This window comes from Tripterygium wilfordii, chromosome 19, assembly GCF_013401445.1.
Source record: "Tripterygium wilfordii isolate XIE 37 chromosome 19, ASM1340144v1, whole genome shotgun sequence".
In the NCBI taxonomy this organism is placed as follows: Eukaryota; Viridiplantae; Streptophyta; class Magnoliopsida; order Celastrales; family Celastraceae; genus Tripterygium; species Tripterygium wilfordii.
In genome coordinates, this window is record NC_052250.1 from 9,826,544 (window position 1) to 9,898,632 (window position 72,089).

General features: G+C 35.8%; 2 protein-coding genes and 2 long non-coding RNA genes across 7 annotated transcripts; 3 read left to right on the forward strand and 1 right to left on the reverse strand.

Moving 5' to 3' along the window:
- Positions 1 to 34,657: 34,657 nt before the first annotated feature.
- LOC119985281 lies at positions 34,658 to 36,857 on the reverse strand. Its single transcript, XR_005465079.1, has 2 exons — positions 36,570 to 36,857; positions 34,658 to 36,423 (listed from the first exon to the last, which is right to left on the reverse strand). It is a non-coding gene; the product is annotated as an uncharacterized LOC119985281 (long non-coding RNA).
- Positions 36,858 to 37,002: 145 nt separating this feature from the next.
- On the forward strand, positions 37,003 to 39,023 carry LOC119985280. Its single transcript, XR_005465078.1, has 4 exons — positions 37,003 to 37,153; positions 37,231 to 37,327; positions 37,779 to 37,837; positions 38,854 to 39,023. It is a non-coding gene; the product is annotated as an uncharacterized LOC119985280 (long non-coding RNA).
- Positions 39,024 to 47,808: 8,785 nt separating this feature from the next.
- Positions 47,809 to 53,871, forward strand: LOC119985271 ((S)-2-hydroxy-acid oxidase GLO1). Of its 3 annotated transcripts, none has more exons than XM_038829518.1 (12): positions 47,809 to 48,027; positions 48,574 to 48,733; positions 48,889 to 49,013; positions 49,894 to 49,940; positions 50,510 to 50,587; positions 50,706 to 50,830; positions 51,003 to 51,069; positions 51,201 to 51,263; positions 52,397 to 52,466; positions 52,557 to 52,657; positions 52,789 to 52,893; positions 53,407 to 53,871. In XM_038829518.1, exons 2-12 carry the CDS (start codon positions 48,597 to 48,599, stop codon positions 53,596 to 53,598), a joined length of 1,110 nt encoding a protein of 369 aa, XP_038685446.1. In that variant the 5' UTR covers positions 47,809 to 48,027; positions 48,574 to 48,596; the 3' UTR covers positions 53,599 to 53,871. The 3 variants fall into 3 exon arrangements, with proteins under 3 accessions (XP_038685446.1, XP_038685445.1, XP_038685447.1); XM_038829517.1 differs by lacking the exon at positions 47,809 to 48,027 and adding an exon at positions 48,061 to 48,195; XM_038829519.1 differs by lacking the exon at positions 47,809 to 48,027 and having other exon boundaries at positions 48,622 to 48,737.
- A 3,445-nt stretch (positions 53,872 to 57,316) lies between these two features.
- LOC119986196 lies at positions 57,317 to 58,459 on the forward strand. 2 transcript variants are annotated; one of them, XM_038830759.1, is made up of 3 exons: positions 57,317 to 58,020; positions 58,126 to 58,224; positions 58,400 to 58,459. In XM_038830759.1, the coding sequence occupies exons 1-2, from the start codon at positions 57,816 to 57,818 to the stop codon at positions 58,221 to 58,223; spliced, it is 303 nt and encodes a 100-aa protein (XP_038686687.1). In that variant the 5' UTR covers positions 57,317 to 57,815; the 3' UTR covers position 58,224; positions 58,400 to 58,459. The 2 variants fall into 2 exon arrangements, with proteins under 2 accessions (XP_038686687.1, XP_038686686.1); XM_038830758.1 differs by having other exon boundaries at positions 58,395 to 58,454.
- Positions 58,460 to 72,089: the final 13,630 nt, after the last annotated feature.

The window sequence follows — 72,089 nt, forward strand, 5'->3', positions numbered from 1 at the left end:
CCTTCATTGGGCAAAAACCTTGTTGAGGTTGAGTTTAAGGGAGTGCTTGAAACCCTTGGTTGTAAAGTTTGAAGATTATCTTGAAATCTTCAGTTTTAAGGGTGACCTAAAAACCCTTGTGAGTTTTGTGGAGCTCTTGAGAAAACCACATCCTTAGTGGAGGTTGAAAAATCCTAGGTTGGTGAACCTAGGTAGTAGATGTAGGAGAAGAGTCTCCGAACTACTATAAATTGCTGTGTGGATTTTCTTGATTGCATTGCTTGCTTGTTGATTGATTAAGTGTTTTGATTGCAGAATTTTCTGAACCACTAGTCTGTCCGTGCACTGTTCACATAGCTAAACTTTGAATTTTAATCTGAATTTTTGATATAGTATTCATTAGGATGTTGTGATACTGCATACCAAATTTCATTGAATTCTGACTTGATTTGCTAGGTGAAATTTGAGTTGTAAAATCTGTGTGCAGTGTGTTGTTTGAAAAAAAAAAAATCTGTTTTTGCAATTCCTTGATTATTTGATAATTTATCATTCACCATATTGTATCACATCTTGCATTGAAATGAATATTGATTAGGATAATCATTAGAGTTCAAATTTGTGTGATAATTGTTAATTGACATTGATTTCCTTTTAAATTATAAAAAGAGATTCCTATCGGAATTTGGGGACACAATTCACCCCCCCTCTTGTGTTAAGTACGATCCATCAATTGGTATCGGAGCAGGTTTGCTAAAACATAGGATTAACACCCTTATTAGCATTTTTATGACTTACACAAATTTGCATGTTGAGGCCGAAAGCCTTTCTATGGATATTCCACCTATCTTTGATGGTGACTATCCATTTTGGAAGAATAGAATGAGAATATTTATTAAATCTAGAGGCATAGACGTATGGAGGGTAGTAAAGGATGGTCCTCATTGTCCTAGTAGGAGTAGAGGAGATGAATGGACAAATAAGGACATTGAATTAATGTGCTTAAATGTTTATGCTATTAATCTCTTTCATATCTCTCTTAGTAGGTGTGGACTTGACCTCATTCCGGATGTACAAATGCAAAGCAAATTTGGGAAATGATGGAAAGAAAGTATGAAAGGTCAAATGGCGATGTGTGTCTAGTGACCAAAGTGGAGGAGACCTCTAGTGATAAAGAGGATGAAATCAAGGCCAACCTTTGCTCGGTGGCAAAGGAAGAAGAGTTATCATCCATTCCGGATGATATGGTAAATGATTCTACACTACCCACTTATGATGAATTGAGTGATGTGTATGATGAATTATGTGATGCTCATGGTGACTTAATTTCTAAATACAAGCATGCTACAAAAGAAATATCTAGGCTTGTGAAAATTGAGAAATCACATGTGGATGAGATTAATGACTTGAATGATAAGTATGTTGATCTAAATGCAAAGCATGATAATATATATTTATCTCTTGATGCTTTGATGAAAGAAAATGAAAATCTTAGAAAGCAATTATCTATGCACACTTCTAGTAGTAACATGACAAATTGTAATACTTCAAAGATTCATGATTTGGATGTCTTGCATGCTAGAGTGAATGAGTTAGAACAAGAGTTGAGAACATGGGATGAGCATGAATGTATAATTTTGAACAACTCTACTTCTTTGCAACTTGAGCTTGATGATGTGAAAGAAAAGTATAGGATGTTAGAAATTCAATTTTCTAAATTCTCTATGAGTTCATCAAAGCTTGATGAGTTGCTTGTCTCTCAAAGACACTACCTTGATAAGAGTGGACTTGGATTTGATCCTACGAAACTCAAAGAAACCTTGAGTAGTGTTGGTACCATTGCCAAGCCTTCAAAAGGCAAAGCCAAGCTAGCTTATCCCATGGGTGAGACTAGTACCTCTAGGGAAACTCATCCTAGACTAAGGAGAGTTCACCTAAGGAGGTTGTGGGTGCCAAAGGGTTTGTGTGATATTGATGTGAAAGCATATGTGAAGAATTCTTTTAATATTAATGCATATGCAATTGTGGCCACTAACCCTAAAGGATCCAAGGTTTGGATACCTAAAGCATCTTGATCACACTTTATTTAGATGTGTTATGCATTAGTTTGGGATACTAGGCTTTATTGATTTGTTTCTTTTAAAAAAAAAAAATAAAATAAAATAAAAATAATAAAAATAAAAATAAAATAAAATTGATTGAATGCTAGAACCTAAATGAAGGGGCTGCCCAAATATGATTTTTAATGATTGTCATTGAAAACGATTTTATTAGGTTATATGATGCTTGGTTGTTGTATGAGAGTTATGCATTTATACTATTTTTAATCTTTATTGAAAAAGATTGCAAATTAAGCATGAAATGCATGATATGTATGACAAAGGTTGAATATGAGAAAATCATTGAACAAATTATTTTTGTAATTTTTGTATGACAAGAAAACCTAAAGTTATCCACTTTAGGAGTTTTAATTTAAAGATGTTTTTTCTTGAATACAAAAGAAAATCTGGAGAAGTTTGATGATAAAAGTGATATTTGTATACTTCTTGATTACTTATCTCTTTCTAGTGCACACAATGCTTTTGATGCTAAGCCTAGAATGGTTAAGGAAAGTGTTTGTGTTAATTTTTATGATATAACCACACTTGAGGTCAATGTGCTTGTAGAGAAATAATTTTCAGATTTGAAGGACCTTGGACATCCCAAGGAGTTAATCTCAAATGGTACCCGTGGGGTACTTATCTTGGATGAGGATGCACCATTGGTGAAGAGCTCAAAAGAAGATAAAGATCTCAAATGATGAAGCAACACCAATTGGTGAAGAAAGTGTGCAACCCTTGGGGGAGCAACTTTAAATCAAGGAAAATATATTCAAAACATGGACAAGCACAAACACTCTAAGGAAGGAACAAATATTAAAGGAATATCATCAAGATGCTCAAACAAAAAGCTAGGAGGGTTTCGACGGTCATTTCTTAAACCTTTAAACTCCTTTGCATTATTTTTGTTAGATGCTTAACTTTAACTCAATTGCATTTGGAATGTTTGATTTTAGATGATATATGCTTTAGACATGATTAAATGATGATGATACGTGCATTAAGTTTGAATGAAGCATCATGGGTGCATATTTGCTTAATTGGTATCTCTTGTAATTTTTAATTGGATTGGAATACATTGATTATATGTGGTATGCATATGTTCTCAAATATTCATTGGTATGCATGATTGATGGGGGAGCATGCCCTAAGTCTAGGAATTCATGTTTTATCATTAATTGAAAAAGATAGAATGCATGCTAAGTTTCTTAAGTGAACTTGTTGCATCTCTATAATTTGGAAGCAATATGTGGAAGACATGACTTCTGGTGTGCTTTTATTACTATTCATGAATGCATGTATTTGGTTGGTGTCAACTCCTCTCCCTATTCCCTCTTGATTGACTACATTATAGGGAAGAGATAATGATTAGAAAAGATGCATTAAAATGACATATTCTAAATTGATATACTTTCATGCAGTATTAAGTATTTGAGCTTTTATTGACAAAACATACTTATCTTGTATCAAGCATGGTGCATCCTTAAACTAGTACTTGAACTGACATATGAAATGGTTTATAGACCAAAGTTTAAGGGGGAGTGCATTTGGCATGTTTTGGTGAGAAGTATGTATGCTACTATACTTGAAGTGAGGGGGAGCTAATATGAACATTACTTTGTACTCGATCTATAGCTCACTTCATTTGCATGATTGAAAACAATTAAGAATTTGAGTATAAAATGAGAATTTCAATTAAACCTTAAGATCTTTTTGATAATTACAAAAAGGGGGGAGAAAGAATATAGTTTTTGGATAAAGATTGTAGTTCTTAAAAAAAAAAAAAAAATGGTACATCTTTACAAAACTACATTACACATTTTGGAATCATCAAAAAGGGGGAGATTGTTGGACAAAGATTTTATTCTAGGGTATAAAGAACACTGTCTATTCCATCTGCAACAGATCCAAGTTGTACTGTGATCTCAGTGATTGCTTCGTGCAATTTATCTGGGTCATGAGTACTTGCTTGTCTACCCCATGACATATATCGAACACCTTGTATGGCATACCTTGAAACCATAAGTTGCCTTTTGTAGTCTTGAACTTTGTCGGTTGCTTTTTTAAGTCTCCTTTTGGTTTCCCTCAAAGCTTCTTGTAGAGATTCGATAGTTTTCTGGGGATCGTCCTCATATACGTCTTCCCTTATAGGGGAGAGGTTGAATCTGGGATCACCTCCACCTTCTTCTTCTTTAGAAGTAGAACCTTCATCAGTTCTAGACCTTTTTACAGGTGGAGAGTTAGGAGTATCCATCCTTGAAGATTTCTTGAGAAAGATATTGGTTTATGATGATTCTTACTTTTGAATATTTATACGAATGGAATATGAAGAGATTGTTGGACCAGGACTTAGTGTCTAGTCAACATTGTGTTTTTGATGATTGTGTATGATTGTATACTAAAATGTGTGTGAGCATGCTTTACTTGAATATATCCTAAAATGCTAGAAAACATGCTTAAATGGTTATTTGGTTAATTGTTTAATATCTTAATTGTGCATATACAAATGAAGGCTTATGCATATCTCTATGTGAATTTGGTATCTATATATTTTTGAGATAGTGCTGGAAATTAAGTTTTGAAAATAAATATACAAGGACTAAGTTAGGGTATTAATCTTCTAATGATCATAATTTATCTTACTTAGATCCAAATTACTTGAAACTTGAACCACATGCACATGAAGGTTTAATATATGTTCTAGGACTATAATCATGAGAAATTAAGTGCATCACATATATATTTGGTCATATGCTTAAATTCCGCCAAAACTAGGTTTTACCTAATTTTGTGCATATGTGTTCTTTGTGAACGTAGTGAAACAAATGAACTCCGATTTAAATGAAATTTCGTGTGCATCTTAGTTTCATCACTATGAACATATTTGATTTAGTAAAGTTCAAGAGAAAAGGTCATTTACACTGAGTTTGCAAAATGACTTTGAATTTACACTTAGAATTTATCGGTTTCACTATTAGTGATCAAATTGCTTGGTTGAGTGACCAAACGATTTCCGATTGTTATGAAATTTTATGTGGACATTCTAATATATATAAAATGATTTATCATGCAGTAATACGAATTTTCTGGGTTGTTTTTCTAATGTAATTAGCCTATGCGCTCTATATGAAGCTCTTTGAGCTTACATGCAATTGGGGAGTTCTACCTCCTATTTCTTTGTAGGTTAATCATCATGAGGATGTTATATCACTCAGAATTCAGTTTGCTCAAGTGAATTGAAGTCCGGTTTTCAAGTATGAGCTTGGATCTCTAGAAAACCAAGAAAAACCTATGTTCATCAACCTTCCACTAAGGCATTTTGATTGATGTTTGGAATTAGCCTTGGAGCTGTATAATATGGATATATTGGTGCTGCCAAATTCAGAGTTTGAAGTCAAGATTGGAGGGACATGTTTGGTCATGTGAAGGATCTCTTATCTTCATCAAACAAGATCTTGCACATGCTTCCTTTATTGAGGTCAATGATAAGATTTTTGTGAGAAGAAAATTGATGAAGCTAAAGGACAAATGCAATGGTTGAAATTTGTAAGAGATGAGAAAGTATATTTTAAAACTAGACAAGATTTAGATTATGAAGATATTCTTGAAGACTACAAGCTCCAACGGTACACTAATCTATGGCTGAGATTGAATTGTTTTGAATTATGAATGGATCAGATTACAACAAGACTTGAAGGGTTAAGATGACCATTTAAAAGGTGAATCCAATGGTTGTGCATAAGACCATATTCTTGCTTGAAACTTTTGACTTAAAAGAAGATCTTACTTGATTTTTGGAGTCAAAGATAGCTGCAAGTTGCTACACATTTTGTAGGAAATCGTTGGAGATACCAAGGCCAAGATTTGGTGTTTGATCAAATGATCAAAGATGACAAAATTGTTGGAGATACCAAGGTCAAGATTTGGTGCAAGTTTGATCAAATTGTCAAAGATGGCTGCAAGTGCACATGACAACTCAAATCTTGGAAAGCTAGACTTAGAAAATCATGCAAGTGCAACGGCTACATATTGCAAGGTTGAGATTTAATGATCTATTCATTCAATGGCCAAGATTTGCACATGTAATTGAAGGTCGAGATTTGAAGATAGAAAAAGATCCAATGGTGGAAATCACAAGAGCTTGGTAAATTATAAAGAGGGGTTCTTCCTCATTCCAACTTGGAGAAGCCAAAATTACATTGAAGAAATTCTTGCTCTCAAAGCTTTCAAGCTAGTTTGTGCCATTGAATCCAAGCTTCTACCCAAGCCACTCTAAAGGCTTCCTCACTATTTTGCTTTTGCAAAGAGGGAGTGCTTCTCATTTGGCTTCTTATTTTCAGATTCGAAAATCCTCATTATTCTTCATTTTCTATCCAACCCGTGAGGTGATATTGTGATTCTTGAGTGTTCCTCAACCCCATTTGCTTAGTGCAAACCTTGAGTGAACCATTTATACCGAACACTTGTAAAAGTCCCTTCATTGGGCAAAAACCTTGTTGAGGTTGAGTTTAAGGGAGTGCTTGAAACCCTTGGTTGTAAAGTTTGAAGATTATCTTGAAATCTTCAGTTTTAAGGGTGACCTAAAAACCCTTGTGAGTTTTGTGGAGCTCTTGAGAAAACCACATCCTTAGTGGAGGTTGAAAAATCCTAGGTTGGTGAACCTAGGTAGTAGATGTAGGAGAAGAGTCTCCGAACTACTATAAATTGCTGTGTGGATTTTCTTGATTGCATTGCTTGCTTGTTGATTGATTAAGTGTTTTGATTGCAGAATTTTCTGAACCACTAGTCTGTCCGTGCACTGTTCACATAGCTAAACTTTGAATTTTAATCTGAATTTTTGATATAGTATTCATTAGGATGTTGTGATACTGCATACCAAATTTCATTGAATTCTGACTTGATTTGCTAGGTGAAATTTGAGTTGTAAAATCTGTGTGCAGTGTGTTGTTTGAAAAAAAAAAAATCTGTTTTTGCAATTCCTTGATTATTTGATAATTGATCATTCACCATATTGTATCACATCTTGCATTGAAATGAATATTGATTAGGATAATCATTAGAGTTCAAATTTGTGTGATAATTGTTAATTGACATTGATTTCCTTTTAAATTATAAAAAGAGATTCCTATCGGAATTTGGGGACACAATTCACCCCCCCTCTTGTGTTAAGTACGATCCATCAATTGGTATCGGAGCAGGTTTGCTAAAACATAGGATTAACACCCTTATTAGCATTTTTATGACTTACACAAATTTGCATGTTGAGGCCGAAAGCCTTTCTATGGATATTCCACCTATCTTTGATGGTGACTATCCATTTTGGAAGAATAGAATGAGAATATTTATTAAATCTAGAGGCATAGACGTATGGAGGGTAGTAAAGGATGGTCCTCATTGTCCTAGTAGGAGTAGAGGAGATGAATGGACAAATAAGGACATTGAATTAATGTGCTTAAATGTTTATGCTATTAATCTCTTTCATATCTCTCTTAGTAGGTGTGGACTTGACCTCATTTCCGGATGTACAAATGCAAAGCAAATTTGGGAAATGATGGAAAGAAAGTATGAAAGGTCAAATGGCGATGTGTGTCTAGTGACCAAAGTGGAGGAGACCTCTAGTGATAAAGAGGATGAAATCAAGGCCAACCTTTGCTCGGTGGCAAAGGAAGAAGAGTTATCATCCATTCCGGATGATATGGTAAATGATTCTACACTACCCACTTATGATGAATTGAGTGATGTGTATGATGAATTATGTGATGCTCATGGTGACTTAATTTCTAAATACAAGCATGCTACAAAAGAAATATCTAGGCTTGTGAAAATTGAGAAATCACATGTGGATGAGATTAATGACTTGAATGATAAGTATGTTGATCTAAATGCAAAGCATGATAATATATATTTATCTCTTGATGCTTTGATGAAAGAAAATGAAAATCTTAGAAAGCAATTATCTATGCACACTTCTAGTAGTAACATGACAAATTGTAATACTTCAAAGATTCATGATTTGGATGTCTTGCATGCTAGAGTGAATGAGTTAGAACAAGAGTTGAGAACATGGGATGAGCATGAATGTATAATTTTGAACAACTCTACTTCTTTGCAACTTGAGCTTGATGATGTGAAAGAAAAGTATAGGATGTTAGAAATTCAATTTTCTAAATTCTCTATGAGTTCATCAAAGCTTGATGAGTTGCTTGTCTCTCAAAGACACTACCTTGATAAGAGTGGACTTGGATTTGATCCTACGAAACTCAAAGAAACCTTGAGTAGTGTTGGTACCATTGCCAAGCCTTCAAAAGGCAAAGCCAAGCTAGCTTATCCCATGGGTGAGACTAGTACCTCTAGGGAAACTCATCCTAGACTAAGGAGAGTTCACCTAAGGAGGTTGTGGGTGCCAAAGGGTTTGTGTGATATTGATGTGAAAGCATATGTGAAGAATTCTTTTAATATTAATGCATATGCAATTGTGGCCACTAACCCTAAAGGATCCAAGGTTTGGATACCTAAAGCATCTTGATCACACTTTATTTAGATGTGTTATGCATTAGTTTGGGATACTAGGCTTTATTGATTTGTTTCTTTTAAAAAAAAATAAAATAAAATAAAATAAAAATAATAAAAATAAAAATAAAATAAAATTGATTGAATGCTAGAACCTAAATGAAGGGGCTGCCCAAATATGATTTTTAATGATTGTCATTGAAAACGATTTTATTAGGTTATATGATGCTTGGTTGTTGTATGAGAGTTATGTATTTATACTATTTTTAATCTTTATTGAAAAAGATTGCAAATTAAGCATGAAATGCATGATATGTATGACAAAGGTTGAATATGAGAAAATCATTGAACAAATTATTTTTGTAATTTTTGTATGACAAGAAAACCTAAAGTTATCCACTTTAGGAGTTTTAATTTAAAGATGTTTTTTCTTGAATACAAAAGAAAATCTGGAGAAGTTTGATGATAAAAGTGATATTTGTATACTTCTTGATTACTTATCTCTTTCTAGTGCACACAATGCTTTTGATGCTAAGCCTAGAATGGTTAAGGAAAGTGTTTGTGTTAATTTTTATGATATAACCACACTTGAGGTCAATGTGCTTGTAGAGAAATAATTTTCAGATTTGAAGGACCTTGGACATCCCAAGGAGTTAATCTCAAATGGTACCCGTGGGGTACTTATCTTGGATGAGGATGCACCATTGGTGAAGAGCTCAAAAGAAGATAAAGATCTCAAATGATGAAGCAACACCAATTGGTGAAGAAAGTGTGCAACCCTTGGGGGAGCAACTTTAAATCAAGGAAAATATATTCAAAACATGGACAAGCACAAACACTCTAAGGAAGGAACAAATATTAAAGGAATATCATCAAGATGCTCAAACAAAAAGCTAGGAGGGTTTCGACGGTCATTTCTTAAACCTTTAAACTCCTTTGCATTATTTTTGTTAGATGCTTAACTTTAACTCAATTGCATTTGGAATGTTTGATTTTAGATGATATATGCTTTAGACATGATTAAATGATGATGATACGTGCATTAAGTTTGAATGAAGCATCATGGGTGCATATTTGCTTAATTGGTATCTCTTGTAATTTTTAATTGGATTGGAATACATTGATTATAGGCAAAAAGATACTTTTCGTCCCTCAACTATGGGGCGAGTTTCATTTTTGTCCCTAAGCTTTTTTTTCTCCCATTTGCGTCCCTCAACTATTGAAAAGTATCATTTTCGTCCTTTTAAGTGAGATTGAGGTTGGGAAAAACCTGATCTGACGAACAATATGATGCCACGTAGGATTTTTCAATGGCCGGATTTATTCGAGGGATAAACATGGTACTTTTCCATAGTTGGGGGACGAAAAAGGGAAAAAAAAAGCTAAGGGACAAAAATGAAACCCGACCAATAGGTGAGGGATGAAAAGTACTCTTTTGCCATTGATTATATGTGGTATGCATATGTTCTCAAATATTCATTGGTATGCATGATTGATGGGGGAGCATGCCCTAAGTCTAGGAATTCATGTTTTATCATTAATTGAAAAAGATAGAATGCATGCTAAGTTTCTTAAGTGAACTTGTTGCATCTCTATAATTTGGAAGCAATATGTGGAAGACATGACTTCTGGTGTGCTTTTATTACTATTCATGAATGCATGTATTTGGTTGGTGTCAACTCCTCTCCCTATTCCCTCTTGATTGACTACATTATAGGGAAGAGATAATGATTAGAAAAGATGCATTAAAATGACATATTCTAAATTGATATACTTTCATGCAGTATTAAGTATTTGAGCTTTTATTGACAAAACATACTTATCTTGTATCAAGCATGGTGCATCCTTAAACTAGTACTTGAACTGACATATGAAATGGTTTATAGACCAAAGTTTAAGGGGGAGTGCATTTGGCATGTTTTGGTGAGAAGTATGTATGCTACTATACTTGAAGTGAGGGGGAGCTAATATGAACATTACTTTGTACTCGATCTATAGCTCACTTCATTTGCATGATTGAAAACAATTAAGAATTTGAGTATAAAATGAGAATTTCAATTAAACCTTAAGATCTTTTTGATAATTACAAAAAGGGGGGAGAAAGAATATAGTTTTTGGATAAAGATTGTAGTTCTTAAAAAAAAAAAAAAAAATGGTACATCTTTACAAAACTACATTACACATTTTGGAATCATCAAAAAGGGGGAGATTGTTGGACAAAGATTTTATTCTAGGGTATAAAGAACACTGTCTATTCCATCTGCAACAGATCCAAGTTGTACTGTGATCTCAGTGATTGCTTCGTGCAATTTATCTGGGTCATGAGTACTTGCTTGTCTGCCCCATGACATATATCGAACACCTTGTATGGCATACCTTGAAACCATAAGTTGCCTTTTGTAGTCTTGAACTTTGTCGGTTGCTTTTTTAAGTCTCCTTTTGGTTTCCCTCAAAGCTTCTTGTAGAGATTCGATAGTTTTCTGGGGATCGTCCTCATATACGTCTTCCCTTATAGGGGAGAGGTTGAATCTGGGATCACCTCCACCTTCTTCTTCTTTAGAAGTAGAACCTTCATCAGTTCTAGACCTTTTTACAGGTGGAGAGTTAGGAGTATCCATCCTTGAAGATTTCTTGAGAAAGATATTGGTTTATGATGATTCTTACTTTTGAATATTTATACGAATGGAATATGAAGAGATTGTTGGACCAGGACTTAGTGTCTAGTCAACATTGTGTTTTTGATGATTGTGTATGATTGTATACTAAAATGTGTGTGAGCATGCTTTACTTGAACATATCCTAAAATGCTAGAAAACATGCTTAAATGGTTATTTGGTTAATTGTTTAATATCTTAATTGTGCATATACAAATGAAGGCTTATGCATATCTCTATGTGAATTTGGTATCTATATATTTTTGAGATAGTGCTGGAAATTAAGTTTTGAAAATAAATATACAAGGACTAAGTTAGGGTATTAATCTTCTAATGATCATAATTTATCTTACTTAGATCCAAATTACTTGAAACTTGAACCACAAGCACATGAAGGTTTAATATATGTTCTAGGACTATAATCATGAGAAATTAAGTGCATCACATATATATTTGGTCATATGCTTAAATTCCGCCAAAACTAGGTTTTACCTAATTTTGTGCATATGTGTTCTTTTTGAACGTAGTGAACCAAATGAACTCCGATTTAAATGAAATTTCGTGTGCATCTTAGTTTCATCACTATGAACATATTTGATTTAGTAAAGTTCAAGAGAAAAGGTCATTTACACTGAGTTTGCAAAATGACTTTGAATTTACACTTAGAATTTATCGGTTTCACTATTAGTGATCGAATTGCTTGGTTGAGTGACCAAACGATTTCCGATTGTTATGAAATTTTATGTGGACATTCTAATATATATAAAATGATTTATCATGCAGTAATACGAATTTTCTGGGTTGTTTTTCTAATGTAATTAGCCTATGCGCTCTATATGAAGCTCTTTGAGCTTACATGCAATTGGGGAGTTCTACCTCCTATTTCTTTGTAGGTTAATCATCATGAGGATGTTATATCACTCAGAATTCAGTTTGCTCAAGTGAATTGAAGTCCGGTTTTCAAGTATGAGCTTGGATCTCTAGAAAACCAAGAAAAACCTATGTTCATCAACCTTCCACTAAGGCATTTTGATTGATGTTTGGAATTAGCCTTGGAGCTGTATAATATGGATATATTGGTGCTGCCAAATTCAGAGTTTGAAGTCAAGATTGGAGGGGCATGTTTGGTCATGTGAAGGATCTCTTATCTTCATCAAACAAGATCTTGCACATGCTTCCTTTATTGAGGTCAATGATAAGATTTTTGTGAGAAGAAAATTGATGAAGCTAAAGGACAAATGCAATGGTTGAAATTTGTAAGAGATGAGAAAGTATATTTTACAACTAGACAAGATTTAGATTATGAAGATATTCTTGAAGACTACAAGCTCCAACGGTACACTAATCTATGGCTGAGATTGAATTGTTTTGAATTATGAATGGATCAGATTACAACAAGACTTGAAGGGTTAAGATGACCATTTAAAAGGTGAATCCAATGGTTGTGCATAAGACCATATTCTTGCTTGAAACTTTTGACTTAAAAGAAGATCTTACTTGATTTTTGGAGTCAAAGATAGCTGCAAGTTGCTACACATTTTGTAGGAAATCGTTGGAGATACCAAGGCCAAGATTTGGTGTTTGATCAAATGATCAAAGATGACAAAATTGTTGGAGATACCAAGGTCAAGATTTGGTGCAAGTTTGATCAAATTGTCAAAGATGGCTGCAAGTGCACATGACAACTCAAATCTTGGAAAGCTAGACTTAGAAAATCATGCAAGTGCAACGGCTACATATTGCAAGGTTGAGATTTAATGATCTATTCATTCAATGGCCAAGATTTGCACATGTAATTGAAGGTCGAGATTTGAAGATAGAAAAAGATCCAATGGTGGAAATCACAAGAGCTTGGTAAATTATAAAGAGGGGTTCTTCCTCATTCCAACTTGGAGAAGCCAAAATTACATTGAAGAAATTCTTGCTCTCAAAGCTTTCAAGCTAGTTTGTGCCATTGAATCCAAGCTTCTACCCAAGCCACTCTAAAGGCTTCCTCACTATTTTGCTTTTGCAAAGAGGGAGTGCTTCTCATTTGGCTTCTTATTTTCAGATTCGAAAATCCTCATTATTCTTCATTTTCTATCCAACCCGTGAGGTGATATTGTGATTCTTGAGTGTTCCTCAACCCCATTTGCTTAGTGCAAACCTTGAGTGAACCATTTATACCGAACACTTATAAAAGTCCCTTCATTGGGCAAAAACCTTGTTGAGGTTGAGTTTAAGGGAGTGCTTGAAACCCTTGGTTGTAAAGTTTGAAGATTATCTTGAAATCTTCAGTTTTAAGGGTGACCTAAAAACCCTTGTGAGTTTTGTGGAGCTCTTGAGAAAACCACATCCTTAGTGGAGGTTGAAAAATCCTAGGTTGGTGAACCTAGGTAGTAGATGTAGGAGAAGAGTCTCCGAACTACTATAAATTGCTGTGTGGATTTTCTTGATTGCATTGCTTGCTTGTTGATTGATTAAGTGTTTTGATTGCAGAATTTTCTGAACCACTAGTATGTCCGTGCACTGTTCACATAGCTAAACTTTGAATTTTAATCTGAATTTTTGATATAGTATTCATTAGGATGTTGTGATACTGCATACCAAATTTCATTGAATTCTGACTTGATTTGCTAGGTGAAATTTGAGTTGTAAAATCTGTGTGCAGTGTGTTGTTTGAAAAAAAAAAAATCTGTTTTTGCAATTCCTTGATTATTTGATAATTGATCATTCACCATATTGTATCACATCTTGCATTGAAATGAATATTGATTAGGATAATCATTAGAGTTCAAATTTGTGTGATAATTGTTAATTGACATTGATTTCCTTTTAAATTATAAAAAGAGATTCCTATCGGAATTTGGGGACACAATTCACCCCCCCTCTTGTGTTAAGTACGATCCATCAGGTATTACCTTCCATGAAGTAGAACAGAGCGACTTTCTACCTTTCTACTTACTCTGTACAATGCTTCTCTCCCTCAAGAAGCCCTTTTGTTTTTTCTTCTTCTGTTTGTTCGGCTGCTCTTCTTACACCAAAAGCAAAAACCTTTTTTCCTCTTCCTCTCTTTTTGTTGTGCGGCTCCCTCTCTTTTTCATGTTTCTCACGCCTCTTTCTTTTCCTTCCCCTCTCAATTGTGTGTCTATCCTCCTCCCTTAGCTCCCTTATATAATGCCGTACCACCTCACATAAAAACCCTATTTCTACTCTTTTATCAAAAAGTCCCCTTAAACCTTATTTTCTTTCCTCTTTAGAAACCCTAAAAAAATTACCCTTTTTGTATTTTTCATTCCTTTTGTAAAACCCTAAAAAGTTGTTACCTTTTCCTTTTTAAGGTTTTATTTCCCAAAATCTTTTAATTTCCTTTTTTTTTGGATAATTTATAGGGTTTAGTTGCATTGGGCTTAGGTTTGAATTTTTATGAGCTTATGGTCTAAAAAAGAGCTTTTGCATATTTGTAGGACTGTGAGCCCAGAAACGGGTTTTTGGGCATTTATTATTTTTATGTTCTTTTCCATTTTCTTTTTCACTATTTTTTACTATTATTATTCCACCGGACGGAAACCGTTTACTACATGCATTAACATAATGATTGCTATTAGCGATGTTCTCACAATTTCGAGCATGAATCCTATAAACATGCAAGGTGAAGCGCATCACAACCTCCAAGAGCACCCTATCCTCCTTGAAAAAGGAGCACGACCAAAGAGATACTGCCATCATCTCCATTTTTAGGAGAAGGTTGCGGTTATGAAAACCACTAACCCAGTTACTCCAGCAAGCAATAGAAGGGTGGTTTTACCACAATCCCCTTGATGCCCCATGACAGAGTACGTGAAGTAAAGGCCAGAGAAATAGGAGAAGAATTGTTATCATGATCATCACATGGCATTATAAAAGAAAAGAAAGAAGAATCTACAAGACATCCCGCGTCTTCAAATATTTACCGCTTACTTAGGTAATGACTCCGGTCACTTATTTTTCAATTAGCATAGCTCAGGCCAACTAGTTCTAGATTTGTCATTTTCTTTTTCAAAAAGCCTCTGCTGCTATGTTTTAATTTAGCTTGTAAAGCACGCCTTGTTACATCTCAAGATGTATTCATTTTCAAAGAAATTTCTATTGCATTTCGATCAACGCAATACTCACCTAAAGAGAGACAATTTTTTAAGTCCTCGAGAGTCTTTTCTCTCTTAAGCGCTCTCGCACAAAGAGAGGTAAAGTTCTGTATCCCTATTTTCTTATAGGGAGATTATCTGTTTCTCACATGCATCAAAGTCGCCTCTACAAAGGTCATTCATGGATGATTTAGTTTCAAAGTGGAAGTCCTTCACCCTAACAAGAAACAAATGTGGTCAAGGTGAACCTGTCAGATCTAGATATGGACGACAATTTGAAGGAAAATAGCATCACCGGTAGAATCTTCCTTGATCGTTCAATAAACAAGGATCCAATAAGCAAGCCTATGAACGAGATAAGGAGACTACAAAAACCTACTAAATTCCTTAAAGTGGGTGAGAATAGCTTCGTGATTTCATATGACAATGAGATAAGTAACTTCATGATTTCATTTGACAATAAGCAAGACTATGACAATTCAACCCCGTCAGGCGTTATGAATATCCTAGTGTAGAATTGTGGGGGCCTTGGGAACCAACCGACAATTTAGGAACTACACCGTTTGGTAAAATACAAGTCTTCCAATATTTTTTTACTCAGTGAAACAAAGGTGAATTCAAAAATAATTGACCGGTTAAGATACTGACTATATTTTGCAAATGCCCTGATAGTTGATCTGAATGGTTCCCGAGGTGGGTTGGTCCTTTTGTGAAGAATGACCTCCAACTCTCTATTATTAATTATTCTCATAACCACATTCATGCCAAAGTGGACGATGTCCATAGAGGTCCATGGTATTTTATGGGAATTTACGGCTATTCAGAAACTATATGGAAAAATCTAACATGGAATCTGTTGGGTATAATGTGCTTAGATTTATTATTTTATTTTCCTGTTTTAGTTAAAGTGCTGTGATTTAATGTTTTGCCTCTTCTTTAAAACACAAGGAAATTTATTGAATCAATACCCACATCATACTTTGCTTATTTTAGTATTGATGCATTTTTTTTGTAAAACACTAATTGTTTCTAGTAAAGCCGAACTCAAAACCTATACAGGAGGATTTATCAAGAATATGATTCTTGATGTTGGAAAAAACACCAAGGTTGAATGTGAATAGACTTGGTATACAACTCAAGATATCATGGGTTGTTGAAGTTCCTGTTTACCAGGTCAACCAAACTGATTTCGTGGGATAGTTGGGCTGGTGTAGGTCCAACTATTTTGGAGTCAAGATTTGTTTGAGAGTAGGTCCATTACATCAGCAACAAACCTGATTTTTTGGATCAATTGTTGGGCTCTATCACTATAAATAGAGCCCCCCATTAACCAACAAAACGAACTTGAAATACTTCTTTATTCCCTACACATTGCTATTCGTTTTCTTTGTGTTCTTCAGTTGGAGTGTCTGTGTTTTCAAAAGTCTTCCTCTTGTTGTATTCTTGAATTGGCTCGACTTGTTTTGAAGTGTCTCTAACAAGCGGTGAAGGGGTGTTGTATCTTGGGAGGTGTTCGTCCGAAGAGAGTTAAGACACTTGTGGTTGGGCGTAAATCACCTTAAGGAGATTCGGTTATACTATACCTCACTCCATCAGATCAGTCATCAAAATTTCTGCCTTTTGTAAGAGTGTTCTTGTCCTAAATTGTTTGATAAACTGATTATTGTTTCATGTGCTTGTATGTGCTTACAGTACTTGATTCGATGAAATGAAAGAATGCATGCAGTCTTTGTACATGTATGATGATTAGCAAGTCTATATATTCCTACACTTGACAACCTTGCTATTGAGATGTAACATTGAAAAGTTAAAGGTAAACAAGCATGTATTTATGAGATCGCTAACTCTGAATCTTTTGCACCTAAATCGTATGTTGATGTTATTTCCAGCGATGTGGATGTACTATTTGCCACAAATGGGAGAATGATTTCTCAAGAAATATGTGCCATCTGTCGTGTTCCCGGTCATGCGACTATTGCATGCCCTCAAGTAGTAGATTTTTCAGAATTTGTGCAAGAACAAGCTAACATAATGAATTTCGACAATCAAAATCCTAGCTTTGACCCTTATTCCAACGACTATAACACCGGATACAAGACACACCCAATTTTCTCATGGAAGAACACTAAGAGTCAAGCTAATCCTCCTTCTACCATATTGGAGGATACGGTGAGACAACTAGCTATTTGGAAGCAAAAACTTGAAGCACAAGAAGGGCAAATTGCTGACGTTCTGAATCATAGGGAGGTTGGACAATTCTCAAGTCAAACTGTGTAGGAACTAGGGCTGTTACTGGTATGGTAAATTATTCATTGGTATACCATTACCGATCAATTGGTTACCGAAAATAGCAGAAGATTGGTATACCGTTACCAATTGTTCGGTACGGTAAATTTACCGATGATTTCGGTAACGGTAACGGTAAACAAAGTTCAAAACCGGTAAATTTCCCGATTACCGACATATATATTAAATATATATTAATATTATTTTTAGTTTTAGTTTTATTTAATTATGACCATTAGATTGATCTAATTTAATCTAGACCATTGATTATTTTTAGGGTTATCATTTATATATCACTCGTAGCAATTTCATTAACTTTAAAGCAGCATTTGCTACATAACAAAATGCTTTGTTGGTATTGATTACATGTTTTTCTTCTCCATTTCCATTATGGTCTTTTATCTTTATTTATCTTGTTTCTTCTATCTTTCATGCTATGGAGTTTAAAACACTTCGGATACTAAAAATATTAGAAATTAATGAAATGAAAGATTTTCCGTTATAGATTGTTGGAATAATGTTATGTGAATTCTCCTTTCTTTTTTTCTCCGATTGATAGGTATTTTCTCTTATTCACATGTAGCATAATGATCATTCTCATTAATCTATCATTTTTATTATTGGTATTGTAGGCAAGATGAAAGTGTTGTAGTTTCATACAATAACTATTAAGCACAATGCTACTTGATGTATTTTTTTTCTTTCTCTTTTTTAAATAAGTTTAAGAATTGGTAAATTTACCAATTACCGACTTACCATTACCGATCGATCGGTATACCGACCATCGGTATACCGACTCTTCCGGTAACGGTAACGGTAACATTTTTTGAGTTACCGAAAGAATTGGTATGGTAACGGTATTCCGTGTTTGGTAACGGTAACCGTACCAATAACAGCCCTAGTAGGAACCAGTTTTCGTCAGGCTAAATTTTTAAATAATAATAAATAGAGAAAGAGATTGAAAAAGAATACAAAAACAAAAAATAAAAAATCCAAACCCAAAAACTCATTTCTTTGCTTAAAACCCATGAGCCCACAAATATCTAAAATTCAAGATCTTTATACCCAAATGAGCCCAAATCTTGGTCCAAATACCCACCAAAGTCAAAACTCTAGAAAATATCTAGGAAATAAAAAGAAATAAAAAGAGAAAAGAGAAAAGGAGAAAAAATGTGTGGCGTGTGAGAAGGGGGAGGAAAAAGACAAACAAGTTCTTTTGGTTTAAAAGGGAGAGAGAGGAGAAAAAGGGCGGAAAAGAGAGAGAAAGGAAAGAAGAAGACCAAAAAGGGAAAAAGAAACAGAATGGGTATAGAGGAGAGTGTGGTTTTCAGATTTGGGTTCTCAAGATTATTGTTAAGAGGTGGTAATTTCTTTTTCTCCTTCTTTCTCATCTATACTTTTGCTTATTCTTTTATTTCCATTCTTTTGCTTGACTGTGATTTGGGGTTTAGGTTTAGTTATTCAATTGTTTTGTTGCAATTTCCATTCGGTTTTGGGTCTTGTTTCTAGTTTGTTCTATTGGATTGGAGATCCGTTTTGGTTGTCTATCACTTTTTTTTGTATTTTTTTTGTTTTTATCTTAGGTTTGAAAGGAAGCAAAATGGATGATTCTTGAAGGAGGAGAAAAAGGGGTAGCTTAGGGGTTCATTCGGTTTGAGCAAGAAAATAGAGAGACATATAGGTAAAATTCCGATCGATCAGACTGGATCCCGATCGATCGGAATGGCAATATGAAAATTCAGTAAGTTGTACTTATTTTTGTAACATGTAAATCATGCATGTAATAGGATAATGGAAAATAGTGGAAAGTAGTGTAAAGTAGCTAATTAATTTTATTTAGGATGTTAGATGATTTAGTATGCATGTTTAGGGATTTAAGCTTGTTTGTTTGGTATGCTCGATTTGAATGTTAGTTTAGATGGATTTAATCAATATGCATGTTTGGGAGTTGTTTAGTTTAGAATATCAAGATGTGTGATTAGAAGTAGTTGACAAATTGTTTTAGAATGCATGTTTAATTGTATATTAAATTATATGTTCAGATTATTTCTTTTGCAAATCCGTCAATTCATCAATCACGTCATCACTAAATAATCTTAAGTAGAACCTATATATTTCAAGTGGACATCAGAAAGTTTCATGACATTGGTTTTTCGAAGTGTTCCATTTGAAGATATAGATTTCATTTAAACGAAAAACAATGGTAATTTAATTTAGTAGATACATAAATTAAAGTCAATTAGGATGTGGACTTGATGACATTCAGCTCCTACCTAAGCTTTATTAATGTTATCTTCTCAAATTGGAGTATCACTTGTATTCGTCAATTAAAATTGCACTATTCTTTTCATTTTTTCTTGTGTTGTGATTATGTGTTTGTGACGTCTCCTTCGGTACAAAACTCATTGCCCTTTTTAGCAAATTCCACCAAATATTTTTCCAATCAAACTACATTTTTGGCCTAACCGGGAAAGGCCCAATGATCATGTGCATTATTCATACATTTCCAATAAAACCCATCAAAATGGGATTTTCAAAATTAGAGCCTTGGTCCAACATTAATGGAACACATTTTCACCCATTTGATAATAGATGATTTTTCGAGTTTATGGAAAACTCAATAAAACAAATTGGGACAAATGAAATCTTTTAGGAAGAAGCACATAGATCAGTTAGGTAACCTTTTAGGGAGTTGTGGGGTGTCTAACACCTTCCCCACACTCGATAGACCCCCTTATCCATTTTCTGGTTCGTATACCATTCTTTTAGTGTCCAAGTGCACTCATATCAATTGGTGGCGACTCTAGACATTTTTATCCTTTTTCTACCCCATTTCTTTGAAATCGTAAATCGTTGGTTCGCGTCATGGCCGTAGTTGTGAAAAACTGTTATCAATCCGAGAAACAATGAACTAGCCAAGGCCATTCACCTAAGATCAAGTAAGGTCTTGAACAACAATGTTGATGATTCTGATAAAATTACGAATGTACTCAGTCCAAGGACAACAAAGTCTCTGATGTCTTGATATGTTTTGTATGAAAGTTTTCAAAAATCAAATCTTATTTTGATTGCATGATGGTTGATTGTATGAGTGATAATTAGAATTTTCTTGGTATAAATGAGATGGATGTGGTAATGTGATAGTGAATTGGTTTTTGAGTGTGGAACTAGGATGTTAGCTAAGTTGAGTCTTTTGATTAAAAATTAGACGAGCTAATCTTAAGCTTTCATCATAAATCAAAGAACCCGATATCTTGGCATATTTATATAGAAGTCTAAAATTCACTTTTCTAATTGAACTTGTATGATTGCAAGGTTATTGCCTTGAATATGAAAACTGAGCATCTGCTAGGAAGGATTATGGATTTGGTTGTTTTAATTCATAATTTTCTTAAATCGTTAATTTTGATACAATCTTGTATGCTTACCGAGACATCGGTTGATTTTAATTTTCTGCATAAAATTCCTTGTGTTCGATACTGAACTTTTTAGATTATTACTTGATGACCGCCCTACACTTGGGATAAGTATTGGTACACATTTGGGTGTTGGTTAGGTACATAGTAAAGGGATTGAAGTACGTAAAGCAAAAATGAAAGTGATCAAAAATTTAACTCCTCCTGAGCTATGTCATTAGCCCTGTTGTCTACCAAACTAACTCGAGTATTAGAGCGTCCCCCTGAGGTACACCCATGGGACTCCGTAGTTCACGTTTACTACTTGTGCATGGACGGAGCAGTTACTTTTGGATCCCTAGTTTGATTAACTGAGAAGAGGTGCGGAGCCTTTCACTGTGGACCGAGACTACGCAAAGGTAGAACACCATAGAAACTATAGAACCGAGCAACCTACTACAGAGTAAACAAGTCGGTCTTATTTTGCACATCATCAATAGGCATGCACATTTCAGTATCACGTAAATCGTAGAATCTAGTCATGTACCAAAGCAGAGAACCTTGCAGCATCTTTAAAAATGCTATTACTTAGCCTACCTTGAAAAAAATTACAAACAAAATATATTTTCCATACATTTTACCAAACACAAGACAACTTATTTTACACAAATTATAAGCTATTGTTAAAAATGACAAAAGTTTAATATTTTCAAAATAAATAAAAATGCATTGTTAATCATCTTCGTGCTCTTCCTCTAACTCATCATCAGTCTCTTCCTCAATCATTTGTCTTGTAGAATATTCGTTTACTTTCTTAGGTTTAGCTTCGTTGTTGACGAGAGACTATTTGGTCAGTATCTCCTCTAATTGTCTCAAATGAAACTTCATAGTCTTGGAGGCATCATCGATTTACTTTGATTGTGCAGTAATTGTGTGCATGGCTTTCCTCTTAATCATGACCCACCAATCTTGTCGATCGCGTATCCCTTCTGGATGAAGAGCAAAGTAGGCTTGCTTCGCTTGTTGTGCAATGATAAATGGATCAAACTCCCTGTACCTCCCTCTATGTTTCGGATCAACGAGCCCCTAATGTTTATGAATTTATGTACCTCGATTAGGAGCTGGATTGAATCACTAATAGTTAAAAAGAACAATTTTTTTGATATTCTTAGGAATTCCTATTGAAAAATATCTTTTAATATTCTGTAGTAGTCATTTTCTAATTTTTCATAATCAGTGTCCCGTGTACATACACCACTATTGATTGTTGATTTGCCTTATGTGGGGGTTTTTAACCCTCTGTCATGTGACAAATTGAGTGGTCAAGTGTTAGTGTTAAACTGTTTTTATATGTGTATACATGAGTTCTCTGTGTCTGCAGTGAGATATCCTGAAATAGCCTACTATACTGGACAATTTCATGTATCTTGATGTAGGTTTGGCTCAGTTTTCATAGGTCAAGTATTCTAGCTCAGCAGTAATGTTCTATATATCACAAGGACTTTTATGACTTTTGTTGAAGACTAGTTTAGGGTTGTCTATTGTTAGAAACCCTCTATCTAGGTTTGGTTTTAAATGAATACTTGTAATTTACGTTTTAAAAGTTTTGCATTAAGTAAACTCCTATAAATTAGGTTGGTAATTGATTCCAACTTAAGAAACTAGAATCATAAGAGATTTGAAGTGTTAGGCAATTAGGGTTCCTGAGTAGATATATATACTTGCCGTTCAACATTCTCAAATACACCAAAGCATAAGCTCAAAATACAAAGCAGATTCTTAGCAAGCTTCAGAGTTATTTTGTTTCATGTTTCATTGTTTTGTTGGAGAAGAAGATTGGTGTAAAATAGCTCTTGATGGAGTGTGTTACTCATTGGTGGTGTGCTAGAAAATATCTTCTCAACACATGTACTTTGGTTGCGGCCAAAGTTCATCCAGCTAACGTACTTGCTAGTGTTTAGAAAACATACGCTGAATTCTTGATGTATAAGGTATCTTAGGTTAGATCCTGTATAATCTTTATTCTCATAGTGGATTCTTTTCAAGGTTAGTCGCTTGATAGACTTGAGGTTTTTCTCATTTGGGTTTTCCTCATTATTATGGTGTGTTTTGATTGTTATTTAATTATTCCGCAAGTTCCATTAGTTTGACTAACTGTTCTTGGACAAGAACGAACGTTCACCTTCACTTCTAGCATCAGTGTCGAATTTGTATACATTGACATAATACATATGTCAGATCTTAGTTCTCCTCAATAGTCATTTAGCTACGTTTCGTATGAGTTCATCGGTAATCGTGTTTTGTCGGTCATGAACCTTAAACATACAAAGGATAAGTTAATTGACAATATATTGGTCTAATTAAATAAAATTGTGTCATGTTATTATAATAGACAAAGGTGGAGGAGATTCTGATCTCTCGATTCGATTCTTGAAAACACATCCTGGTTCTTCCTAAAAGGATGTGTCATATCCAAAAACTGTCTGACAATCAAACCATGAATTTTTCCTACTATTTTTCAAGATAAACACATTTGAATGCTCCAGCAGCAAGGACATACTAACTTTCCCTGTGTCATCTATCCAAATAGCATACCATTGGTAGGACAGTAATTGATAGTATACATTAACGCAACTCCTATAAGAAAATTGTCTTTCATGGACACACATAGGTTATCATAATTTCCCACCTCAACTGATTGAGCTCATCTATCAAGGGTTGGAGATAAACATCATTTTTGCTCTTCAGATTTTGAGGACCCGAAATGATTATTTTCAGGAACATAAACTCCCTTTTTATGCACATCCCTAGCGGTAAATTACAAGGAGTCAAAAATGATAAGCCAACATGAATAGTTATTTGTGAGATTGTCTGAAAGGTGTGAAACCATCCGCGCACAAACCTAATCTTATATTTCACGAGTTTGAAGTAAAATCTTGGTATGTTCGATAAATGTGTTTCCTCTCCATCAGATGAATGGCATAGGATGTCAAACTCGTTTTGATGGTCATAATGTCATCTCATCTCCTTTGCTATAATTGTTGAACTAAAAAGCCTCTAAAGCTTGGGAATCAGAGGCAGGTACCACATACGTTTAACCGAAATATCCTTGTAATTTTCACGTCCAATTCTCCCATAATGTTTTTTTTGCGTCTCATTCACGTCGTCTTTATACTATATCATGCAACCACTTGTACAACAATAGATTCGTTGGTACCCAAGTTCGAGTTTTGACACGCGCTTCTTGGTTTGATAGAAGTCCACAGGCATCCTATTATCTACAAACATCATCTTCATAAGATGAACGACACCATCGAAACAACCCTGGGGTATATTATAGTCAGCATTAATGCTTAATAGCCTTATCGCAGCAGACAATTCTGAGTGTGACTCGCATCCATCCCACAGTGGAGATTGGGCAATAGACAACATGTCAAAGAATGCTTGCGCCTCGAGATTATAAGGTTTCAGCACAAACTATTGTTTGTTATTATCTTCTTGTGTGAGCTCATTCCCAACTAACGATTTAGCAACTTTCATCACCATCTGCTCGTATGGATTGAAATTGGCCCTATCACTATGATGCCAGTAATAATTTCTAGAATTTGCTTGCATATCACAGCCGCCAGAAAAGGTATTTCAAGCATTTCTTCACCATAAGCTGTCCAATAATGATATCCAAGCTCAAAACCTTTTTTGAATAAGTGCACCCTTATGTCATCCAATCGCTGAAATCTTGTGCACTTACACCTCACACATGGACACCTTGTTGTTCCCATTGATGTGCATATATTTTATAACACTTTTGTACATATTTCTTTAATGTTATCAGTAAATTTTGAGGGAATTGAGTTGACACTATCCAAATTCCTTGTGTTTTTATTATACGAGAGTTGGAGCAAAGATACGGGTCAAAGAGACGAAGAAATAGTTGAATCGGACTAAAAAATGCAGTAGATGGCTTCTCTAGCACTCACGGGCGCTCCAGCGGAGGCAAATAGACATTCAGATGGCTGAGATTTTTATTTCCTTTAGGTTTCCTAAAATTTCTAAACCGTAATATATAAAGAGGGCCACAAAATTTAGGAACACACATTATTTTCTGGATTTTTTTCAATAGCAAACCTCCTTCTCTCCAAGCTTTTGTAAGGGTTCAAGGAATCAAGGCTTACTTCTCAACTTCAATTCCATCAATCTCAAGGGGTTTTCTTCATCTTTCTTCTATGTATTCTTATTTTGGATTTGTTTTTATTTTTTTGGTTGATGGTTTGCAACTAAACGCTATTGTTAGGGCTTGATATAGCCTAGTACGAATATTATAAGTATTTTAGTTTGATGAGTACATGATTTTGATTCAATAATTCTTGTCTCTAATTTCTATGCTTATAGTATATTGTTTAGTTAATTGCTTGATGACGAATTGGGTATGCAGTTAGGCTCATCTAATTAAGACTAAGGAACAAACAAAATTCATGTGTCTTAGTGGAACTAAAATTAGAGAAATCAATTGTCTAAATGCTAAGAACATGATTTAGGGGGATTGGTTGCTTGTTATAGTTCTTTAGATCATAATAATTCATTGGCTTTTGGTTAACGACTGCGAATGACCAAGATTAATCCATTGTTTAATGATATTTGTTGACACCACGAATGAATGGACCAAAATAATTAAGAAAGAACCAACCCTTGAATTGGAACCGTAATTGTGCACTTGTTAATTGAATGTTGGTGATAGGAATGCTAGGTGAAATCATTACTCTAGTATCATTCTCTTATTGATAACACAAAAAGTCTGAATTTTGTTTCTTTACTTGTTTATTTTCTTTACATAAATCCTTCCTCCATTATCCATCAATTCTCAATCATTCATCACATTAGGTACATTAATTAGATTAAACTAGTCTCTGTCGGATCGATTGCGTACTTACATGCACTGTTCTAATCGTAGACTCTTGTGCACTTGTGTGAATTATTACTTCTAGTTTTTTGGCGCCTTTGCTGGGGACTAGTTTTAGTTTAATTTTGTACTTAGCTCTTTTCTTTTAATTTTTCAGGTTATATGCAAGGTAGACGCTCTTTCAAAGGAGGCTTTCAACCTTACATCGTCAACATAGAAGGTTTGTTGAGAAACAAGAATCAAGGAAGCGAAAGCAAAGAAGAATCCTCAACGAACAACAACAAGATGGCAAAATTATGCAAGCTGATAGAATGGGTGATCTTGACATTCCCACAATTCCGCAATCTCCTTCATGCATCACAATTATGACGATAGTTAGAAACTATGAGCTTAAGACCATTCACTTCAATATGATGCCTTCTTTTCATGGTCTAAGTTCTGAAAATCCATTTAGTCACATTCATGAAATTTTTAACATGGTTTCTAGAATGTCTTTGACTATAGGTATTACCAAAGAATACTTAAGGATAAATATATTCCCCTATACTATGAAGGGTAAAGAAAAGATGTGGCTCAACAGTTTGAGTCCAGGTTCACTGACTACATGGTGACCATCGATACAAGTATGGAGACCATCGAGTTCTTTGGCCTACGATTAAAGTTTAGGGATAGTCGCCTAACAAGGCTTGGCTTTGCTAACACCGTAGTTCCACACTCAAAGACTCAAATCAGCATAACTCTACAATACTCATGTCTCAAAATTCTACAAAATCCACAGGCCAATTCATAGAATGAATGATATATTGGGTTTCGAGAACTTTTATTGAAACATGTCAAGCCATCAAATTGCCAGATTTACGATGAAAGCCTAGCACACAACACACTAAATATAATGAATTAATGTTTCTAACAAGGCTTAGCTTAGTCATCGAACTAGTTCCACACTTCAAACCCTACATCATAACTTTGACATACCCATTTTAATATACCCAACAATAAACGTCAATTAATTACACAAAATCATACATAGATTTGGAATGAAAAGCTTTACCTCAAACATTTGAGCATCGCATCCACCCTTCAGGACTAGAGACTATAAGACAAACTTAGCCACTCATGATACCGATGTAAACATCCAATTTTATTGATTAAAACCAAAGTCCACACCAAATCACATGAGAAATCAACAAAATCTAGAGAGAGAATTACAAAACCTAAGAGAAAGAATAAGTTTCTATTATGGAGGCTAGATCAAAGATATGAGAGAAACCCCACAATTGGGGGATTTTCCCTCTCTTTTTGACCTAAAAATACCTAACTACCTTTACAAAATCACCCCCCATTGGTTACAACTGAGATTTGCCCAAAAAACCCATGCAAAATCTATGTTAAAATTGCAAACCCACGACAACTGTTTGGACGGCTCCTGAAGGTGTCCGGACGTCTGATCTTCATCAAATTTTCTCTAAGTCTATGTCTTCCTTTCCCTGCTACATTGCATGCATAGCCCCATGCGTCCGAATTCGCTCGAATTAAGCCCGTTTTCTGCAAAACTAATGAGAAACATCCATAAGAGTAAAACTTACGAAAATAAGAATAAATAGATCGATTAAGTGCTAGAACATTCTAATCAAAGAACATTAAGACCTCAAATTAGAGCTTGTCCCATGCGTGACATCATGGCAAAACTGCATCACTAGACTGGTTCTTATAAAGATCAGACACATTGAAAGTATTAAACATCCCCATATGTGCTGACAAGTCCACAACACAAGCATTGTCATTGATTTTCTTCAAGATATTGAAATGTCTATACTTCTTGGGCTTAAATTGGTTGTAGGTGTCAACTGGGAAGCATTCCTTGAGTAAAAACACTATCCCATACTTGTCAATAGTATCTTTATACTTAGCATTAGTTGCTTACAGCTTCTTTTTAACTACAGTTTGGATGGATTGCTCCTCTTCTACAAAGTTTCCTACGGAGACATAGACTCCAAGAGTAGGTGGCAGCTTCTCTATGTCAACTACATGCCGAGGGACCTGTATGTATACCAAGGCAAAAGCGGACTTACTAGTAGCACTGTAAACATAACTGTTGTATGTGAATTCTGCCAAAGCAAGGACATGATTGCACTACTGTGGCCTATCATCACAAATACTATGAATCAAGTTGTCCAAGATTTGGTTCCTTACTTATGTCTGCCCATCAATCTAAGGATGTCACACCCCGATCTCCATAGGGAAAGGGAACGTGATGAAACAACAAAATACTCAGGATTAAACGACGGACGTGGCGGAACATTGCATAACAATGGCACCGTCCGATCGAATCAATAGCTAACATGAAAATTTGTCAAAAGCAGCCCAAAAAATTTTCCTCAAAAGCATAAAAAAAAACACAATCCATACAACATGCATAAACCATACATGATAAGCCTCTAGCATCCCAATATGAAATATTGCATCCGGTGTCTTTAACACCCAAATGACATCAACCCAATCCATAGGCATGTCAAGAACTACTATGCCAACAATATAATGTTTTAGTAAGACAACATAGTCAACATCCTAGTACATAAAATAGCTCTAATAGAAAATCATTGTGCAAGTAGAGTAAATAGGACAAAAATGGGTAACATGGACTACGCTCGCATCACACATCCAGAGATTGCTCATCCTTCTATTCACTTGAAATAAAGATGGACAAGGAAGAGAGAAAGAATAGGATGAGTCAAATGCCCAATAGATTAAAGAAAGCATTGACGTATTTCAGAATAAGAAACTAAAGTAAAACTTGAAGGTTACAATGATAAACCGAAAATGCCAACCCATAAATGACGCCCATGCCTACACTTGATATAAACATATATATATTATCCAAGTATGCTCAAAACCAATGTAATTACTTCCAAAAATAAATACATTTAAATCAATTACCGATTATCCCCAAATCTACCTTGATTCATTCTTTAGTCCCACCGTGATCCTCTACCGGTTGTGTCAAATATTTATCGAATCCATGGTTCCAGTGCAAAACCTCATCAAATTCATGATGCATGCTACATTTTTTCAAAGTTTAAAACATTCCCACATCAACCTCCCGTTTTTCCAAAACATATAAGTTTAAGGACACCAAGTAATATATATACATATATATATATGTACCTAAAACCATGACTTTATTGCATACAAGGATTAGCAACCCCATACCATTTCAAAACCATGAATGCACAAACCCTTTTCTCTTCTAGAAGAATTTAAGAATACAAACTGATAATACCAAAATAACCCCACCGATAGAAATTGACCACGTGACACACACACGCCAACTGGACCAAAGAAAGGTCATACGCTGATCGAACTTTTCGCCTTGGCAGAACTACTTATCTACAATTTCCCATGTCTAATCCTCGATCGTTTTCCTTATCTGATCGAGGTGGTTCGTCCTACCCGACTGAGGTAGAAAGGCTTGACCGACTTAGGTAAGGACAATCCAATAATGAAGACGTCCCAATAAGACTCCCACTCTTAGCAGAGTTCGACTCCCCTTTGGAGAGGAATACGTATGAGATTTATTCTCTGAGAAATCATCTGGAAAACCAATGAGAGAGAGTCTGACTTCTACTGCAACTCAAATACCTCAGCTCATATAAAAAGGGGACCTCAAATGGTAGGTAAAGATTCTAACTCCTCCACTCTAAACTACTTACTGAATAACAGGCAGAGCTCCGAAGACCGAGTCATCCTCCCAAGTTTAGTATCGTACTGACTTGAGCGTTGGAGAGGTCCCCTCGAGCACACCCTCGGGGCTCTACCGAAGCTTACGTTTGCTCCCTATGCAGGAAGGAAAGCAACCGATCAGGAAAGAAGGACTTGGTCTGACTAACTGATTCATCCAGTAGCGTCGGTCCTATTTTTGACGTCATCACACACCAAGCAAGAGATAACAATTTCCATGAGAAATACCAATGACTTAATTCAAAGAGAGTCCAAGAACATACACCATGGCCATTCAAACACCAAAGTTCAAATAATAGTTAATGACAATTTATTCAAGGAATATCCATGGCCATGCAAAGAGTGTTCTCAACAAGAATTACCACCTCAAGAATAAGCAACTACAATAATGTTGAAGCTTAAGAGCCCAAAGATAAGAAATCTCCTACCTCTCTTCCTTAGTGTTTTATCCAAAATTCACAAGATCGCCCCACGTACGCACCAATTGCTTTCCAAGTACTATCCATTGAGCCAATTACCCATAAAAAATACAATTTGTCATTAACAACTCAGAATAATTGGTTCAAACTAAAAATTCCGAAATGCCCATGAACCCTAAAATCCCAAATCACTTAAATCCCCAATACAAGTTTTTAGGTTTACGATGCTTGCCAAGGTTATAGGAATGAGTAAAAGGAAGTGATTTAAGCTTCCTTTAGGCCTCCAATGATGCAAGAACTCATGGATTCAAGTTTGAGTTTTAACCTTGAAAATTAGACAAAAAGATGAGTTGAAGAACATGAAATCTATAGAGAAGAAACCCTAATACAACTTAGGAATAACTCAAGTTAGAAGGATCTTACCTTAATGGATTATCTTGGTCGATGGAGATGAGGTATTTTGAGAGAAAAATGGGTTGTGGGGCTGTTTGGGTCGAGACATGTAAGAAAGTTACAAAAATTGGGTGTTTTAAACCATTTCACGTGTGCAGGTTTTTGAGAGGTGTTCTGATGGCTGGATGGCTATCTGGAAAGCTTCCCACCTGTACTCCCCTACCTGGTACAACAGACCTATACTCCTCTGACTCTATTTTCTCTATGAATGTCCGGACAACTTCACATGTCGTCCGAACAGTTATAGCTTATCACTAAATATCACTTTAAAACCACTCGTACACCCCTGACTTACTTGGTATTAATTTCTAATGATTTTTTAACCTCAAATTTGACAATTCAAACTTATCTACCAGACTCAAATGGATACGTACTCAACACAAGTACAAGGTATTACAAAGGATATGTCCTACTGTTGAAATTCAGAGATATATCAAACGCCTTTCGCAAAGTAAGCAAAAAATGACCAAGGAGCTTTGAGTTGCGATATAAAGTAATGGTTAAGCGTTCTCTATACAAACCCAATCACTTCATGACTAACGGACACCTACAATTTCTCTAAAAAACAAGTGGGCAATGTGAGACGCATTAGACATCTTGCGACATGACAGAAAATGGACCATCTTCAAAAATCTGTCAACGGCAACAAAAACAAAATGCACTCCCCGTTGTGTTTCTTCGTAAGCCCAACACAAAATCCATTGAAAGATCTTCCCAAATGTCATTTGGAATAGGAAGAGGCATGTACAAACCAGTATTTTGAGAATGTTCCTTTGCAGTGTACTAGATAAAACACTTATGCACAAAATTATCAACATCCCTCTTTAGTTGAGGCCAATAATACCTCTCTTCTAGATTAATCACTATTTTATCTATACCCATGTGAGTACTAAGACCTCTACTATCCAAGTCTTCTATCAATTTCACACATAGAGACATGTAGAGAATGGAAAGTCTGTTGGCAATGAATAAGTAGCCCTCATAGATATAAAAATCTCCCAACGAGGCATGCCTTATCTAACACCTGTCCCAAACCTCCTTAAAGTCTTCATCTTCTGTATATAACTCCTTCAACAGCTCAAACCCAATCACTTCATGACTAACGAAAACCTACAATGCTACTCGATGACTAAAGGCATCTGCAACATGATTGAGGGTTCCAAATTTATGCTCAATGACAAATGAGAACTTCTGCAAAAATGTAGACGACTTTAATGCCTACTGTCCGCCTATTTCTAGCTATTGATAAACTTCAAAGCTTGGTGATCTATATATAGAACATACTTAGCTTGCATCAGGTAAGACTCCTGTCGCAATCGAAATCGCGACGCGGGCAGAATTTTAAAAAACAATGAAATCTCCACCAATTGATTTGGAGGTGCAATTGGTCACCTATTAAAATACCGGTATGCCATTTTGAAAGTAGGTCCGGCGGTCGATTGAGCTTAGGGAAGGTGTTAGTACCCTACGACACCCACTTGCATTGTTACCAACACTTGAACAAGGGCTAATGAAAATATTTGAGAATTTAAAAAAAAATAGACTTTTTGAAAGAACTCCATCTACACGGGGACAAAATCCCTCGAAGAAGGAGTACGTAAGCTTGCAACAAGATATTTTTAATTTTTTTGAAAATGAGTGATTTTTAGAAACAACTCCTTCTACACGGGGACAGAATCCCTCGAAAAAGGAGTATGCAAATTTGCGTAATTTTATTGAAAAAAAGAATTATCAATTTTTTTAGAGGAGAGTCAAAAATAATATTTGCAAAGGAATAAACGAATTAAATGTCACACCTTTGACTTTAACGAAAATCATTTTAGAGTTAAAGTCATTTTTCGCGAGTATGTAGTTAAGACTGTTTTTGTCTCGGGGAGGCAACTATCCCAATTTTGGAAAATAAAATGAATGTTGGCCCAAAACAGAGATTAAAAAAAATCCAAATAATGACGGCTCAAAAAACAACCTAAAAAGAGATTAAAAGTAACCCAAAACAGTGATGAAAATGGGCCTGCAATTGGTCTAAAATTGAACCCAAAACAAAGGCTAAAATGGGCCCAAAACTGGTCTGAAACCAGCCCCATACCAGAGCTATAATCAGCCCAAAATAGAGACCAACATCAGCCCAAGAACATAGCAAAAGCAGCTCATAATAAGATCAAACAATCAAACCAAAAATCTACTCTTCTTCTCCCCAAGCAGCCACCACTTCCACCGCTGAAATCTTCCCTTCTTTTTAGTTTTACCACAAAATCGGTTTTGACAATACATGATGAGGTATAGCAAAATGACTATTTAAAATAAAATCTCAAAGGATAATATGACAAATACATGAAGAAGAAATAAGAGAGAAATCCAACAAGAGAAAAAGAACAAAATAAGAAAACAAAAGACAACCAAAAAAAAAAGAAAAGGAAAACAGTAACAACAAGAATCAAACCACTATATTTGAGAAGGGGATTTACTCCTGCATAGGGACAGGATCTCTCGAAGGAGAAAACCCCATTTTTCTACAACCGGAAGCCCGAGAATGAAGAACTAGTATGAAGATGAAAAAAAATAGAGAGAGTAAGACCAAAAAGAGAAGAAAAACTACCTCTCCTACTTCAATGCAACCAAGCTCCTTCTATTCTCCATTCTCTCTTGTTCTCTCTTTCTCTCCCTTTCTTTCTCTCTTTTTTTTTCACTTCCTTTTTCTCTCTTTTTTTCTCCCTCTTTGCTACGCCTCCCTCCTCCTTTTTTCTTCTGTGTTTTTTTCTCTCTCTATTTTCACCTCTCCCTCCCTCTCTTTTTTTTAAGAACTTTTAGAGTGTATTTGGATTGAGGGATTTGGGGGGAAAGGATGAGAATGGAAGGGACAATACATTTCTCTCTCATGTTTGGATAGATAAAAAAAGAAAGAAAAGAAAAATGATTTAATTTACTAATTTATCCTTACTTTTTATGTTTAAATATTATCAACAAGGGTAAAATAAGTTTTTATCTTATAAATAACTTAATTAGTTACCCCTTCCCTTCCCTCCAAATGACTCCATTTTGGAGAGGAAGAATTTTAACAAAAATTTAATGAAATCCTCCTCCCAAATCCCCTCAAATCCCTCCCCTTAATTTTTTTATAAACTATTCAAACAAGATAATTGAAAGGAAACTTCATTTTCGTTCTCTTCTCTTCCCTCCAACTCTCTCAATCCAAACACACTCGTAGGGTTCATTTGGTTTGTGGGGCTCAGGTTATGAGCCAATGGGTTTTGGCTTGGGCTTGTGGGTTTTATTTGTTGGCTTGGGGTAAGTTTGAGAATGGGGCTTGTAGTTATGGGCTAGGAACCAATTGGATATTGTGACACAAATTTGGTTTGGGGTTAAGTTAATTGGGCTTAAAAATTCAATTGGGCTCTAAATTTGGGTTTTTCACAATATGTTTAAAAAAAATATTTTAATGTAATAAGAAGTAAAAGTGAAAATGACCTGGATAAAAGCCGGGTATGACAACCCCCAATGCTTCAAAGCATGCACCATAACATTGAACTTTTGATCGTAAGTTCTCCACTTCATCCTTTAATCACTCAACTTCTTACTAAAGAAAGTAATGCATCGCCTAACTTGAGGGAGCCCAACACCAATACCCATACCATATGCATCACACTCCATCTTAAAGTTTGGCAATGCTAGCACTAGCGCAATATACAACTTCTCTTTGATTAGCGCAAAGGCCTTCTCAGCTTCACCTCCCCAATCGAACTTTCCCTTTTTCAAACAATCTATAACAGGGCATGTAATATTGTTGAAATTTCGAATGAATCTCCTGTAAAACATTGCAATGCCATGGATACTTCGGACCTCGCTAACTTTTTTAGGAGCAGGCTACTCTCAAACCGCATTGACCTTGTCTTCATCCACACGGACATCCTCATAACTTATTACAAATCCAAGGAATAACAACTTGTTTGTCAAGGACAGGGCGAAGCGAGGACTTTGTATGAGGGGGGTCGCAATGACGGACAAAGAATTTTATATTGGGGTAGGCAAAGTTAAGCGGGGGTCCGAGGGCAAAGAATTTCACGAACAACTTGTTTTCCTACAAAACTGCCAATACACCCCGCAAATGCAGCACATGCTCCTCTTTGGTCTTGCTATAAATCAGAATATCATCAAAATAAGCAACCACAAACTTGGTTACAAAATGTTTCAATACCTGATTAATGACCCACATGAACGTACTAGGAGCATTAGAGAGGATGAATGGCATGACAATCCACTCATATTAACCATTATGGGTGTTAAAAGTTTTTTTCCTCTCATTTTCCTTGCATATTTGAATATGATGGTACCCACTATAAAGATTAGTTTTTGAAATCATCTTCGACCTCCATAGTTGATCAAGTATGTCATTTGGTTGCAGAATAGGAAAATGATACTTAACCGTGATTCAATTTCCAATTACCATCTATCTTGGGCATCAATAACACTAGGACAAAAAAAAGACCTCATACTCTCTTATAAACCCTTTTCGCAGCAATTTTCCAACTTTCTCCTTAAGAGTGTCATTCTCCTTCGGACTCATCCTGTAGTGAGGCAAGTTTGGAAAACTTGATCTTGGAATGAAGTCAATTTGGTGCTATAGGCCTCATAGGTGGAATGCTATCCGACAAGTCACCAACAAAGAGGTCATTGAATTCAGATAAGAGTGGTTGAATCGCTTCTTGAAAATATGTATTCTTCTCCTCATAGTCTATTTTGATGACTACCAGTGCCTTCACAACCAAAGCATGCATCTTGCCAATATTCTTATAATCTGCTACAATGACATGCTCAGAACAAGCAATGGTTAGGAATGATTTCCCTTCCACTTTAGAAGCCTTGAAAACTGGTATAGTATGCTTCTTAGAAGGAACCATTGTAACCTTGTGATCACCTCATTTGAATAAATAAATATTGTCTCTGCCCTTGTAGGTGATATTCGCATCAAACATCAAGGTCTGCTTAAGAGCACATAACTTATATCCATATCTACAACATCACATATTATCTCATCTCCATATTGCTTATCTATGGAAATGGGGATGTGGTAAACATTTTTCACCTGCATTGTTGGACCCTTCTATATTCCCCCAATTGTGTAGGATAAGGATGCTTCATTGTAGGTAATTTCAGATGCTCGACAAGCTTTCTGGCCATAAAATTGTTACAGCTACCATTGTTAATGGTAAGGTCACAAACCTTCTTATCAATCGCATAATGCGAATGGAAGATATTGTGGAGCTGAGAATGATCCTCCTGTTTGGTCGATAATAGGATCCTCCACACTACATAGTTTATCTGTTCACCTGCAAACTCGACATCTACGTACTCCTCTTCTTCCACAGCCCCATGCTCTTCCTCTTCATCCTAATGATCTATCACATTAACTGGCTACCTTGGTGTTTGTGAACACTTTCCCTTGTATAGAGAGTAAGAGGACTTTAGAGTGTTACGCTTTAACTCTGGTTTTCCAAATTGTGCCCCATCAACTCAACCTTTATGGCTAGGCTAATAGACCACACCACTTGCAACCCAATCTTCTCCCAAACCGATGGTGTCAAGCCATTCAAATACCACGCTACTCTCTGCATATCAGTCTCTATTAGGTTCTTGTGCGTAAACAATCTATTAAATTTAGAAGTATACTCAAAGACTTGTCAATTACCTTGATAACAGTTCTAGTATAGCTGAAATAGGTACTGCTCGTAATCCGGAGGTAGGAATCTTCCCATCATCAATTATTTCATCTTGCGCCAATACCCTCAAATGAGCCTTTTCTTGACTCTTCCGATTAACCTCCAATCGATCTCACCAAACAGTTGTGCTCCCTTTAGCTGAAAGACTACCAGTTTCATGATACGCTCCTCATGTACTTCTGTAAAACCTCAAACTTTTGTAAGGGGGTAATTGAAATTTCATTAAAACAAGGAAGGATTTAATTGAAATAGAGGAAAGAAAACATAAGGGCTAAAAAAAATTGAATTAAGGGAAACCTCGATATAACCTAGTATAAAACTCTACCTCGGGATTCATGACAAAGAGGAAAAAAACCTAAATATATCTTTCTTTTTCTCTCATGTGATGCTCGACTGTCCGATATCGATCGATCGTCGTCGTCAGGTCACTACTGGTGCCAGTGCTTGACCCAAACAAAACCCATCTTTCACCGACCAAACCCAGTCTTCAATGGCCACAAAAGCCATAGATTTGACCAAAAAACCTACTGATCCACATGAGGAAAAACTCGTTTGATCCGGCGACCAGAGTTGCTAAAGACGCAAGCTACCACCATGGATGGACTCCCCGTACCGAGACTGTAAAACCCCGAAATTTTACTATGGGTAAGAAAGTACTCTCAACAAGACAATAGGGGAAAACTAATAAAATAAAGAACTATAGGGATTAAATTTATAATTTTGGTAATACTTAAGTACCTAAATACCAATACTTATACTTTCCATCCCTCATTATATGAACACTCTCTATACCACATAAACCCTAGGAGCCGTACACTCTCTGGCATAACTCCCAACAACCCAGCTTCGTTCGTCGACGTCGAAGATCATAGAAAACCGACCTGTTTCATCGGGCATTGCAGAGGAGAGGTAATGATTTCGGTCCCTTCTCTCCCTCATCTTAATATTAGTTTTCGGATTAGATCTTAACCACGACACTCTGGCAGTGATAGTCATGATAAGGAGTTACTACCCTCGCCGGAGACTTGTCAGAGACATACTATGACACTGATAAAATCATAGGAGGGGTGGATAGACAAGGGGGTAAGTTCTCTATTCCACTTCTGTCTGGTTTCACGAATAGACATCACAGAGGTGAGAAGGTCACCCAATTGGGCTGCCGGCATCACCATTTTGACTCTTCGCACGCTCGGAATTTCCATTGCAACCAACGTTGGCAGAGATGACCCAAAAATGGGTGTGACAGAGATCAGGCCGCATGGCCTCCTTGGATCAAATTAAAGAGAGTAAATGGTGGCCCAATGGGTCTAATCCATTTGATAAGTTCGTTCCTTTTGGCCAATTTATTTACATGACTAGAGTTTGACTTTGACAAATTTGATCAACTTGTATGATCAAATAATAAAATGAGACTATCGCTTAGTGGATTAGTACATGTTAGATAAATAATTAAATTATAGGGAAGTTATTTTTTTTAGACAATCTAGTCATTTTTGACAATTTAATAACCTGCTATAGGTCGATATATTTTTAGGAAATCGAGAAGACGAAGTAGACGTTGTGGACACATATTTGATTTGCACTGCTATTGAGGTAGGGGTTCTTCATTCTTTGGCCTCTATTACCCGATACTTCATGTTCTACAATTTTCTGTGTTTTCCGGGCTTGTTAAATCCCTGCCTCTTGAATCGTTCTTTGTTGTCTATACATTGGTTCGCATTTCTCCGTACTTGACTATAATCTTTTCAGCACGTAGATAGGCATGTGAAATTTTGGATATGGGAAAATGTTTGATTTGATTGTGACTCTTCGTAGAGCTTTGTGTCCTAATTTTCTAAGAAAGTAAAATATTTTCTTAACTAGTTTGGAAATGGGTTTGGGTGCATGGAAAACCTTATTGTAATACATGCATCATGATATATGTTGACTGTGTGTTCGGATTGTGGATTTGTGGAGATGGGTGGATGTGATAGCCTTGTTGTTGTTGTCTGGCTCTGTTTTGTACGGTGGTTGTGACTCGCGACACACCACCTTGAGACGTGATCACTGTCTGGGATTTATTCCCCTTAATCTGTTCCCATGTGATTATACGGGGATTTGATTGTCGCGGCCTCCGAGGGGAAATCCGGACTGCCTTGCGATGTGATTATACGGAGATTTGATTGCCACGGCCTCCGAGGGGAAATCCGGACTACCGTGTGTCGATGATTGGATGTGGATGATTTGTGGCGCTATGCCCATTGGGAGGAGATGTGTGTTTTACATATATAATTTGCATGCTTATATATATATATATATATATATATATATATATATATATATATATATATATATATATATATATATATATATATATATATATATATATATATGCATATTGGGTTGTGATTGTGATATGAGCATAATCCTATTGTTCCTGCCTATTCTTTCATTACTCTTGAGTTGATTGTTGTATTTGTAGATTAGTTCTACTCTTTGTCTCATCGTATGTGATTATCGTTGTGATTTTCTCTCTCGGTATTCGCATCATGGATATCCGAGTCTGTATCGGGTACCATACCCCTACTGAGCTATTTAGCTCAACCTCTATTTTCTTCTTTCTCTTTCAGGTGAGTACGTAGGTGGTGGCCAAGTTCTCGAGGCGTGAGCGGTTTCCCCATGGATATAGTTGAGGTTATGGGTAGTGTAGGGTTGATATTATAAAGACTTCCGCTTTGTATAAATTATAAAGACTTATTAATTACGTCTCAATAGATTTATGAATACCTTTATTTCATTTTGGGATTGTATTAAATGATTTTTTTTGAGGATTTGCATAGATAGTTTATGTTTTGGATAAATTGATAATTTCGCAGACCCCCCTCCGGGACGGGTCGTTACAGAGACACACCTTCTCCACACCTTGGACACTCAGAAAAATCACCGAGATGAAGACCCGATTGTGGACCTGAGAGTTGCACTACAGTCGTGCCTGTGTTAGGTTGTTGGAGTACATGGATGAATGGATGATTGAGCAATTGACTTTCGGGTAACACCGAACCTGGTACTGCAATTTGTGTTGATTTCTTTCAAAAGAAAGAGTGGTAGGCCATGGCATTAAAGTTGTTAAATGGAGAAGGAGTTCGAGGAGATGTAGTAAATACAATAGACGCATAGTTTTGATTACACTACTTTCGAGGTAGGAGTTTTGATCTCTTTGGCCTCTTATACCCGATCTTTCATTTTATTATAAATTCTGAGATATTACTCCCTTTGTTATTTGCTTCTTCGTTAAATTCCTTAATGTAATTTACATTGTGAATTATTGGCATTTTGTTGTCTCTTTCTGGACTCGTCTAGAGTTTGATTGTGATGCTATGAGTTTTCATTTTGTATTATGTTCCTTGCACGTTAAATACTCGCTTCATTGGATCGTTACTTGATTTTTATTCATTGAATCGCCATATACATGCATCATGAAATATGGTTGATTGTGTGTTTGGATGGACTGGATTGTGACCATGAGTTGTATTGTGGATGTGATAGCTTTGACATGATTGGTTGGTTTTGTACAATGGTTGTGCTTGCGACACACCATCGGGAGACATGATCACTGTTTGGGATTTATTCCTTACTAGTTATCCATTTGATTGCACTGGATATTTGATCACTGTCTATGATTTATCCCCTCATTTATTACCTATTTGATAGTGCGGGGTATTTGAGCGCCACGGCATTCGATAAGGAATCCAGATTGTCATGTGCTGCCTTGATATTTGTGGATGGATTTGAACGTCATGGCCTCTAATGTGGAATCCGGATTGCTGTGTGCTGTCGATCAATTGTGGATGATTATTGGCGCAACGCGCACAGGTTGGATATGTGTTTTGCCTATATATTTTGCATGCTTATGTATATGCATACTGGGTGGTGATTGTGGCATGATTCATTTTCATATTGTCTATGCCATTCTTTGTCTTGTTTCGAGTTGGTTGTTGTATCTGTAGTCTAATTCTTCTATTTTTCACATCATTGTGATTTGCTATCTCTCTCGGTATCCGTCTCATGGATATTCGAGTCCTTATCGGGTATTATAGCCCTATTGGGTTATTTAACTCAACCTCTATTTTTCTTCTTTTCAAGTGAGTATGCGGATGACGGCCAACATCCCGAGACGTGAGCGGTTTCCCATGGATAGGCTGTGGTTTATGGGTAGTGTAGGGTTTGAGACTTCCACTTTGTTAAATTTTAAAGGCTTATTAATTATGTCTTAATGGATTTTTAAATACATTTTATCCATTAGGGATTGTATTAAATGATTTTTGGAGGATTTGCATAGATAATTTATGTTTTGAGCAAATTGGTAATTCTCATTCCCCTCCGAGATGGGTTGTTACAACTTCAATGATGTCAAAGAAATGTTCTCCGGCGACATATGACTGGATGCTACCGAAGAAAGAATAAACATATAATCAAATCTTAATAAACCTTCACTACTGGATCTGCATTCACCAATCCTTTACATTTGCTCATAAAAATAAAAATATTTTAAAAAAGGCCATTAAATCTACCTATTCATGTCAACCGAGCCCGAGAGAGAATGAACCTTGGAGAGCCAAGAGGCATACCCCCAAGACAGATCCAAGAATCAAAAACAGAACTGCTCGCCTCAATTGAGCTCCCAGATGCAGCATATCGTCTAGCGACATTTTCAGATCTGTGAATTTTTCTTGGAATCTGGGCGATAATGCCCATAAATTACCGACGGTGATGGAGGAGAAGATATTGGTGATTATGGCGGGGCAAGTACAACCAGTCTATTTAGATCTGGTTTTGCGATGAGGATATTGGTGATCTGATTCGCGTCGATGGTTCTCCAATCGTAGTTGATTTTGGTAGAATTCTAGAACTACACTCTCTCCTCTCTTCTCTCTTGTTCGTCTTCTTTGTTAAGTGTTTTTATTTTTTTAAACTTTTTTTTTTTGAAAGCCATGTCACCTATTCCATTTAATTTTTGTTGCCAAATGAATGACATGTCACATATTCAGTTCCACATCAACATTTTTTAATTGTAGGGAGACAGAAGGGCAAACATGGCCCGTTTGTTGAAGTCGAGGAGCTAATTTGACACAAAAAAAATACAAGAGCTCAATTGACCCTTTTTGATAAGTTTGAGGACTTCTGTGATACTTGTTCCTACATTTTAATTAGCCTACTCTTGTAAGTTAAGATGAAAATTGGTGTTCCAATGTAATGATATTGAACGGGCCCAGTACTGACTAAGCATAGTTTTAAACCCGACCCACGTATCGAACCGTTAAAGCTGAAGGTTCAAGGGTTTCGAGATTCAACCATTATAATAGAGATCGAACCACATGTTTTTAATAAATAATAAAATAATAATATTTAGATATATACTAGCTATACATAACTCAAAAATAAAAAATGAAATATATCCAGCATAAATTAATATATCTTATGTTACTTGAATTTTTTGACGAGCTTATGCTTTGAGTTAAAAGCTTATCATAATCTAAGAAATGGGCTCAAACCTGAATAAAGCTCTTTTGTTGGCCCAATTCAAATCTCATTTTAGCACTCATACACACAGGCCACATGCCCACTAGTGCAAAAATGGATTTAATTCATCCCCAAATGTACTAAAATACAAAACCCTAAGAGTGCGTTTGGTTTGAATGTTTTCCATGTGTTTTCTGTTTTCCTTTTCTAGAAAACAGAAAATAATCTGAAAACACGTTTGGTTTGATAATTTAGAAAACACAGAAAATGAAAAATAGAAAATAGCTAGAAAATTGGAAAACGAAAAAAAATCGTTTTAGAAAACACGGGCTTGCAGCTTCGTATTTCCCTTCCGTCTTTGTATCTTCCTTTCGCCACGACCTCTTCTTCGATTAGGAGAATATCGCCCGCCATTTTGACTCCGATCACTCCCGACGGACTATATAGCCATCCCTGGCTTTATAACCTCCCTTGGTCTCAACCTCTTCTTTGATTCAGACAACATTGACCGATGTTCTGACTCCGACCACTACCGACAGATTATGAGCAAGAACAGTTCATCTTCATCTTCTCTTGAAACTCCATCTGGGTTTAGGTTTTCCTCAACCAGAACCACCCCTGAATCAATCAAGCCAATTTCATCCACAAAGCAGTGGTGGTTTGATGATCTAACCATATTTCCTCCATTGATTATTGCGAAGGTAAGGTCAGTGGCCAAAACTGCATTTTCATGTTGAAAAGCTCCATGTTATCTCTGCTGCATATATATCAGACGATTGTCAATATTAGAGCGAGAGTTTTGAGGTTTGTGGTTCTGCCATCTGCGAAGTTTCATGACCGACCTTGGTTTGGTGCCCTTATGCTACTGGGCTTTTCTCTTGAAGGCTTAGGTCATGGATATTGGGCCTTAGTCATCTTATGTTTTAATGTTTTATTCTGGGCTTCTATCTTTTTAGATGACAACAAAAACATATAAATAACTAAATAGTGAAATAATAGCTTTAAGTTAAAAAATAATCATGGTAAATTAATACATTGTTTAATTGACAGAAAATAGGAAATTGAAAATAATTTTCAGTACTTCAAACCAAACATGCTTTCCATTCTTTAGAAAACAAAAAATGAAAAATAGAAATAGAAAATGAAAAACAGAAAATAGGAAACAGAAAACAAACCAAACGGACTCTTCCTCTTCCTTTTCCTTTTTCATCTCTTTGAACTCTTCGCCGCCTCTCTCTTGTGAATCATGATCTCCTCTCTTCTTACACCCTTACAGTTTGCCACACACTTCACAAGATCCAAAATGGTAAGTTGTTCTTCTCTCGTTCTCCTCCATCACGATAGATTGTAGACTGCAGATCGCATACTCCATCGCCTAGGCTCTCACTGTGAATTCAAGACAGATGTTGAGCATTATCAGGCATGAATTCAAGTCTCAAGACAATAGAAAGCTCAAATTTAATAACCCAAACTATACTACACACCTAAATCGAACGATGTGAGTTGAATGCTGAACCTGGCCTAAAGAGAGAGATTGAAACTTGTCGTTGCTTTTCAACCTTAGAGTTGGTGGTGCCATGGTGGTGTGGTCACTGGTTGCCGTCATGAGAACTGAGAAGTGGAGGTTGGAGAGAGATCAAGACTCGAGAGAAGCAGAGAAGACTTGGAGCAATTTTAAGTATTTTTATTGTCAAGTGGTTTTTCATTAAAATCGTCAGGTCACGGGTTACACAGTTTTATGGATTAACTCACGACTCTTCACAGTTAAACGTACAAATGGTCTTTTTCATGCAAAAAATCACGAAAACCGCAAGTTCTTGGGTTTCACAGTCGAACTGATGAACCGGTCCGGGTTTAAAAACTACGATACTGAGTTGTTGTCTTTTCCCCTACAATACTCCTGAAACCAATTTCCCAAACAGCAACCTGGACCCATCTCAAACCAACTAGAAATGAATGGATCTAGGGTTTTATTGAAAAATGACCCCTGCTAATAAACATTTTTCAAATATAACCCTTCTTTTTAAAACACTTAAATCTGACCCTTTCAGTCAAGGAAAAGACAGAGATACCCTTTCACGTCTTTTTATGCATTTCTCTCTCACTTGCAACCCTAAAAATGTTTTCCCTCGTAAAACTACTTCCCTCTCTCTATGAAACCTCTCTCTCTCCTTCAAACCCAGTAAAACCGCCCCATCTATACCTCTTTCCTTCAAACTTTGTCACAGATATAGTGAAATCCATATGCCCAAACTCAAATCTTCAAGGTTGAAGTGTCGCGACGTCAAATCTCCATAAGCTGTCATAGCGATGTCGCTCACAATGCCAACAAGCCTAAAGTCAGCAATGCAAGCTTCGTCTTCGTTCCTGTTGAACATGGAAGTGCTCACCGTCGTCGATAAGTGTCCCGTCCTTCGTACAAAATATTTCGTTGATAAATGACTTTTTTTTCGTTGAGAACTATATTTGTTTTCGTTGATGTGAGACAAATTTTTCGTTGGAAACTTCGTTTGTTTTCGTTTAACTCAGACAATTTTTTCGTTGATAATATCACGATTTAAATGAAGGTGGTTTCTTAACCAAGGACTTTAACCATGGCTAGATGCATAGCACAGAACATGGTTCGACCAGTCAAAATGAATGAGATGGTTATTACTTAAGTTTTGCTAAATGCTTAAATGAAATATTGAGGGATGTTCGAAACTTACCTAGTACAAAGTTGATGGATCATCTGCAGTCTTTATTACAACGATGGTTTCATGAGAGACAATCAATCATTGTTGAAATGAAAGGCAAACTAATTAACTATTATGATAAAGTTTCAGAAGAAAGAAGGGATAGGTATATAACGTAATTTATTTTTCGTTGATAACGTTGAGAATTTTAGTTGATGATCTATTTATTTTGTTGGGAATTTTGTTATTTTGGTTGACAAACTTTTTTGTTGATAATTATCATTTTCGTTTACTACTTAAGTTTTTTCGTTTATAGTTAGTTTAATAGTATTTTCGTCGACAAATGATTTAGCTTACATTATAATTTTGTTTACTAGTATAATTTTATCGTTGATAATTAAAGTTTTTATTAAATTGACAGGGTTAGAGTCATGACTGTGGATCTATTTAACAAGTATCCATGGGGTATTTTGTCCTACAAAAAAACAATTCAGTCCCTGAACAATTGTTTTGTTGGTAGATCTGAGAAATTTAAGGAGAAGAAAAATGATTATAAGTGGTACAATCTCTTGAGTTTTCCTTGGGCTTTTCAATTGTTGGCTTATGAGGTTAGTCCCAATATTGCTGAACATTTTCCCAACGGTCTTGATGTTAAAATGTTGCCCATAATGTTGAAGTGGTCATCAACAAAGGCACACAAATCCAAGACAATCAATGATTTATTGGAAGACGAGGAGGTAAATATATTTTTTCTCGTTGATAGTGAAAATGTTTACGTTGTTAATGAGAATGCTTACGTTGACAATATAGATGTTTACGTTGCTAATGTAAATTTTTACGTTGATCATTACCATATTTACGTTGATAATATATTATATTTTAGTTGATAAGTGTATTATTAGGTTGATAACGATTTACAATATAGTTTATTAATTTATATGATTTTTTTCATCTTCAGGTACATGTCATTGAAATGGTTCCCACACATTCAGAGCGTGACTAGAATTATACTACTAATATAGATGAGAATGTTGAATTCATAGTGAACATGGCGAAGAAATTTAAGTAATCCAAGAATAAGCCCGAAGTTGAACTTGATGTCACTTCAGCTAAAAAGTTAGATGATACAATTGATATTTCCGTAAGGCTCAGTTCAATTGAGCAGAAAATTTTGGCCCTCAAATCAACTCAGAATACGTACAAAAAGGAAGAGAAGAAGAGTGTAGAGGAGATTGTTGAAAAAAAAGAAGAAAAAAGGAAAATGAGGATGAAAAGAATGAAGGGATTATTTATATTGATGATCAGGAACATGATATTGTATTTAACTGTATTTAATTTATATAACTCTAATTATTTAATTTCTATGTATGATATATTATATTTATCAAGGAAAACAATTATAGTAATAAACGTTACAAACAATAGTTATCAATGAAAAATTAGGGACCCTAAGAAATAACTATCAACGAAAACAGTTACAATAATAAACATTACATATAATAGTTATAAATGAAAAATTAGTAACCCTAACAAATAACTATCATCAAAAACAATTACAGTAATCAACGTTACAAATAATAGTTATCAACGAAAAATTAGTGACACTCACAAATAACTATCAACGAAAACACATACAATAATAAATCTTACATATAATAGTTATAAATGAAAAATTAGTGACCCTAACAAATAACTATTGACGAAAACAATTACAGTAATCAACGTTACAAATAATAGTTATCAACGAAAAATTAGTGACACTCACAAATAACCATCAACGAAAACACATACAATAATAAACCTTACATATAATAGTTATCAATGAAAAATTAGTGACCCTAACAAATAACTATCAACGTAAACAATTACAGTAATCAACGTTACAAATAATAGTTATCAACCATAATTCTCATGGTACTGACGTGTTAGGGTGTAAAGCAATGGGCTCACTACAAGTTTGATGGTTGTGACAATCTTGTTTGCAATGACTACATTTTTTTTTTGATATTTGCTTACCGGAATATGATATTCAACGTTTCCTTGGTCTCCCACTTTTCTCCTGATTGTTGGTGGTAGTAGAACTCTCACTTCCTCAATCAACACATTAGTGTTTGTGTTCAAAATAGGGTTGATTGGTTCTGCGTATGTTAATAGAAATATATCACCATCTTTCACAAGAAAAATATTTATACTAATAGGCTCCACAGTCATGACTCTTGCCTTGTCAATTTAACAAAAACTTTAACTATTAACGATAAAATTATAGTAGTAAACAAAATTATAATTTAAACTAAATCATTTGTCGACGAAAATACTATTAAACTAACTATAAACGAAAAAACTTAAGTAGTAAACGAAAATGATAATTATCAACAAAAAAGTTTGTCAACCAAAATAACAAAATTCCCAACAAAATAAATATATCATCAACTAAAATTCTCAACGTTATCAATGAAAAATAAATTACGTTATATACCTATCCCTTCTTTCTTCTGAAACTTTATCATAATAGTTAATCAGTTCACCTTTCATTTCAACAATGATTGATCGTCTCTCATGAAACCATCGTTGTAATAAAGACTGCAGATGATCCATCAACTTTGTAATAGGTAAGTTTCGAACATCCCTCAATATTCATTTAAGCATTTAGCAAAACTTAAGTAATAATAATCCCATTCATTTTGACTGGTCAAACCATGTTCTGTGCTATGCATCTAGCTATGGTTAAAGTCTTTGGTTGAGAAACACCTTTCATTTAAATCGTGATATTATCAACGAAAAAATTGTCTAAGTTAAACGAAAACAAACGAAGTTTCCAACGAAAAATTTGTCTCACATCAACGAAAACAAATATAGTTCTCAACGAAAAAAACAGACATTTATCAACGAAATATTTTGTACGAAGGGCGGGACACTTATCGACGATGGTGAGCACTTCTATGTTCAACGGGAACGAAGACGGAGCTTACATTACTGACTTGAGGCTTGTTGGCATTGTGGGCGACATCGCTATGACAGCTTACGAAGATTTGACGTCGTGACACTTCAACCTTGAAGATTTGAGTTTGGGCATATGGATTTCACTAGATCTGTGACAAAGTTTGAAGGAAAGAGGTATAGATGGGGCGGTTTTACTGGGTTTGAAGGAGAGAGAGAGGTTTCATAGAGAGAGAGAAGTAGTTTTAGGAGGGAAAACATTTTTAGGGTTGCAAGTGAGAGGGAAATGCATAAAAAGACGTAAAAGGGTATCTCCGTCTTTTTCTTAACTAAAAGGGTCAGATTTAAGTGTTTTAAAAAGAAGGGTTATATTTGAAAAATGTTTATAAACATAGGTCATTTTTCAATAAAACCCATGGATCTACACTGCGAGGGTAGTGTCGAGAGTCGAGAGTCGAGACTGATCGACGAAGACAGCGCCACCTATGTTGTCTTTTTCCTTCTTCAAATATGTGGAATTTCCTTTTACGGGTTTTTTTTTTGGGAATGGAAATGATAATGAAGAAGAAAAGCCGTGAAACACACAAATGATTTGTGGATGAGAGGCAACCAAATTGGCTTGGCAGGATTTGGTCTGAAATGCTCACCTTCAAATGCTCATCCACTTCCAATGTAATTTTCTCTCCCACTTAAATTATGTATATAAATAACCCCCACCCAATTTGTCTTCTTGCAAATCCATATATAATACGTCATTTGCATTGTTTTGAAGCGCATTCTCTTTCTTTTTAGCCGCTCTCTGCTTGTTTCTCTGCATGTGCACTGTTGCACAAGTCAAAGGTTTGCTTCCATTTACGTTTGTTTCTTCTTCTTTTTTTTCTTTCTAAGGGTGAATTTTGAGTCTCTCTTTCACATTTTCTAATGTATATGTATGTGGGTTCTTTAATTTTTCATCTGGGTGTTATTCAAACTGTTTCGGCTTCCAAAAAACTGAAAGTTCAAATTTCTAAGTATGTTTATGCTTGCTTTTGAAGAGAAGATTATACATTATTATGCTTTTAGATGCCATAGTTTTGTGAAATTTAAGTTGAAAATTGAAACATTTTAACTCCCAGTGGAGCTCCTGAAGTTTAAAATGCGGCTACAACTTTTGTGAACCCATCATCTGCTTGTCTTGTGGTCCATGAACACATTTTAGCCTGATTTTTGTTTTCTCAGGGCATTGACCATTTATTGTCGAGATGGAGATCACCAACGTCACTGAATATGAGGCAATTGCAAAGCAAAAACTGCCAAAGATGGTGTATGACTACTATGCATCTGGTGCAGAGGACCAGTGGACTCTCCAAGAGAATAGAAATGCATTCTCAAGAATTCTGTGAGACTTTTCTCCTTATCATTAAAACGAAAATGGACTTGATTGTATTCTTTTGTTTGAACTTTCAATTATTGTCATCATCTTCAAGCACAAACATTATTGAATGTATTTGATGTTCTGGATTTCTCTAAAAGGACTTCATGAATCAAACATAGGTTCCGACCCCGTATTCTTATTGATGTGAGCAACATTGACATGACGACTACTGTCTTGGGCTTCAAAATATCAATGCCAATCATGATTGCCCCAACAGCGATGCAAAAGATGGCTCATCCAGAGGGTATGTGGCACAATTCAATGTTAGCTTTAGTATTAACTCTATTGACGTACAGAGTTATTGGAATTGGAACTGACTTGTGTTTGTTTGTTGGCCATGCCTCTATTGAAATTATACTGTGAATACCTGGTAGCTGATGATCCTTTTTAAGAATGCTATTGGGCCATGTTTTCTGCAGAGTTGGAGTATCTATTCTTTGAAAAATATTGCCTGAGAGTTTTCTTGTTTGTAATCAAACCACTCTCTAATTCAAGCTGCTCATACCACTAGTTAGTAGTTATTAGTACCTTTATTTTGTCTGAAGAAGGAATGTCTAAAAACGGAAATCAATTAAAATAGAATGAAAAGAATGTTCTTATTTATTTTTCTTTTGCATATAAAAAATAGAATAACTGATTTCTTGTCTTTGTTGTCCTTGTTGACACTGATTGTGTTTCTCTATTATGTGGGTAATTATCCGAAAGCCAACTGAAGAGACTGAACTGGACATTTCTAAATCAAATGGAATAGTTGGATTGGTGTAACAGCTGGAAGGAATCAGTTTCTCACTTCAATGTCATACAATTCAAGAAGTTCGTTATGACTTGATTTCGAGCTAGTTAATCATCGTGCCTTATAATTCACTTCAATGCCATTTTACTCATTGTTTAACAACACTAGAAGGCTCTTTTACTCAATTCAGTAAGCAAAGATATGCAAAGATATGACAACCAGCATGCCTTTTTTCTGAACCACAGTGAAATAACCATTCTAGTATTTCCTGAATATTTTCTTTGGAGGGATGCAACATCTTTTGAAAGTTTAATATCATATTTTGATTCATAGTTGCGTTCTGGTGCTTCAATTTTGGCTGGTTGTCTAAGATGCTTTAATTCTTATGCAGGGGAGTATGCAACAGCCAGAGCTGCATCGGCTGCTGGAACTATCATGGTTTGACTTTCTACACTATATAGCATTATGATAGGATCTTTGTATTGCATCATATAATTTGAAATTCATAAACTCAGTTATTCTGAAAGAATCATTTCTGGATAAACAACTTTTAGCTGATGGGAGTAAAAAGAACTCCAAGAAAATGAGATTCATGGCGCTTCTTAATTTAGTTTAGTTTTCATCACATGTCTTTCGAGCAATTTGGTCAGGTACCCAGTTGAATATGCATTTTGGCTCATTTGATTGCTTTTAGATGGTTTTGTGAAGGGTTAATTGCCTTCTCAACAGCTTAGAGGACCTGTAATTTCCCTTTGTTAGAAAATGGATATAATTGCCACGATGATTTTTAGGAGTCAATATCAATAATCTAACTGATATTTTCATGCATCATCTACGTCCTGGCTTATTTTTTTGATGCCCCCAAGTTCATTGTCAGTAACTTAGTCCTGAGAGTTTGTAATTCATTGCCTTTTCCTTGAATATTTTCATAACTTTTACAACTTCTTGAAGTTTTGCCTGCACGGATCTTGCTTTTCTTAATTATATTCTTTTTCCCTTTGTTTTAGACATTATCCTCATGGGCTACTTCCAGTGTCGAAGAGGTCGCTTCAACAGGACCTGGCATCCGCTTTTTCCAGCTTTATGTAAGCTTGAAATGATATGCCTTTATACTATTATACATTAAGTAAGTGATCTGTTTTCAGCGTATAAATTTTTTACGCTTTGTTAGTTCACTGATTTTTGCTGTTTTATAATGCTCAGGTACACAGAGACAGGAATGTTGTCGCTCAGCTTGTGAGAAGAGCTGAAAGGGCTGGATTCAAGGCTATTGCTCTTACAGTTGATACCCCAAGGCTAGGTCGTAGAGAGGCTGACATTAAAAATAGGTGGATACCTAAACTTAACATTGTGGTTCGTACATCATTTCGACTAAGAATTTGGTTAAAATGTGTTGAGACATAATTGATACAGTTAAATTCGAAAAAATCCTGACTTTGTCCGAGATCTAGTTATTTTACTGACATCATTCCATTAATGATCTCATTATGTCTCTTTCAGGTTTACTCTACCCCCATTTTTGACATTAAAGAACTTTGAAGGTTTGGACCTGGGCAAGATGGACAAAGTAAGTGAATATTCACCTGTATGATTGACTTCGTATCAGAGAAAAAAAATTATGACTTAGCAATCTTAGCTTCAATTTTTTTTTCTACATTCTTACAGGTTTTATTTTTTTTTATTTTTTTTTTATTGCAGGCCGATGACTCTGGCCTCGCATCATATGTTGCTGGCCAAATTGATCGTTCTCTTAGCTGGAAGGTATGTTAAGTGGACCATTTGGTTGAGACGTGCATGGTAATATCATTGTTTGGATCTTCATCTATAAGCTGCAGGATTTAGTCCAACTGGGCAATAATTCTTGCATTATTTGGTATAATAATCTGAATTGAGGATATTTTAGATGGAAAATAGTTTTTCATAGCTAACAAATTCAGAAAAGGAGAGATGCTATAATTTACTTCTGGCCTAAATTTGTTTTGGTTGTTGCAATTTGCTCCTTTAATCCTCAAAGTTAACCATTTTTTCATTCATCTTTTCTTTATTGGATATATTATTCCATTCATCTTTTGGTCTTGATGAAAACTAGAGGGAGAAAATACTACAATCCATGTGACTAAATTATTCTCTTCTTTATTTTACACAGACCTCCAGTGATAGTATTGTTGTGGTTGAAGTTTTCTTTTGAGTTCAAATTACTATTGCGATGGCAATGATGATACTGGTTTGTTGCTGTTAGATTGCGGTGTTTCGATGACAACACGAGAAGTTGGAGACGCAAATGACTGATATATGTTTTCTCTGTGGTTTTTCGGGGCTTTTACATGTGTTCTATGTTGCAGACAGGCAGTGCTCAGGGATCAGTTATAGTCCCTTATCATAATAAAAGGATCTACCACTCTGAATGTTGAGTGCATAATCAGACATGGAATAAAGCTAAATAACCCATTGAGGAAATAAAAAAAGTTCTAAGCGTCAGGAGCCCGATTCTTTAACTCATCATCTAACTAAAATTGTATCTTTCTAAGTTTCCCTCAACTTCATCACCCATGCGGATGTCGTTCCAATTTCAGAAATTTTAGATGCTATTTGCTACAGTTAAATGGCCCATAACATATTGAGAAACCTACTAAATAGAACTATACCCTAGCAATTATCAAAGGTGCGAAATGTTTATAATTTCTATGAGTTTCCGATTATCGAATGGGACGAAATTCAGGCTCTACATGTTTTAGGAGTTTGTCAGTTTGCATATCCAAAATATAGAAGGGCTGGGAAATTCCTGCTGAAAAGTTGGGTTGTAACCGTGATCTCGAATATGTTACGGTTTTCTGCAAAATGTTTTTGAAAAAGAGCAGCTGACGAAATGGTTTTTTTGTTGGATGTTATAACAGGATGTGCAGTGGCTTCAAACAATCACCAAACTGCCAATTTTTGTCAAGGGTGTACTCACTGCTGAGGATGGTAAGAAATCTAAAACCCAGAATACTTCTATTCAATCAGAATTGTAATATTCGTAAATTTTTGAACTATTTTACTATGCTGACTCCATAGCAAGGATAGCTGTACAAGCTGGAGCAGCTGGTATTATTGTGTCTAACCATGGCGCTCGCCAACTTGATTATGTCCCTGCCACAATCATTGCCTTGGAAGAGGTATCTTTATCATGTTTAATAGTTTTGTATTTCTGTTCCCCTAAAAGATAAGTTAGTAGCAAATGGTATCATCATGACGATATCTTGTTTTGAACTTTTTTGGTTTCTAAATTGTCTTATTGATACTTCAGGTTGTCAAAGCTGCACAAGGGCGGATACCTGTGTTCTTGGATGGTGGTGTTCGACGTGGAACAGACGTCTTCAAGGCATTGGCACTAGGAGCATCTGGCATATTCGTAAGTTTTGAACTGTCGTATGATCTATACCAAAATTATGGCAACAATGATACATAATCACTTTAAGCTATAGATATCTTATGAAAGTTATATAAAATGATGGGTATTGGATGATGATATTGTCCATTACCAGATGGCCAAAGATATATCGTATCTCGTCAAAACCTTTTGTTCCTTGTAAAATTATCTATCTCATTTGCATTAATTTATGATTAACTTGTGACTAGTCAACTGGTGGTTAAAATTTTCTTCTTGAAGAATTTCATATCCATACACAAAAGCTTATTTTGTATTTTGTAACAAAATGAAAATGTCCGTTGGCGTCCATAATCGGCATTAGTAATCATTATGGAGAATTGTGGCTATTATGGCCTTTCTGTATCAATACATTCTTCTTATTAATTCCTTCCACGGTGCCATTCTTTATACACTGGTGTTTAGATAGATCATTAATATGGTTATGAATTTCTTCTGAGACATTCTTGGATTGATGGTTATTTATTGTCGTCTCAGATTGGACGGCCTGTGGTGTTCTCGTTGGCTGCGGAAGGAGAGGCTGGTGTGAGAAAAGTACTTCAAATGCTGCGTGATGAGTTCGAGCTAACCATGGCACTAAGTGGCTGCCGTTCTCTCAAGGAAATCACTCGTAATCACATTGTGACTGACTGGGACGTCCCACTCCCTCATCCGGTACCCAAGTTATAGAAATTGCTCGAAGATAACTTGTTTTATAAACCCTAATGCACGTATACTTAATGTGTATTTGAGTCTTCAAGAAATCTGCCTATTTCTGAAGAGAACTTGTTTCACTTTCGACGACTCTGAGAGAATTCTGGGACTTTGGTCTTTTTTCATTTTCGATGCATTTTCATGGCTACCTTCTGCTTCATTGTATATATCTCTATATATATTGGTCTTACAATGGGACTTGCTTGAATCTATGGGTTTATAAAAACATGTACTCTGCTTTTCCTAATATTATACTGTATTACCTTATCTTCAACACAAGTATTAATTGTGTTTAGGCCACTAATGTGTTTTTTTTTTTTTTTTATTCTTTTTGGTATGGCCACTAATTTGTTTTGAATGAAGATGGGACACTCATACATTAATTTTTCCAAAACAGAATGTATGGTTAAGTGGGTCTTACATATATGTTTGTAATCAATGGTTATTTAACATGTCATATAGATTTGGGGATAAAATAAGGGTCTTATTTTGAGTGGATGTAGCATTACTTTTACTAAAACTATCCACTATTCATTGCAAATCAAACAATTATATTAGAGCAACCATAATGATGGTTTTTTATTGGGGCATGGATAATATATAGAGATTTGTGTTTTGTTGATGTGGTTGTATTGAGAGACGTGTTTTGCTGCTATGGCTGGGAATGAAAATAAGATGGTTTTTGTATTGGTACAATTGTGTAAATTTACTGGTTTGATTTTTGTGTAATAGAGGTGAGACTCAATATTAATTTAAAGGTAAAAATGTGTTTGTGTAAGATGTGGGCCCAATTTTGAGCCTACATGGAAGCATTGCATGTTTCATGCCCCCATGTTGAGGCAATTAAAAAGAGGCCAACAAATAGTTCTTGTTGGAACAAAAGAAGTTTTAATGGGCCACCAACAAAATATCACTTTTTGCCTCTCATGTCCAAACAAAAGTTTACCATTGCATTTGTTAGTTTTCAAAATTAAATAATTGGCTATATTTTGATTCCAAAATATTATAAGGATTTGGGCCCTCGTAATTGTGCATAAACGAGTTGTAGTGGATAAATAATTATAGGTTGAAAAATCAACTCCTAGCCGTTAGGCTATAGTGGTAAAAAATCGGCATGTTCAAGTCCAATAAATTAGGCCTAGGACTGGGTCGAAATTATCGGTTAACCGACCCATTATCACAGACAAAAAAAAAAAAAAAACCAACCCATCGGCCGATCGGTATTGTATTGTTAACCGACCCACAGAGTCGGGCCGATAATGGCCACCGACCCATTCATTTGTGGATCGGTTAATGGTTTCAACAATTTAATGAAATTGGGCCAAAATCCCTTAAATTAATTAACAACTTAAATGGCCCAACTTATGTCTTATAATAACAGTAACACAAACATCAAACTTAAATGGCCCAAGCCCATCTCTTAAAGTCTAAAAGACTCAAAGACCAAAGTATCGGTCAAACTCAAAGACTCAAAGTTTCAATTTTCAAAGGATATTCACGAATCACGATTTCACTCATAATTCACATACTTACTCACTCAGTCTCACTCTCCCCGTCTCTCATTCTCATCGTTTCAACTCGCACGAACCCTAGAAGCAAAGCGACAGAGAAGCCTCTCAGTCTCAGTCTCAGACTTTGTCTGTCTTCATCCCGCAAGGCAGCAAGGAAGCTTCTCAATTCTCAGTTCAGACTCTCAGTCTCAGGAGTCAGGGCCCCAATTTTTAATATCTTCTATGTCTCAACTCAGGTAACCGTAATCCATAAGGCTTAGGCGCTTATCTATGATTCTATCTATGTAGTGTCTAATCTCTATTCTCTAACTCTCTATGATTTTGTTTTGCGATTTGGAATTAGGGATTAGGGTTTACTGATTTAGGGTTAGGGATTGTATATTTGTATCATTGTATGTGGATTTGGAGATTTTGAGTTCGGATTTAGCCTGCTATTTGCTACTTTTTGCTTGTTGCTTGTCTGTTTGAAGTTTGATTATGGATCAAAAGAATGAAAATTAAGAGATTTTGAGTAGATTTTGTAATTTTAATGTTTGAATGCCTTGCTATAATGTTCAATTGATTAGAATCAAATTGTTCAGTTACTTACTTACTTGTAGAGTGCAGACTATCATATATTGATTATATTCTGATATTCATTGTCTCTGTGATGTCCAAATCTAATTATTCAACATATTTTAATTTTTACCCATTGTTTAGTCAGTGTTCTGTTAACCTATGATTATGTTTTATACTTCTGTGACCTTGATGTAGCGATGTACAACTCCAATTGTTATTGTTCTAAATCAGTGAATCTTCTAATGCTTATGCATAAATTAGAATGACGAAGAGACGAGCCCCAAGGGCATCAATCTCTCAACCTGAAGTTATTCAACATCAACCTACTCAGCAGCAGGCTCAAGTAAGTGTCACTCAGCCAATTGAGCGAACACTTACACAAGAAACAATTTTTAAGCTGGGAATTATGTTATACCTCCGATGGCGGTTTGCAATTATTGCAAGACAAAGGAGTATCCATGTGGATCAAAAAGTCATGGAACAACTAATATGAGGCATCATGTGTTTAAATCTTGCTCGGAATCTCCGGTTAGGGAGGACAAGGGTGATCCTAAGCAACCATTATTGACAAAAGACCCCAAAGGTGAGCTTGTTCCATTACACTATGATAAAGAATATGCTAAGAAGAAGCTTATAGAATGATAGTGATAGATGAGCTCTCATTCAATATGGTAGAGGGAGCCGGGTTTAGAGCTTTTTGTCAAGCTTTAAACACTCAATTTCTTGTTCCATGTCACAAGACAATGGCACAAGGTGTCATGACTTTGTTCCTAGAGGAGAAGGCAATGCTTATAAGTATCTTGTGTGGTGGCACAAGAGTGTCTCTCACTACAGACACTTGGACATCCATACAAAATATTAATTATATGGTGCTCACAGCCCATTTTATGGATGATGATTGGAATTTACACAAAAGAATACTCTCCTTTTGTCAAATTGTCAACCATAAGGGTGAAACCATAGCTACAACTTTAGAGAAGTATTTGTTGGGGGATTGGGGTATTGTGAGAATTTTTTCAATTGCGGTGGATAATGCATCGGCCAATGACAAGGCAATTGACATTCTAAAAGGAAGGCTTGTTAGGAGTAAGGGAGTTGTGTTAGATGGAGCTTATTTGCATATGAGGTGTTGTTGTCATATTCTGAATTTGATTGTACAAGAGGTATGAATGTGTGTTGTCTGAGTCAATTGAAGGAATTAGATTGGCGGTTAAGTGGGTAAGATCATCACCACAAAGATTAGAGAAATTTAGAGAATTTGCTCATAATGAAGGTATAAGAGGGCTGCCAATTGTATGCATGAATGTTTGTACCAGGTGGAACTCCACATATCTTATGTTGGAACAAGCCTTGAAGTTTTCCAAGGTGTTTGACATGTTGAGTCTATTAGACTCGGGGTTCCAAGACTATTTCAAGGACCATAAGAACACTAGGTGCTCGAATGCTATGGATTGGATGAATGCCAAGGAGTTTGTCTCTTATTTGAATGTGTTTTATAAAGCAACCCTCAAATTGAGTGCTTCTAAAACACCCACTGCGCATTTGGTCTTCAAACAATTGTTGAATATTCAAATGGTATTGGATAAGGCGATAATGAAGCCACAAGATACATTGCATAGGCATAAGGTGGCAGCAAACATGAAAAAGAAGTTTGAAAAATATTGGGGGAATTGGGAGAATGTGAACAACTTTATTTATCTTGCGGTTGTTCTTGATCCAAGATACAAGCTGCCTTATTTGGGTTTCCAACTAAATAAGGTAGGGATGGATAGTGAGTTGGTGAAAAAGATACAAGATGAGGTAAAAAAAAATGCTTCATGACATGTTTAGAGAGTATGGAGAGAGCCATCCTAGAAGAAATCAACCAATTGATGGTGAAAATGTTGGTGATAGTGATGAAGGAGATGAAGAGGGTAGTGATAATGAGGATGAGGATGAGGATGATATGTTATATCATCAATCTCTAAGGGAAATCAAGTCGTTGCATTAAGTGATGAGGTTGATAGATACTTGCATGAACCTCACTTGGAGGTTAAGAAGAATAAGTTCAAAATTTTGCCTTATTGGAAAGCAGAGTCAGGTAGATTCCCAATTTTCACTAAGATTGCCAAGGACATATTTGCAATGCCGGTTTCTAGTGTGGCATCCGAATGTGCATTTAGTGTGGGATCAAGGGTTGTGGATCCTTTTAGGAGTTGTTTAACTCCTAGAATGGTGGAGGCATTGGTATGCACAAGTGATTGGCTTAGGGCGGATGGATTTAGCTATTACAAGGATCCAACTCATCTTCAACTAGAGCTTTATGCAACCTTGGAAGAAGTTGAACAAGGTACCCTTTTATACTTTATCCATTTATAATTTTACATTATAATTTGACATTTTATGTAATTAGAGATTCATGCATTCATTTATGCTTTGATTTATGAAATTTTAGAGATTTTATCAACTCAAAATCTTCGAGGAATGCCTATTGGTGGTAGTACTTCAGCAGCTCATACATATGATACATTCGTACAAGGTTCCACCACCTAAGGTACTAAACAATTAAACATTATAAACTGTCTATGTATTCTATATTCTGTAATCTGTCTATATATTCTGCTTCTACAATCTGTCTAAGTGTCTATGTATTCTACATTTTGCATTCTGCAATCTGTATGCATTACCTTGATACTTCTGAATCTGATGCCATTGTGATTGTAGTGAAGCTGTTGCAGAGTGGAGACTGCAGTGAAGTTGCCTGCTTCCTGATGGTGCTACTGAATGATGTGGAATTCTGCACTCTAAAGATCTTGTTTTGACTCTTTTTTATTGTTTTTAATTTTGTTTGTTACTTTGTTTATTGACTAGTTAATTCTGGGATTGATGGCTGGCTTGATGCCTCTACAGCTTTACTTCTGCCTTGTAATCTGTATTAGTGGGTTGCTGCCTTGCTGAATGCTTGCTGGTTGCTTGATGCACTTACTTATTTTGTTGGATTTTCTCAGTTGCATTTACATGTTTATGTTATGCATATGGAATTGGAACTTGGAAGTATGGATTATTGGATTGTCATTAATTATTATGGATTTGGAATTTTTGATTATGAATGTTTATGGAGTTATGGACCTTATTATGGTGCTATTGCCTACTGCTGGTGGCTGGTGCCAATGTGCCGTTGTGATTTGTGAATGATAATGTGATTTATTGATTTGTGGACATTGGACAGTGGAGTGATGGACAATGTGGAGTGTGGTCTTGTTACTTGTTAGTTGTTAATCAATTAATATTCTTAAGTTCTTAGTTCTTACAGAGTTATAGTAATACAATTAACTATTTTATGATTTTTTTGTGTTTTTATATGATTTTAAGATTTTTCATTGATTATTACTTATTTAGTTATTTGATAATTTTGAATATTGATTTCTTGATTATTTGATTTATTTTAGACTTTTTCAATAGTCTGATACTCTAATGATATATAGATAGAATAGTATTAGTGAGAAATGAGAATACAGATGACAGATCAATGAAACTGTGAAAGAGAATTCAGAATTGAATAGGGTCGGTTGTTGGTAACAACCGACCTATAGTGCAACCGACTTTATCGGTTGCCATCCATCACCCGACCCATAAAGGTCGGGCCGATAATGGTCTTACAAATCCTTAAAAGTCGGTTTGTCGGGTCGGGCCGATAATTGACCAATAACCAACCGACTCGACCCAATCCCAGGCCTACAATAAATTATTTGACTAACCAGACCTAAGACCCATACTTTATGTACGAATACACCAATGGATTAGCTACAAGTAAGCCCACAGCCTACTCTAAGTATGACAGCTATACACTATACTTTTACCATTCATATCAGGTGCATGACTAGACACACAGTAGGTTAATGCATATGTTCATCATATATGATTCAAAGATCAGTTCCATACATTGTTTGAACTCACGACATTTAGTTATGAGCTTGGAGCTGACTAAGATGCTAGGAAAATTCCTATGCTCATCAACCTTCCACCAAGGAATTCTATGAGATGATTAGAACTAGCTTTAGGCTATTGTTTCTAAAGAATATGGAGTTGTACGATCACATTTTTCATTGAAGAATTTAGATCGTACATGGCATAGCATCATTGAGCTCAATTCACTCAAGTGTGCAACATCGGTCAATGTGTGCATGAAATTCAAGTGAACCGTGTATGGGACTTTTTTTGAGCTGAAGTTTAATTAAAAATACTTCTAGATGGTCTCTTACACATTGGAGGGAAGCTTGGTAGTTATTTGAATTCAAGACAAAAAGAATGGAGCTCAAATACTTGGAGGAGTATGTGCCAACAATGTTGTTACCCAAAATAGACCAACATATGGTATTATAAAGGGCCGGCCCTCTCTCTCTTTTTTAGAAATGGAATGGTCTTTGTTTGGCTGAAATTGAGGAGGAATTTGAGCTTCTATGAACGAGCCTTGAATTACTTCAAACAAGTCCTTACTTGGAGATTTCATGGAGATTTCTCGGAGTCAAAAGCAATGGTCAAGATTGAATAGTACAGTGCATTACATGGCTATGAATTGAAGAAGCTTTCATGAAGCAGATTTTAAGAGACTTTTTGATCTAATGGTTGAGCTTGAAGTTGCAACATTCCTTGGAGATTAAGCTCCTCCCAAACGGTTAGATATTGAATGGCCAAGGTTTTATGAAGTTTGATTAATCAAGGGCCAAGATTAGAAGCTACATGGATTGTTGAGATGAAGATTTGAAGAAGATCCGATGGTCAAGATTTTTTAGAGACATTGGATCAAAGAGGGGTCTCCTCTCTCATTTCAATTTGGAGAAGCCCTTGCAATCAAGAAAGAAATTTTACTCACAACCTTGTTCAAGCTTTCAAGCCTTCAATCTACACTTGCTTCTACCCGACCCACTTCATAGACTCTCTCATCATTTTACTTTTGCAAAGAGATGGTGATACACATCTTAGGCTCTGTTCGTTACTCTCAAGAACATATCACTTGCCCTTATTTCAAACCCTACCTGTGAGCTTGCTTCTTGTAATGTTGATTGTTCTCCACTAAATTAGCTTAGAGCTATCCTTGCGAGAACCTATTTCATACACTTGTAAAAAGTCTTTTTGTTAGGACATTGCAAACCTTAAAAGTTTGTGAGGGTTCTTAGAAGCACTTGGTGTATTGAGTTTTGTGATGCTCTTGGCAAAATCACAAGTTAGTTGAGTTGGAAAAGTCCTAGGTTGGTGAACCTAGGTAGTGGAAGTATGAGAAAGGTATCCGAACCACCCTAAAATCATTGTATTGATTTTTGCTTGTCTGAGTATTTACTTGCTTTCAAACCTATTTTTGGTCATTGTGGACCTTGCATTAAATAATTTTATCCCCTTGTATGTTGAGCACGTGTGTGAGGTTGTTTGCTTTCTTAATGGAGAACATTGGATCGCGAGGTTGCATGTTTTAATGATTTAATTTTTTTGATCTTGAAATTGATCAAATCTACCCTCTCTCGGTTCACTCGGTAATTGTGTGATTTTGGACTTCATTTTCATATATATATGTGTGTCTGGATTAATAAAATAGCTCAAGCCAAATCAGCATGGCAAGTGGAGATACTAGGTCAGCCTGACACATCACGTTAGAAAGAGAATACTTATCTTGCTAACAAACGTTCAAAGGCATAGAAGATCAAATATTAAGGGATCAGGGGATCAAGGATTAAGAGAGATTTGGTCATACCATGATTCTCCATATCCTACCTACCATTCTAACAACCATGCATGTCTAAGGAAACACCTAGACTCAACCCAAAGAATGAAGACTTCCTGATGAAATCCTAGGGAATATTCAAACTCAAACTAGAAGGATCATGAAGAATCCTCATATCACAACGAATGATCAATATCTCAACAGATTTGGGATATGAAAAACCCAACAGATACTACCTACAACACTATAAAAGGAGGATGACCAGACTCATCCTAGGTATGCTCTCACAACCGAGACATTTCACTTCCACTTTGATTCTCTAAATACGATTACTAACTTGAGCGTCGGAGTGTGCCCAGGCCACGAAGGGCTGCCCTTTCCATTGTTCTTACAGGATTCATGGAGGCTTGCCGCTTAGTAAGCCATATCATCAGTTGACGTGTGGATCGTCTAGATTTTTGCTTCCACAATATATATATTATTCATTTAAGTGTTGTTAGCTTGCGTATCAAATTTGGTTGCATTTGGAGTTAATTTGCTAGGTGAATAAAAGTCCAGCGATTCTAGGTCTAGAATTGTGCATTTTGTTATTGTTGTTAAATTGGTGATATTAGGTTCCTTAGATACTTCATTTGACATACCATTTATTTTTTGAGTGATTTGGCATTATTTTGATCACCCTAGGATTGAGCCCTAGTTAACCTGTGCGCATACTTGTCATTTTGATGAAATTTGCATTCTAGGTCAAATTGTATTCTAAGTGTCGTTTTGGTGCATTGACTTGATTATCTTGACATTCACTACATTAGGTATCACATTTGTGCATTGATTGAAAATTGACTAAGTCAATCACTTCGAGACTTACACTATGTGTTGTGGTATTTGGTGATCACTTAGGTCAAAATTATTTTAGGGGTTCCTATTTAGAATTTGGGGGCACAATTCACCCCCTCTTATGTGAGTCTAGATCCCTCATTGGTGACATTCTTTGTGTTACCAATCATATCAAGTCCTCCTTCCTGACACACGCCAACCCCAAATCATTCTTTTACAGGTCATCCTTGGGACTTGGCTCTGCCTGGTGTGATGTCACTATCTTTACTTTACCCAAACTATGTAGACCCTTTTCTATGGAGAAGGGAGGACAAACCATAAAGAACTAAGCTTACCCGAGCTTGTTCCCTCTAAAAGCTTACACTACACTCTTTCTCTTCATCATCTCATCAAACATTTTTTTTCATCGCGCCACCTGCACTACAAGAAACATCTTCTTTAGAGGCTCTTGATATCGGAGCTCAAGAAAAAAGGGACAACGCTGAGAACGTAATATGACACTCGATATGCAAGTGTCGTTACTTAAAATCTTTGTCGCCACTTAGTACGAAACTTTTACAAAATTCCATAAGTTATGCATGACTAATAACACCTTACAATATGTTAATTACATTATTTCTCATTATTAGTGCCATATATTATTTTGGTGACACAAAATAATATTATCTATCGACATTTCTCTACAAAAGTTCCATTTGTGATTTTTATCACCAACATTTTCTTCAAAGAACGTGTTGATGCAATAATTCAACAATCAAATTGTTTGTGAATAATTTGGAGAGAGTAAAACAAGACAGAAAGGTTTATGTGGTTCGACAATGTGCCTAGGTCCACGGTACAGAACTATTGGATGTTCTCCTCCCCTTCTTCGTTGCTCATGGCTTCCTTTTATACTTGTCTTGTGCAGTTATCAACAGTTTGCAATGGTTGGAGAAGTTGGTAGCAGTTGAGGAAGTTTTATGTTAGTTTTAGACATAACCGTTGGTGTGGAATTGCCTTATCTTCTCCTTCGTAATTCGGCGGTCTGATCGGCCTTTGTGTATTGGCCTTTTGTATTTGTATCGGCTTTGTATTGCCTTGTTTGACCAAGTCCTTTTGGACTGTATGTTTTGGTCTCAAATATGTTGGGCTTTATTGTCCTTGTCTCTGTGGACTTATGTTTTGGTGTGACTATTAATATTTGGATTGGGTTGACCTTGACCCATATAATCGAGTGGGGTTGAACTTAACCCCTACAATTTGCCCCCTATTTTTGAGTTTATTTTAACTCAAAAATATTTTGTTTTACGGATGTTTCGTCTTTCTGACTTCTTGTTTTTTCAAGCTTGTACTGCTCTGTTTGTTCATAAGAACTAAGGAATGTAATTTGTCCTGCAAAAGTAAAGCTTTTTCTTGCAGGTTCTACAAAAATTATATGATTAGTAAAGGAATGCTAAATAACATATCATTAAAAATTACTGTAATAAATATAACATAGAGTTATCATTGAAGAGGCCAATTTAGAGGCCAGTTATGTAATACATTATCTATCCCTTCTATAACAGATCCGATTTGGATTGTGATATCCACGAGGGATTCTTTCAATTGACGTGGATATTCATTGTGTAGTCTTTCCCAAGCCATATAACGTAACCCAACAAGAGCATACTTCACTATTGCCAGTGCTCTAGAGTACTCTGCGTTGCGATCTGTCTCATTCTGAAGATGCTTATTTGTATCTTTCAGAATTTCTTCTAATTCCAGGATGAGCTTTTGGGGATCTTTTTTGTACTTTTCGCCTTTGGCTTTGAATGTTTCGGCTATAGGATCTTCTTGTTCTTTCTTCATATCTGAAGTTGAACCATCTCCTTCTAGTTTTATCTTCTTTGCAAGTGGGGAGTTAGAGTTATAGGAACTCATTATCGAAGAAAAGTTTAGAAAATCAAAAAGATTTTTTCTTCTCAGAGGTTCTTTCTCCTCCCTGTCTCCTTTATTCATATATTTAAAGGCGATGGAAATCGTTCTTTGAAAGGTGTGGGAAGTTATTTCCTTGAAAGACGTGGGAAGTTGAACGGTTGAGAATTTTAATTCCCATGCCTGTTCCTGAAGAACTGTAATTACTTCCCTGTCTTTTCAGCTATCTTCCAAAATTTATTTTGAATCTAACGGTTTCAATATATCTAATTATCATTGAATGGCTAAGAAACGTTTATAATTAATAGGAAGAGTGTAACTCCGACTTTCGAGATGAATGTAATTATGTTTGTGTAAACACATTGTCTCTTTTTTGAGGTCGACACGCTTCATCTTTTTGATAAGGTTTCATCTTTTTGTTTGAAGTTTCATCTTTTCGAAACTTCAATTGTTTCTTTATATCTTTAATGCTATGAATTTCTTTGAAGTTCCATTAAGTGAAAATAAAGAAAATAAGATTGTAATTAATAGTAGGAATATTTTACTGGTACTACAATGATTAAGAAGTCATAAAATAGCTTCTGTTTCAACGAGACTAGGCTCGAATTACATCATCTATTCCGTTCATTGCAGTTCCAACACAAGCCACGAGGTCCAGAAGGGACTCTTGCAACTGGTAAGAGTTCTGACTTCTGGCCCTACCCCAAGCCATGTGACGCATTCTAGCCAAAGTATTCTTAGCTACGCGGAGTGCCCTTGTATAAGCCTCGTTGCGCTAACGTTTGGTCTGGAGATCTCTTTCAGTATCCTTCAAGAGTTCCTTTAACACTTGGACAGATTCTCGTGGGTTTTCTTCGTATGCTTCCTCTAAAACTATGAAAATGTCTATAACAGAGTCTTCTGACTCCTTATCTTTTCCTGATATCGAGCCTTTTTCTTCTATCATTGCCTTCTTCGCAGGTGGGGAATCAGAAGAACTCATGTTTTGTAGAGTTTGGAGAATTCTTTTTTCGGACTATTGTGTCTTTCTTGTTCTTTTTCCTCATCTATTTAAAGATGAAAGAAGTTACTTTTTTGAGAGAGGTGGGAAGTTTAAGCCGTTTTGTTTGTTTTCGAGGATATTATGATTATTTAATACATCCCTTCTCCTACTTTTAACTCTAATGACTTTAGTAATTAGGATAAATCGCTATTGATCCTACGGCTGAGTTGTGTTTCTGGGCGGTTTTGTTTAATGGACCTTTCTAAAAAGCTTGGTCTTTTTTATTGAAGCTTCGTATCTTTTATGAAACTTCGTCTTTTATTGACGTTTTATTGAAGCTTCATATCTTTTATGAAGCTTTGTCTTCTATTGACATTTTGGTAGATGTTGTAGATGTTGTTTTTCGAATAATATTTTATCCATTGATAAATGCTATTACATGAATGAAACCATTGAACCTTTTAAAATCGTTTACATAAATCGTTACTTATCCTAACTAAGATATTTCTAATTAGGAGAGAAATATCTTGCAATGCGTGTTGCCATTTTTGAGGATCTTCTTCTATGGCAGTTCTTTCGGAGATCTCCCAAAGCCAAGAGAGGGAGCTTCCTACCATTTGAAGGGCTCTAGTGAGTTCCATTACCCGTGCTTCAGCTTTCTTGAGATCTTTATTCATGTTTATCAGTATGTCTTGCAACTCAAAAACGTGTTGATGAGGATCGTATGTAGAAGTGGCATGATGTGAGATCTTCGGCTCTTCGCTCGATGTTTCAGTAGGTGTTGGTTTTTCATCTTTGGACCTAATAGGAGGGAAACCGGGGAATCGAGAAAAGCTCATGATTTATGAGGTTTTAGAAGTAGTTTTTCTGAGGTTTTAGAAGTAGTTTTTCTGATTTCTTCAGGGTCTTCTTTCTATTTTCTATTCGTATTTATAGGGAAAGGAAGACGCAACGTTCGAATGGTTTCTAGTTAGAATCTAATTGGTTTTTAAATAGAGATCATAAATGTCGCCGTCCTTTTTACCATTACCGAAGTGATGAAGTTAATTGGACGGTTAAGATAGGTTCAAGAAAACAGTTTTTGAGAAGTTTCAACTTCTCGAATTTAGAAATTACCATTCCGCCCTCGGGGGTTTTTAATGGGTTTACTATAACTACCCACCACCTAGAAATTTGCGGGTACATTGGAATTGTTCACGGTACGTTCTTTCTTCTTTGATTTTCCTTTCGCTTTTCTCTTATGGCTTGGTTTGGTTCTGAAGAAATTCTGGATAAGTTTGAGGATGCTCAGATGAGGGTCGAAGCAGACTTTGCACGGGAAAAAGAATCAACTGATCTAGTAGAGTTTGCTTCGAATATTGTTGACGAAGTCCCTTCAGAGGATTGTCCAAAAAGAATCGGTAGACGTTCCCCCATGGGTCCAAAAAATGTTCGTTCGAAAGGAAAAAAAGATTGTAGAAATAGATGATGGTGGTGAAGATCCCATCTCTAGAGTTTTAGAATCTGAGTTAGATAATCTTAGGTTAAAGTTCGAGATTCCTGTCGAAATTGAAATGAGGACTCCTACTCCTGACGAATCAGCTACTTACGAAGTCAAGGGTTGGAGTTTTGTGTATATGAATTCATTTAGGAACGGATTGAATTTTCCCATTCCTCCCCTGGTTAAACATGTTTTAACTTTCTTTAAAGTTGGCCCCTGTCAATTAATGTCAAATTCTTGGCATATTCTACTTTCCTTAGATGTTTTGAGTGCTACATATGAAATTCAGTTTGGGTTGAATGAATTTCTTGCTGCATACTTTTTCCAAGAAAATAAAAAAGATCCAGGGAGGTATATGCCGACGAAGAGGGGTGACTTCCCTTTGATTACTCGGACTCCTTCCAGTGATCATAATTGGCAGAAGAAGTATATATAGGTAGAGAACGAGACTGTTATTGGGGAGAATATATTTGTTCCTACTTCTTGGCGGTGTCCTGGTAAGACGATTAGTCCTTACTTGATTCATTGTTTGTTTTAATTTTAAAATCTTTTGAAATTTTATTTTGCAGTAGTACTTCCTACTTACATTATTACTAAGGAGGCTGAGAGGAGCTGTCAGTTGTTTTTAAGGAAGATCCCAAGAGTGAAAGAGATTGGAAGACGATTCGTCGAAAATACCTTTCAGGAAGTAAGTTATTTCACCTACTTAATATATATTTTCTTTTCAAACTTGTTTAATAAACTTCTTTATGTATGCAAGAACACATATGGCATCGAAGAAAGCCATTGTTCCCCTGACTTTAAATCAGATTCTTGAAAAGAAGCAAAGTAAGAAAAATGTGAAAGAAAGAAGATCTAAGAGGAAACATGAATCCAGTTCTGAGGTAGGAAGTGATTTAGGGAAGATCACTGAAGTTCCTGAAGAGAATATGGATGATTTGACCGTTGCTTCTCTAATTTCTGAGAGTGATAGAAGAAAGACAGCCAAATTGGTGGTTCCATCTTCTGAGGAAGAGGAAATAAGGGAAGATATGGAATTTGAAGAGATCATCCATATTGAAGATGATGGCAAAGATGAAGAGATGAAATATGATGAAAAGAAAAAGTATGCTCCTGCTTCTTCGATCACTCCCTTAGAAGCCTTTATAGTAAAAAAATTAATTTCCTCCGGAGCTATGGTACCATTTTTGGGGTCTTCGTCAAGAAATCTAGAGATGGTAATCCCTGATGTCTCTATTTTTTCGAAACCTGGAGAGTTATTTCCTGATCTGGATAAGCTAGCATATCCATTAGGACTTGACACTCCTCCAAAGTTGAATATTGAGGAAGCTTCTCGCTATGACATTTCTCATTCCTTCCAGATACATATTAACCTTAGTTTATTCCTCTTTTCCTAGCATCAATAGCTAATAGCTAATAGCTAATCTTCATCTTTTATTTTCAGTCTTTGTCAATTCAACTATTTCTATGAAAGAAAATTCAACACTTGAAAGAAGAGAATAAGAGCCTTTATCTTTCGAGCAATCTTCTTAAAGCCGATTCTGAAAAAGCTTCTGAGGTCGAAGAAAAAGAAAAGAAAGTGAGGATGGAGGCGGAACATCAATTGGAAAAAATGAAGAATGATGTTGCCGAGGCTTTAAAAAAGGTAAAAGATAAATTCAATGAACTGGAGTCGAAGCACATTGCTCTGAAAACTGATTTTGTGGACTAGAAATTGTCTAACGTGGAGCAACAAAAGCAATCAATTGAAGGGGGTTTTCAGCTTTCAAGATAAAATTTCAAGAAAGTGAAGCCAAGCTAAAGGGTTGTGAAGTTGAGTTAGGTGCTTCCATTGAAAAAGCGAATCGGCTATCTGACGAATTGGCTGAGGCTAAGGAAGATGCCGATTTTTACAAGGGAAAAGGTGCCTTCACTGTTGGTAAAGAAAGAATCAAGGCTCTAGGAGAAGTGATGATGCAACATAAAGCTGGTACTTTGAGTGAAGAAGAAGTCAATCGTATGATCAAAGAATACGAAGAATTCCAAGCTTCTATGATGCAGACTTCTGCTTCTGAAGCCGAAGACGATCCTTGACTCTTAAGATTGGATAATCTGTTATCTTTACTCTATGTTACACTATGTCTTTTTTCTTCAATTTCTGTAATCCTAGGTACAATTTTCATATTACTTAAACTTCTTATAAAATTACTTTCTAGTTATCAAAAAATCACAAGAGCAAGTAAAGGCATAAATTAGTAAAGAAAAAGTTTTAGTGTATAGCATCTCTTCGAGGAACATATATCATGCTTCGACTGCGTGGTCTTCGTCTTGGACGCTTCATGTTTCATTCTGGAAGTTTCATGCTTCGTCCTGTATCCCAATCAAACTCTACAAAACCAAATATAGAATGATAGTGATGGTTTAATGCGGTCCATCAAGCACTTATTTATGCTAAGGCATATCTGCGTATATACTTTAACCATTATGGCAAATATATACACTTCAGTGATTCATCATTTAGACCTATATTATATATATACTTTTTTTTTTGTGTTTTAGGAAAGATATAACCTAAGATGTTTCGCATTCCAATTGTTTCTGAGTATATTCCCTTCTTTATTTTGAAGCTTGTAAGCACCATGGCCGATGCCATCCATAATTTTATATGGTCCTTCCTATATGACCCCCAGTTTTTCAGCATTCAATTGCTGTGTATTCTGGAAAACTTCTCGTAAAACCCAATCTCCAACATTGAAAATTCGTTGATTCATCGTCTTGTTGTAATATTTTATGGTATGATGTTTGTAGACCGTTGTTTTGATTGAGGAGATGTTACATCATTCTTCGAGTAGATCCAATTCTTCAGTTAAGACGTTGTTATTGTGTTCGTCCTTCATCCATTCAAAACGTGTTGTTGGCAGGCCGACTTTAACAGGCAGAACTGCTTCTGTTCCGTAAGTTAAAGAGAAAGGAGTTTCGCCTGTGAAGCTCAAGTTGTTGTTCTAGATGGCCATAGGACTCCAGGGTGCTCATCTGCCCAAACATATCTTCAAACTTTTTCTTTAAAGTGGATACTAGCGTCTTGTTAGTTGCTTCGGCTTGTCCATTCGTCTGTGGATATCTTGGTGATGCGAAGCATAGCTTTATTTTCCATATATAATAAAAGTCCTTGAGTTTGTAGCTGATGAATTGAGATCCTTTGTCACATACGATTTCATAAGAACACCGAATCGACAGATGATGTTTTGTCAGATGAAACTCTTAACTTCGGTATCTCGTACTTATTTGTATGCTTCAGCTTCGACCCACTTTATAAAATAATCGATTAGAATCAGCAAAAAGACTTTTTGTCCTGATGCTGGTGGAAGTTTTTCGACTATGTCCATTCCCCATTTCATGAAAGGCCAAGCAGATGAAATAGGAATCAACTCTGTTGGGGGTTGGTGTGGAAATTGTGAGAATCTTTGGCATTTATCACATTTGGCTACGTAAGTAGATGCATCTCCTTGGAGGGTTGGCCAATAGTAACATGTAAGCATGACTTTGCTTGCTAGGCTTCGTGCACCGGAATGGTTACCACAAACTCCTTCGTGTAATTCTGCCAAGACATATTGCACTCCATCTTTCGATAAACACCGTAGTAGGACTCCTGAGTACGATCTTTTATATAGATTTCCATTGAGCATTGTGTAACGAGATGCCTTTCATTGTAAAGGCTCTAGCTTCATTTTTATCTGAAGGTAATTTTGCATCTTACAGATATTGAATGAATGGAATCCTCCAATCGTCATCGTCCATAGTTATAGCGAATGAATGCTCCGCAATGATATCTTCGTTGATAGTTGGTGCTTCCAAATAAACCAATGGAATGTTTTGATTTACCTGTGTTGAAATGTGGAACCCAAATTCACCAAGGCATCAGCTTTTAGATTTTTCTCGCGCGGGACTTGGTTAATATGAAATTCTAAAAAAGCAAGCTTTATATGTTGCACTAATTCCAAGAAAGCAATCATTCATTTTCCTTTTGCTTGATAGTCTCCATTAAATTGATTAACAATCAACTGAGAATCTGAAGTGACACGAAGCCGATTGACACCTGTTCATTGTGCAAATTTCAACCCTTCAATTAATGCTTCATATTCTGCTTCATTGTTTGTAGTATGAAATCCACAATGCACAGCTTGTCGGAAGTAGTCTCCTTTTGGCGATGTTAATACGATGCCTAGCCCATTGCCATTTATATTGCTAGATCCATCGACAAATAATTGCCAAATTGCATCATCATCTTTGTCGATTCTTTGAGATTCCTTTTGAGCATCATCTTTCATTCCTGGGCTAAACTCGGCGATAAAATCTACCAAAAATTGAGCCTTAATTGCAGTCCGAGGTTGAAATGTAATGTTGTGCTCTGTGAGTTCAATTGCCCACTTTGTCAAACGTCCAGATAACTCAGGTTTGTGTAGAACTATTTTGATCGGGAAGCTCGTTATAACTATGACTGGGTGACTTTGAAAATAAGGACGAAGCTTCCTTGCTGCCGTGATGAGTGTCAGTACTAGTTTCTCCATTAGGGGATACCTTTTTTCCGCATCCAATAAAATTTTACTGATGTAATATATTGGGTGTTGTCGGCCTTCGTTTTCTCTTAGCAGTACTACACTTATAACAAATTCAGAAACTACTAGGTAAAGGAAAAGAAATCATCGAACTTTGGCTTTGCAAGTATTAGAGGACTGATGAGGTACTCCTTCAACTTCTTCAATGCTATTTCACATTCTTCAGTCCATTGGAAATTGGTTGATTTCTTCAAAATCGAAAACAAATGATGACACCTTTATGAAGATTTAGAGATGAATCGATTCAAGGCTGTAATTTTCCCCACTAATCGTTGGACATCTCGTATATTGATAGGAGAAGGAATATTAAGTATTGCCTGAATCTGGTCTGGATTAGCTTCAACTCCTCTTTGTGTGATGAATCCCAAGAATTTACCCGCTTTGACTAAAAAATGCATTTAGGCGGATTTAACTTCATCTAATGTGCATCCAAGATGTCAAATGCTTGCATGAGATGATCGATATGCTCCTCTACTTTCAACGTCTTGACTAACATATCATCTATATATACCTCCATCGTCTTTCCAAGCAAACTTGCAAATATACGATTGACAAGATGCTAGTAAGTTGCTCCTGCATTCTTTAATCCAAATGGCATTCCTTTGTAACAATAAGTTCCATGTTCAATTATGAATATCTTTTTCTCTTGATCTTCTGAGTGTATCAGAATTTAATTATATCCTGAAAAAGCGTACATGAAGCTAAGCAATTCATGACCAGCTGTTGCATCTACTAGTACATCAATGTGTGGGAGTGGAAATGAATCTTTGGGGCAAGCTTTATTCAAATCGGTGAAATCGATATTCCATTTTTCTTTTTCACCACAACCACGTTCGCCAGCCAATCGGGATATTGAACTTCTCGTACAAAGCTAATATCTATCAACTTTTGTACCTCATCATTAATGACTTTGTTTCTT

Excerpts from the sequence above, each read along its gene's own strand:
- LOC119985271 (XM_038829518.1), top strand. The coding sequence starts at position 48,597 with ATGGAGATCACCAACGTCACTGAATATGAGGCAATTGCAAAGCAAAAA. Across the intron at positions 49,941-50,509 it reads CGGCTGCTGGAACTATCATG|ACATTATCCTCATGGGCTAC; the intron begins GTTTGACTTTCT and ends CCTTTGTTTTAG. Across the intron at positions 52,467-52,556 it reads TGTACTCACTGCTGAGGATG|CAAGGATAGCTGTACAAGCT; the intron begins GTAAGAAATCTA and ends CTGACTCCATAG.
- LOC119986196 (XM_038830759.1), top strand. The coding sequence starts at position 57,816 with ATGCCGGTTTCTAGTGTGGCATCCGAATGTGCATTTAGTGTGGGATCA. Across the intron at positions 58,021-58,125 it reads CTTGGAAGAAGTTGAACAAG|AGATTTTATCAACTCAAAAT; the intron begins GTACCCTTTTAT and ends ATGAAATTTTAG.